Source organism: Populus alba, chromosome 18 (genome assembly GCF_005239225.2).
Source record: "Populus alba chromosome 18, ASM523922v2, whole genome shotgun sequence".
Taxonomy (NCBI): Eukaryota; Viridiplantae; Streptophyta; class Magnoliopsida; order Malpighiales; family Salicaceae; genus Populus; species Populus alba.
In genome coordinates, this window is record NC_133301.1 from 10,376,257 (window position 1) to 10,441,979 (window position 65,723).

Below are 65,723 nucleotides of genomic sequence, written 5' to 3' on the forward strand. Positions count from 1 at the left end.
TTATTATATACATTGTATGGTGAAGATATCCCAGGGGAAAAAAAAAATCTTGAAGTATTAGGAATTTTTTCCCTGGTCATTATATATATATATATATATATATATATATATATATATAATTGTTTTTAAAATTGAGAAAAAGGTTTTATCATGTATGTTTATTGTATATGTTATCTCTTGTGAATCTTTTTACTTATATATTTAAGTGGCACCTTGTACTTAGATATCAATCCTTTTGTTTATTTAATTTTGTATTATGTAGATTTTTGCATATGCAGAAGAATGATGTGTAAATAAGTATAATACAAATGAACAAGTATAAAATCCTATGATGTGTGCATAAAACATTTACACCATTTTTCTTGTACATAATTATTGGAAATGTTCAAATTGTATTAAAAAGTATAGGGTGTTACAAGAACAATTCACTCTATATATATTTTCTATTAATACACTTATTGACTTAAATATTAAAGAGCCGTCATCTATAAAAAGCTTATTATTTTCAAGTAAACTTTCATTGTTGATCAAGTCCAACAATTAAGCCCACCTAAGTTCCAAGCTTAGGCCCAGAATCATAACCCATGAAAAGTCCAATTTTTAAATGAGGTTTTTTCTCAACTTTATCACAATCCAGCATAGATCGAATAAGGAATATCGGTGTATCACAACATCCTATCATCACATAATAAATTTATACCGAGTGTTGTTATTGTTCAAGAATTAAGGCAATTATAACATCTAAAAGGTGGTGAATTAAGTATATCATTAATATTAACAAAAAATGCAAATTACTTCAAATAAACATAATAACCAACAATATAATTAAAATACATAAAGTAAAGGGATAAGGAAAGATAATTTGCAAACTCGTTTTAATATGGTTCAGGAAGTCTACATCCACACCTCAAGTACCAACTCGTACTTCAATATTATATTCCTTCACTAATCCAAGTTCAAGAGTATAATAGTCATTTAATGAATCATGACCAAGAGTTTTACACCACTTAAAGATGTTCTCTTCAAGATTTTTTCACTACTAATGAATTCACACCAAAATTTTTCATATTTGAAGATATGCTATTTTTAATATTTTTCTCACTTGATAATGTATCATCTTCAAAAAAAGAATTCTTGGTGAAATTACATCACCAATATCAAGAATTTTTACCTAATTCTCAAAGGTTTACCAAAGTGATTTTTGTTATTATATTTTACTTCATTTTATTAGTTCATTTTTCATTTATTATTATCATCAAAATATATAAAAACATGAATATTTAACATAAAGATCAATGGTTGTAACATTTGGTCCAACCAAAATAACATTTTTTGTTTGAACAATATAATGGATGATTATCATCAGAGATTTTTTTTTAACATTTTATATATCCTGAATTCTTTGATTAAAAAAAGATAAATTTCTCATGAAGAATTTATCACGTGTGCAAAATTTTTAATGTTAAGATTGGGTATAAATAATGAAAGTATGGAAATTCAACCTTATACCTACAACAATGAAAGAAGTTTTGCAAAATATGGGGTTTTCGCTTTTTTTTTATTAGTTTCCAATGTTTTTTTATATGTTATTTAATTATTTTCTGATGTTGTTAGTTTTAATTTTTTTTAGGATATTCAATTTATTTATTTGTTTGTTCAATTTCATCTATATTTTGGACTTCTTAAGTTTCTAAAAATTAATTTTCACTTTCATGGTTTTTTTTTTTGTTGTTTTTAAAGGTATTTTTTATATATAAAAAAAATAACTAAAAGTCTGTGGAAGAAAATAGAAGAAGAATGCCATTAATATTATATAAGGATAATTTGATACATTATTTCTTTTTTTTTTTTTCTAAACACATTGAAAACAGTTGCTAAAGTTAGTGAAAAGTTAAAGGGATTGGAATAAAACCATCACTAAAATGTTTAAAAGTATAGTGGATATTTTTTAAAAAAGTAATTTTTATTTGGAAATATATCAAAATAATATACATTTTTTAATTTTTTTAACAAATATTTTACATTAATATATTAAAACGATCCAAAAAAATTAAAAACAAATAATACAAATTTTAGCCAACCTCCAAAATGCATTACCAAACAGGGCTAAAACTTTCATGTACATGGTCAAAACCGCTAACTTAAAGTGGGAATTTCTAGCAAGGTCATTCTCCATTGAGACACACTTCTCTTTATATCATCATCTGTATATGGTAATAAATAATCATTCATAATAGCAAGTAGTTACTACTATATTTTTTAAAATTAATATGGGTATTCAGACTAGTTTGCGTGTACATTAACTAATCCCACGAGTTCTCAAGTAAACGATTATAGAAGCCTCCAGTGACCCTAAGATTTGTAGGATTATAACTGCTAAATTATAAAAAACAAACTCAGAATCTGAATAATTGAGCTATTTTTTCTTGAAATTTTTATTATTATTGAGTGTGCCATTACTGATATTCTATCTATAAAGTCAGATTTGTCATGGCTAGATTTGGAACCTGAACAGTCCGCACACACTTTGCCTTGGCGAGAAATTGAGAGAATTCACACATGCTGATAAGCTTGTGTTTGACATTTTCTTATTTCTGACTCGCTCTTCTGTTGATGCCTATCTGCTTATGCTAGAAAAAGAGACAAAGTCTTCTGCTAATTATTTTAGTGGATAACATTTGGAATTGGAGCCAAATGTCAACGCTCGTGGTCGTCAACAACCGAACAATTTTGAATTATATTATTATTACATAAATAACGAGCACAAGTGTGGGTGTGTTTATATATATATATATATATATATATATATATATATATATATATATATATATATATATATATATATAAACAACTAATTGGCATCAATCAAACAAGGTGGAGCAATTAAGAATCATTCCGTTGTTAATTGCTATAAAATAATGATGTTTTTGTTCACAACAATACAAGCCAATGAATTAAACTTAGGGAACTAGATAGTCTTGTCAAGAGATTGAATTGGCATCACCGAATTATTAAAAAAACCAGCAGCCATCAGTAAAACATTATAATAAAATAAGATTGTTACATGTAATGATGTTTTTTCCCTCCAAAATACAAGCTAATAAAGCATAAATTAGAGGGTAGAATAGTATTTTTATTATGTTTGATTAACATTACCAAATTGAATGAAATAAATATGTTTCTTCACTATTTTGTTGTACGGTGAAATTATGAATTTACTTTTAAAATAAATAATAAAATTAAACAAGGGCAAATGGCTTCTTCTTTTTTTTGGCATAGTATAAGTACTTGACTACCCTTGAAAAATTATTTTCTTAAACTAGTATTCAGAGATGTTTTAGTGATTTCATTATGGTTTTTTTGTAATTATTAAATAGACTCAAGGGCAATTATATATTTTTAATATATATATATATATATAATATTTTTTAGAAAAAAATGGTTTGGTATGTGCAATGCATTCATCAGCGAATGGGAGGAGCTGGTACCTTTCAAACGGTGCTTGCAAGTTCCTCCAGCGATCAAACACTACCTTCTATGACACGATTAAGATTGATGCATCGAGATCTTACATCTAACAGGGCACATGTCGGCAGTAGACCAACGATGTGGCTCTGGAGGACTTTTTTTTTCTCCTCTTTTTTTTCTCTTGTTTCTCTGTTATAAAATACAAAAGTTTCCTTTCATTTATTTTTTTATATACAGTTTGATTTTTAATCTTTTGATTACTATTTATTTTATTTTTTTATATTTTGTAAATTAATTTTTTTTCTTCAATTTTATCCCTTATTATTTGGTTTCATTTAATTTTTATATTAAAATTGATTTTTATTTTTTTAATTAATTTTTTTTTCTAATTGATTGTTTTTCAATGTCATCCCTTTCTTTTTTATCCTTTTCTTACTGAATTTTATTTTCAATTTCATTTCTCAACATTTAATTTTGATTTATTATTATCTCAAATTTGATCTCCTTTCTTTTTATTGTTATTTATTTTTTTTTTAATCTTTTTTTATTGTCTTTTTTTTTCCAATATCATCTCTTATTATTTTATGATTGAGAATTTTACTTTATTATTTTTTAGAGTTTATCTTCTATAAAATTTGTTTTGAGTTCATAATTAGGATGACAAATTTTACAAATATATCCTTGTTATTTTAATGCTTTCTAGGTCCGGTTGTAAATATTTAGGTTTATTTTTATGAAATAAAGTCTTAGAAGAACATGACTTGCTAGTTTTTTGAGGTTATGTAACTCTACGTCGAGGGTGTTTGGGAGTGTAGTAGCGGTTACTTTTCAAATAGCTTTTCATGCCGAAAAGCATGTCAATAATGTTTTTTTATTTTTTAAAAATTATTTTTGATATCAGCACATTAAAACGATCTAAAACGTACAAACCGCACTCAATTTTAGCAAACAAAAAAAATTTAAAATTTTTCAAAAAACAGGTTGAACCTCAATACCAAACAGTCTCGTCAAGGGTTTGGAGCAGTATGGACTTAACTTCCGCCTTGTTCCCTTTTTTATTAGGATCGTGATGACTAGGGCGTCTACACTTTGTCTCTTTGTTCTTATGGCCAACAAATCAAGTTCGACCACAGGGTTATATGTTCGGGTGTACAAGAATTCGTCAAGTACTTGTTGAGTTAGGGTTGTTGACATGTTCGGTTGCAAAAAAAAATTGAACCGAACTAAATTAAAATCAATCGATGAAAAATTATTTTGATTTGATTTTGATTTTGATTTTAATTTTATTTTTTATATTTTATAAAATTTAATTTAATTATTTTTGTACATAAAATTTAAATCAAACAAAAAAATAATTACCCCTCAGCGGATCTTAAAGGGTGCTGGGATTAAACATCCTAAAAATCAAACCCCTATAAACATCCTTAAAAAACTAATCTTTACACTCTTAAGATTTATTTTTGCAATAATTAACTCCAAGTTTGACAACCTCGTACGAAAAGCCACTAAACATGGATCACGATCTACTCTGACTAGAAGAAGCCTGTAAATACAGTTCAGTCAATCTAACTCGATCCATGAGCAACAAGTGTTAAAAAGAAGTACCATTTGCTGTCCCTTCCTAAGCACAGTCGCGTGTACCTGCCAAAAACTACAAAGTGAGATTCTCCGGCTCTGCCCCCTCCTCCCTCTTGGTGATATTTACAACATCATTACTTCCTTTAAAGGCAAGCAAAGCAAGGGAGAATCAGAAGAAGAGGGCACTTGTTGAAAGTTGAGAGGTCAGTTAGCCCCTCCACCACCTTTAGATTCTTCTTTTACCTTTTTCTTTTTTTTTGCCCTCAACTTCATCAACACTCTAAACCATATTTATTACTGTTACTGTTATTATTATTAAAGAGAAGCAAACAAGCAGAGTTTTGTGCTGCCACGAAAACAAGAGCCATGCCTCTTTCTTACCCTATTCAAGACTTTGATTCTCCTTTTGGGCATTTTGATTCTGAATTGTCGGATTCGGACCTCCGACATACTGCTTACGAGATCCTTATCGGAGCATGCCGGACATCTGGAACTAGGCCGTTGACTTATATTCCTCAGTCCGACAGGACTATTTCTCAATATAAGGTTTCGGCTGCTGCTGCACCCTCCCCGCCCCCGTCTTTGCAGAGGTCGCTCACGTCTTCAGCGGCGAGTAAGGTGAAAAAGTCGTTGGGGATGAGGTCTGGTTCGACTAAAAGGAGACTTGGTGGTGGTGAATCGGTGGGGAATCAAGGGAGAGCGACGGTTGGGGAATTGGTTAGGGTTCAAATGAGGGTCACGGAGCAGACTGATTCAAGAACTAGGCGAGCTATTTTGAGGATTGCTGCTGGTCAGGTATGTTTGGTTACTCGGAAAATTGAGAGGAATGGAAATTTGATTTCTTTCTTTTTTCTAAAAATAAAGATAGATAACTTGTTATGAATTTTTAATAGAGTAATTAGTGAGAGTTTGACCTTGATTGGTGATTCTAAATGAAATTCAACATTTTAAAAAAAAAATTGAAATTTTTTGATTTAAGCTTTGTTTGATGGAATCTTTTATCTTCTCTTGGGAGAATCTAGAACAATTGTTTTTTTTATTTATGTACCATGTTATAAGCTGACAAGTGGAGTCTTTTGTGATTAATTATGGTTTTTTTTATTTTTTTTATGTGATTTCAGCTGCAAGGGAGATGATTAGTAAATTAAATAATTTTATGAATTTCTGGATACATTTAAGCTCTGTCTGCTTGCATAAATAACAGGAAAAATGGAAAATCAATAAGTAGTTTCATTTTTGTTCTTTATTGCCAAAGGTTGCAGAAATCATCAGTAAAGAGTGGACAGTTTAATCGAAAATAAAAGAAAGGATCCACTTGGATAATGCCATAATTTAATTCGTGTGAATGCTGGTGAAATTTCTGGTTTTTAAGCTGTGGTTTTCTGCTCGGTTAGATTTTCTAGTTCAGTGTGAAGCAATTATTAAACCTTCTGTTTCTTGTGCACTGTATCAGCTTGGAAGGCGTGTAGAGTCGATGGTTCTGCCACTTGAACTATTGCAGCAGCTCAAGCCTGCAGATTTTCTTAATCAGAAAGAATACGAAGCATGGAAGAGGAGAAATTTGAAGCTTCTAGAAGCGGGGCTGCTTTTGCATCCTCACCTGCCACTGAACAAGACAGACACTGCTCCGCAGCGCCTCCACCAGATCATTCGTGGGGCATTAGATAAACCAATTGATTTCGGAAAGAACAGTGAATTGATGCAAGCTCTCCGCAGTGCTGTTATGTCTCTTGCTTGTAGATCATTTGATGGGTCTGTTTCTGAAACTTGTCACTGGGCAGATGGGTTTCCGTTGAATCTGAGACTCTACCAATTGCTCTTAGATGCTTGCTTTGATGTTAATGATGAATCAATTGTTATTGAAGAGCTTGATGAGGTTTTAGAACTCATAAAGAAGACTTGGGGAATCCTTGGAATGAACCAAATGTTGCACAATCTCTGTTTCCTGTGGGTTTTATTTTACCATTATGTTGCGACTGGCCAAGTTGAGGATGACCTGTTGTTTGCTGCCAATAATCTGTTGATGGAAATCGAAAAGGATGCAAAGGCAAGCAAGGATCCAGAGTATTCCAAGATTTTGAGTTCGACATTGAGTTCAATATTGGGTTGGGCAGAGAAAAGGCTTCTTGCTTACCATGATAGTTTCCATAGTGACAATACTGAATCAATGCAAAGCATTGTTTCTTTGGCAGTTATAGCAGCAAAAATACTGGAAGAAGATATCTCTCATGAGAATCGTAGGAAAAGGAAAGAAGTCAATGTTGCTCATGATAGGATTGACACTTTCATCAGATCATCACTGCGCTCTGCTTTTGCTCAGGCAAGTTCATTCAAGCATGATTTCCCTATCTGTGATGATAGAATCTGCTAAATGAATATTCAATCTGAAAATGGACTTAATAAGATGGAAGAACTTCCCACAAGCTTTACCAGTAAATATTTATCTCAAGTGTTTTTGGTATCCACTTTAGGACTTTACATTTCTGATAAAAGAAGTTAAATCATCATGAATATTTCATGTATACTCAAAAGAAGCTTCTTATTTTAAACAACTTCTGCAAGACATGCATCTATCACACATTTTTTTTCATGTATGAAATAATTCATGATGCCTTCCTTGCTCATTCTCAATTTAACATACATTTTCTATTTCATTTATACTTTTTCAGTTAATATATGTCTCAAATTTGGTGACTTACGGTCTGTTTTGATCTTCTTAGAACAGAAAATGGAGAAAGTTAAGGCTAGTAAAAAGTTATCTAGTCATGGGAAAAATCTCCCTCGCCTCTCTATTCTTGCACAAGAAATCAGTGGACTGGCTTTTAATGAGAAGGCAATTTTTAGTCCCATACTGAAGAGATGGCACCCCCTTGCAGCAGGCGTAGCTGTAGCCACGCTTCATTCTTGCTACTGGAATGAGCTGAGGAAATTCATTTCGAGTATCAGTGAATTGACACCTGATGCTATTGAGGTGCTGAGGGCTGCTGACAAATTGGAGAAAGATATTGTGCAGATTGCAGTTGAAGATGCAGTAGACAGTGATGATGGTGGGAAGTCAATAATCCAAGAGATGCCTCCTTATGAGGCAGAAGTTGTAATTGCCAACCTTGTGAAGTCATGGATAAAGACGAGAGTTGACAGATTGAGTGAGTGGGTTGATAGAAATCTACAACAAGAGGTATGTAATACATGGAAACTAGCAGAGAAATTAATTTATGTTTTCTGATTAGAAGATGCGGTAGTTATCCCTTTTGCATTATCCACGAAACGACCTGCCACCTTTATGATGCAGGTATGGAATCCACGGGCAAATAAAGAGCGGTTTGCTCCTTCTGCTGTTGAAGTTCTACGCAGTGTAGATGAAACTTTGGAGGCATTCTTCTTGTTGCCAATACCCATGCATGCAGTCTTGCTTCCTGATTTGGTCACTGGCCTTGACAGATGTTTGCAGAATTACATATTGAAGGCAAAATCTGGCTGTGGTATGCAATGCATAACCTGCAAACATGCATTGATTTTTATATGAAAACCCCAAAATAATTGAAAGTTTCTTTTCTATAATGTGCAGGGACACGAGATACTTTCATTCCTACTATGCCTGCATTAACTAGATGTACAACAGGATCAAAATTTCGTGTATTTAAGAAGGAGAAGTCACAAATAACCCAGAGGAAGAAATGTCAGGTTGGGACTGTGAATGGCGATAGCTCCCATGGGATACCACAGCTATGTGTACGTATTAACACTTTGCAGTATATTCGCACACAGTTGGAGGTTTTGGAGAAGAGGACTGTTATCCAGCTTAGGAATTCCAACGCTACCAATGCAAATCATTTTGCTGAGGGAACAGGGAAAAAGTTTGAGCTGTCAAGATCTGCTTCTGTTGAATGCATCCAGCTTCTCTGTGAGGCAACAGCATACAAGGTTGTCTTTCATGAGCTGAGTCATGTTCTGTGGGATGGCCTTTATGTAGGAGAAGTTTCATCTTCTAGGATTGAGCCTTTCCTTCAGGAGCTTGAGCAATATTTGGAAATTATTTCATCTACAGTACATGACAGAGTGAGAACACGTGTCATCACAGATGTTATGAAAGCTTCTTTTGATGGATTCCTGATGGTGTTGCTTGCTGGAGGCCCTGCTCGCGCTTTCACTCTTCAAGATTCTGAGATAATCGAGGAAGATTTCAAATTTCTCACAGATATGTTCTGGTCCAACGGAGATGGTTTGCCAACAGATTTAATTGATAAGTTTTCAACCACAGTTAAAGATGTACTCTCCTTGTTTCATATAGATTCTGTGAGCCTTGTTGAGCGATTCGGAAGTCTGTCATTCGACAGCCACGGCTCTTCTGCTAAATCCAGATTGCCAATGCCTCCAACTTCAGGTCAATGGAATTCTACTGAACCAAACACAGTCTTGCGAGTTTTGTGCTATCGGAGTGATGAGACAGCTGCGAAGTTCCTTAAGAAGGCTTACAACCTGCCTAAAAAACTATAACAGCCTTAGAATAGTGGGATGACAAGATGGTGCAATTCTTCGGCAAAAAATCTGCCGCGCTGTGATTATTGTAGCTTCATCGGTATTTATGTCAACCGGACACCAAAAGCTCCGACAACATGGTTTTGACAGGAGCTTTTGTCAAGAGGGGCTGTGCCCACTGCATTAGAATAAAATCCTTGTATTTATCGGTTTGATTCTTTCAGTTTGTAAACTTCACCAGTAAGTTACAGAGAACTTCACAGGACTACGGACCTACGCCTTTGCATGGAGAACTAACAACCTAGCAATTTATAAACCTCAAGCAAAGGGTGCAGGCATAGAATAACCAGCAGTTTATTTTTAACTCCACGATGACAACTATTGTATAATCAGAAACATTAATTCCGCCTTCGTTTTCTTTTTTCCTCTCTATCTTCCCCCATTTATCTTAGAACACAGGAAGAGGAAAAACATTTAGGGCTCTCCAAGGTATCATTGGAGGTTCTATTGGGCGTCAAGAACTTATGCGACTGGAGCCTTTTCCTCTCGTACCAATCTTTGTTGGTTAAGGAAGTGGGAAATGATTGTAGGCAAAAGGATATCAAAGGCTTGAGAATTTATTATGAGAATTTGAGAGCAGCTGTTGAGCTTGTAATTCGAGTAGGAGGGGTGTTGAGAAGGGAACTTGAATTTCATAAATGCAGAGATTCAATCCACTGTAGAAGACCAAAAGTTCAGCTAGACGCCTGAACCTTCAGGGTTGGTTGTAGTCTAGTGTGGATGGTGATTAAGTGGACGAAGGGAATGGCAATTAAATCTCAGGTAAGATATAAAGAGTATTACCAGAACAAAAGAGAAGTCTTGACCGAGACCTCCATAGCCGTGTGGCTTGGTTGGAGGATATAAGCAGAAGAATTGACTTCATCAAATACCTAATATATCCGGTTCTCCATCTCGGGCTGCAGTAAGCCAACCAGGCATATTAAAAAAAATAACCGCAAGCTGGAAAGTTTGGCTGATAAAGAAAACTGGTAAATGAATTATCTCTCGTATACGAGAGATGCCATTCATCATATAGCATCAATATGCTCAGTACAGATCTAACAGTATTAATCCAAAATTGATTAGTCCTGTGTAAAGACATCATGATGTTGAGACCAATACAAGATCATACGTGGAGACTGCAAAATCCTTCTACTGGTTTGCTTTTTACTAGGGTAATGATCAAATATGCCTGCAAGATCCCTCTCAAAAGCTTCTTGATTGTAATTTATATGAATTACAGACATATGAGCACATTAGCCTATAATTTATTTCACTAGTGCCATGGGTTTCTCTTCCCTGTTCCGCTTCTTTTTGAGCTAGAAGTTGAGCTTGCTTTCTGCAATGAGAACATGTAAAACACAGTTAGAGTAGGAGCCTAGGTTTCAATCTCAACACGTACTTGCAAACATCAATCCTTCATGCTCACCAATTTTGATTTTTTGGTCTTCCCTCGGATCCTGTTCTTTGGAGGTTTCAATTTGTAAATGCGAACCATCCAATGGTGAGTTGTGAATACCTAAATTGACAAGTACACAAATTATGATCAAGAAAAAAAGACAAAGTTATAAAGGAATACTTGTCATCATCTACTACTAGTCATTTTCCCAAAAATAACTTCAACATTTTCCCATGCAAAGCCTTAGGTAGCCGCACAGCACAGGAAATTGCGTTGTTCGCATGCATTATTTCACACCAGTTTTAGGAGATCAATATTACTGTACCTCCTCAAAATGGGTAAGTTTGAAGTACTTCTTCCCAATTTCTGTCTGCCTAACTCTGTCAAAGCCTTTACCATCAGTTTCCACAAACCTGTAACAAAACACAAATAAATGTTTTAACCTCGGAAACAAATATATACTTCGCATTTAAATAGGTAGGGTGAGAGAAAAATTAGACCTGTAATATGATAGCTTGTACATGAGACAATTTAGCATGGTTGGAGTGGCCTGAGAATCGATCCGGTATTGACCATCTCTCTTTGGACAGAAGGAAAGGAAAGAAAAGTCAATAAGATTAAGCACATCTACCAGTTTTAACCATGATGCACAAATATCTATTATTTATTAAATGAGTAACATTTTACTACTAGGAAGAATCCAAAGGAACAGAATGTCAGTCAAATGCAACTGGTATAAGTACTCACTAAATAATCAGGTTCTTTGATATGAGGGAACACCCCCCCTCCTATACGAACCATCCACAGGAACTTATTAATGTCATCACTGGGGTAGCCAACAAGACCTGATCCGTTAAGCAATCCATCAGAACAATATATTAATTTCAAGTGAAGACTGATCTGGACATGCACAGATCTAAGCATGTAAAGAAGGAAACAAACCTCCAAAGACAACTAGAACATATTTTACATCCAAGGAGTTAAAGATTTCCCAGGCTGCCTTCTCAGGAGAAGACATGGCAGTACCAACAGTCGCAATGTGCGTGTTATTCCAGGTGTTATTGTCAACAATAACAGTGCGGTTAGCCATTGCAGTTGTTTGATAACCATAGTCCCACCATGATGCAACCTGCATGAATTAAAAGTCAATTCATCTTTCATTTGGTGAAAGCAACCAAATTAGGAAGTTCAAAGTAAACAAAAGGAAACAGCTCCTAAATAGGCTACAAAATAACATTTCATGCTACAAAAGTACGAGTACAAATGCAACTAATTAAGGGGATGTTGAGCCAATATATCACAGACAAAGCTTCTTCCACCAAGCAGCAGTACTATGACATGCTGTTGTATATTCATTTTCAAGCTTGTTATGGTATCATCTCAATGAGATTTTAAACACTAGTTTAATTGTCAAGCAAATTATACTCATTTTCCTTTTCACATTTTTATGTTTTCTTAATAAAGGCATGAGAGTTCTACTTGCTCAATCCAAACATTAACACAATACTGATCGTCAAATTCTGTAATCTGTTTGCGCCTTTCATGGTTAAACTTCTAGAGGTGGGTTTGGCACATAACGCCAATACCACTGTACATAAAGCTTTGATTTTACCATTCCAGTGGACTGGAGATCATAGATTATAACATTACTATAACGAGGATACCTGAAGCCTGATTTCTAATAGACTGCTATCATTTTATAAGACCTGGAGAATATAAATAGTCAGTTTATCCACTTAACACAGTTAAGCCTCTATAAACTAATACCCTTGGGACCATGGATAGTTCTTATTTAATGCAGATATTATTTACACTTCAAATTTAAGTCAAGACAGAACAAAAATATTATTTTATCAAAGTTATTAGTTTATTGAGTGGTAATTTATTGAGGTTATCCTGTAGTTTCTCTTACAAGCCCATAAATATGATTTCCAGGGATTTCATATAAAATATTTCAATATTTTGATATAAAACAAAAACATAATGCTAGGAAGCTTTTGGATGCCCTATCGCTTACCATAAACTTAGAACATGATTATTAAACATGTTGCAGAATCCATGATCATCAAATGGGCACATGAAGATGGTAGTATGGTAAAAACTTACTTTATCATCCACCTCAGTATTGTGGCTTAGCCATGCATAAGCCTCTCTGAAATCATCAAAAACATGTAGACCACCATCTCGTGAATAAGTTGTTAAAACAATAGAAGGTGCCGAATAAGCTTCAGCTGCTGCCCAGACACAATGAACCTACAAAGATGAAGGTAAGTTGTAATCAGATATAATCCTAGGAAATTTAAGCATTAATGGGTAATAAATAAGAGGAAACAAATTTGTCTCCACCAGATAAAAACAAAATGATAATTACAGGCATAACCTTTGAGTTGCAAATTCCTATGGAATGTTATTATGTTTAGTTCATATGATCAGATCAAAACCTAAGACTGTCACTTGAAGAGGAACGAGAACAGGGTTGGAGAGAGGATTCAGTTCATTATTTTGAGCATTAGGTTCCACTTTGTCTAAGTTGTTTCCAAAATACAACCTCTAATTAATTCAAAACACATCCTCCTCCATCCAGAAAGGATTACAAAATAATTACTTACATTACAAGTTTCCACCTTCCTACTTGTGAATTTTTTTCCAAGGTGCTAGTAAGCTAGTGGTTGCAAGCTAAGCATGAACATTAAGAGCAGCTTCCACCTTGCAAGCACTAACCTTCTTCACCATGAAAGTATGAAGTAGTTTATGGTGAAGTGAGTTCATTCCAAGCAATTTTATTTTGCTATAGCCAATGCAATTTTCTCAAGGCAACATTTACATTACCAAGCTCCAAATTAACTAACAAATTCCTATACCTGTGTGACATGCTAAATGTGATTTTTTTTTCATTCGTATCAACATTTCAACAATGGCTGCCAGTTCAGTTTTAAGAGCCTGCAAGAAATGGTTGAAAAGGCAGACAGTTTATTCAGCTACATCAGACCTTTGTCTTCCTCTCTGTGGGTTTGTATAGGAGGAAATGTTTTATTTATAACCTTATCAGCTGCTCATCCCAAACAGCAATTGTTATGGTCAGAATGATGCTAGGGAAAAAAAAACTACAATGCACAATATAAATGGAGAAGTGGTATAGAAAATACCAAAACACGAGCAAGCATGTGAAATCTCACACTATAGGGAAAAAGAAAGGGAGAGTCTATGTACCACATAGAAAGCGCCAAGTAACACGAGCAAGATAATAGCAATGACAGATGCCTCCAAAGGTAAAACAAGAAGTCTCTTTTCAATCCGGGACCTTATAGAGGCCTTCTCCACAGGCTCTTTTTCTTTCTTCCTGTTCTTTTTCGATGGTCGTTCTTTTACTGTCTCATCCATTTTCTCAGTCTTGGCTATGTCATTTTGTTCTCCATCAGTATTCAGACTGGCATCCCTTGACTTAATCATCGAAAGAATCAACAAAACCTTAGTCAGGAAGTTGACTTCACAAATAATTGAGCTAGCATAAGCCAACAGTAGAGGAAAGCAAGCATGCTTAAATCAACCTGCGAAGTCCCTGATGATCCAGGTAGCTGAAACTTGATTGATCGTGTTAGGACATTAAAAGCTTCAGAAAGGGCGATCCCAGACATGATGCATGCTGCTGGAGCAAGCACTAGCATAAGACGCACCTATGGTATGAGTAAAACACAATGAGCACGGGAACTAATGAGCAGAGGCAAAAAAGAAAATCCAAGAAATTAATTGTCCCAAGATTCTTCTCACCATGACGCCAGAAAAATATACAGACATTACAATATAGAGCACAACAAAGGAGCTTGCATCTGATAAAGGCAAAAAGCATGCCTGCCAAAAAAGAAAGACCACGATGAGACACATCTGTGAAGTGATAGGTTAAAGAAAAGCTAAGTTGCATTTAAAACATGTAACTTACAATAATCCCAGCTGGAACCAAGAAAGCCAAAACATTAATGTCCATGAAGTAAGATGGCCAAGTAGGGGGTTGATGTTCACTGACACTAGCAATGATTGGTATATACTTGCTTGCATAAGTTCTGTCATAATGCAACGGAAATAAAATGGGTCAGAATGAGTGTCACCAAAATCTTTTGGGAATATCAGTCACTAAAACAAACAGCTGAATAAATGTCTTCATGTAAGGGCATGAACATGAACTAATTAATAAATACAACTGAGATAGCATGTCAAAGTGATTGCTTAAGTGTCACAGGAAGAGGATGACCGGGGGAGTTATGTAGGTCTGTTCATTTGAAACAGACTAGATGAAGCCCACTAAAGGACCAAAGAACTCAAACCTAAAAGTTCAGGTGGGTTCAGATCAGATTGCACCAACCCAAGTTATATCTTTGAATAAAACCTTTAGATTCCATAGGATTGCATCAATTCAGAGGTACTACAGTAAAGGCTTATATGAATTACAAAACTAGAAACTTACGGATCAAGCAAGCTCAAACTTCGTCCACTCCATCCCTTTGTTGGGCTAGAAGCTACCAGTGCTATTAGAACAGCTATCATAGCACAGCACACTACCCTGTTGAATACACGATATTGAAGTATGGAAATTAGTCTCATGTTCAATCATAACACATACAATATTAGGAAATATTGATTCAGTATGTATCCAGACATCCATGAACTATATTATTCTTCATTTTGGTACACCAACTTTCCAATCGAATACTGCTACAAAAAATCTATTATTTTTTCCTATTTATTTTTCAATCATATGATTTTCCATTCTTTTTATTAAAATGATAAATATTTTAAATTGTATTAATAATTTATTTATTACTTCTGATTAATCACAAAATAGTTTTTAACCTTAGTGTAGAACTTAGATAGCTTACCATCAATCAAAAGTCTGTTCTTCTTAAAAGGATCTATTTCAATTCAAAATATTTCATTCATTAAACATAATATCAATTTGGAGGCTACTTTTACTGGGGGGGGGGGGACATATCAGAAAATGAGAAATTGACAGAAGTACATAAATGACACAATCAAAAAAGTTTATGCACCAAAATGAAGAGAATTAAAGTCTTTGTATTTGATTGAAATAAAGTGAAAGTTTGTGTACCAAGATGGGCTGAGGTCAAAGGAAACATCATCAAATTGCAGAACAATGGACATTAAATAGACAAAAGTACTTAATAAGAAGTTTTGAAAGAGTTGGAATGCTCAAACCAAAAAAAAGTTGAAGTCTATGCACTTGAATGAGAAAAGTTGTAAGGTTTTTGCACTACTAGTGTAATTATCCACTGCATTCAATTAAAAACGATGGTGAGGGAAGCTCACAGGCCCACAGATACAACAAGCGTAACAGCCACTTTAAACATTCTTGGAGAGAGATTCCCTTTGACATGGTACACAAGAGCCACCACATGGATGATAATGAAAACCTGGAGAAGTAAAATTAGTACCAAGACAATGAATCAAGAAAGAAACACAGATACAACTGCCCTATTGCTCATGTATAAGGACCTTTCTAGAAATCTAAAGTACACATCAATAAGGGCTCTATTGCTCATCTATAAAAATGACGCACGCTTGATACATTTATTTATTTGCTGTTCTTACTGATAAAACCCTAAAAGCATGCTAGACCTCTCCATGCCAATAGCATATAATAAAATCTTGCACTGTTACATAGTAGTCTCACACTGAAAAGTTACACAACCCACTTGATCTCTAACTTGAAAGAGACAGCAAGGCACAGCCATCCAGAAAGATTATTGCCTGCAACATTTTTTCATTTTTCACAATAGATAACATTTCTAAGGCAAGTATAATGGCTGCTTTCCCCCTTCAAGATGAACAAATAACCAAATTCACGTACTTTAAAAAAACATTGTGTCTGAATGGATTGAGTCGACACAACTCACCAAAAATGAAGCAAAATGTTCTGACGTCATAACTGCATTAAAACCAACAACAGGCACCAAAGCTGCTAAAAGCGTTCCTAAAACCACCTGCATTGAAAAGTCCATTTCAATTAAAACCAAGAAATTTCATTTGTGTAGAGATGACCATTGCAAGTCTTCAATGTCTAACCAAGGAAAATTTCTTTACAAAAATGCAACAGTTAAACTAGTCATCCGTTGATAGATAATAGACATCAAAAACAAAGATGCATTCTTTGAACATTGTTCCCAAGCCCATGACTTATAGCTAATAAGTCAAAATAAGAAAAACAAGTGGAAAAAGAAAAACTACTCACCCATTGACACGTACCGAACATAAAAAGAAAAGGTTTGTTTTTTAGGGTTATGTCTGGTTAGTGTCCTAGGGCAAAAGGGGCATAAACATGTTTGGTTGGAGGGACAAAGACAGAGATATAAAAAAAATTTGTCACTGGGACAATTTTGAAGTGAATTTATGTCCTTTCAAAATGAAGGTGCAGGTCCCCTCTATCTCCATTGTCTACATCTCTTCTATCTTGAGACAATAACCAAACACTATTTAAATATTGTCTTTAAGCCCATGGCTTGTAACTAATACCTTAAAGCAAAAGCAAATTGCATGTGTTAACAATGTGCTTCAAAAGAGATGAGATAATTTCACATACATAGTGCCCTATAAGTAAAACAAGAGATGAGTATTGAAACGTGTTCCCACAAAAGCACACCCTAAGTTGCATGGAAAGAGGAAATCAATAAAATATGCCATTGCATTACAGTGATATATGTAAGTTAAAATAGTTATCATTTAATCATTGCTAATGAAAAGGTTCAGATTAGTTATCAAGAGTATGTAAACACCAAAAAGCAAGGTGAGGCTGACAGCCAACATCTACTCTCACCCATATATGTATCCTAATATGCACCCTTGAGTCTTAACTCCATCGTAAGTATTCTTCATTAATGATCACAGAAAAAAAGTGTAAACAGTTTCTTGTCTTGTCCAAAGACGAGCAATATTAGCATGCAATCTTCAATTATGGTGATAAAATATTAATTTTTTTTATTTTTCCCTTCACTGTGATACAAACTTAATGAGCATTATAGGTACTTACAAGAGGAGCATATGCAATGTACAGTCGGGAAGAGAAGCGACCAGTCACAATGCACAATAGCACATGCATTGGAATTAGATTAATAATAAAGGTGTACCCTCCCCATGAGCAGACCTGAAAGACAGTAATATAACAATGAACATAAATATCATAAGGAATAATAAGATGCCAAAAAACATTATCACAAAGCCTACCATGTAAAAGTATGCCAAGGCATTTAAAGTAGCGTAAAAGAGGGATCCTGTATTCAATGTCTGCACATGATATAAAATCTATATCAGCAACAAATGAAATGTGAAAAGCAAAAAAACACAGAACCAACAAGCAATCCATGGGAAACACATTAATGAAGTAAATCTGTTAACCATTGCATTAGATATGATTGCTCCTCAAAATAACAGTTTTGAGAAGAAGAATAAGGTGGAATTTTGCTTTCTCTAATTGACATCAAAGTTCTAACCTTTATATAAAGATAGAATGTGAAGATAAGAGCAAATATGGCGACAGCTTCATTGTCATAGCTACCAGCCACAGATCGAGATATATATGATGGAACCTGTGAACAAGAGCAAATAATCTAGCAGATAAGATTTTGAGTTTCAAATGTTTAAACATTCTGAAGGACTGCAACATAGTACAGAAGTCTTACAAAGAGAATATCTCATAAAGAAGGCCACCCCAACTATACAGATTTTGAAATATATGTCAAGAGTTTGAACATTGTTCTTTCAAATTTGTCAAACATTGCATTATCCAAATAATAAATAATATCTATTTCACAGTAATCCTCATTCATCTACTAACCAGAATACTACCAAAAAATACAGAAGAGCACTGTTCAATTGAAAGACATTATAAACTAGGGGAGATAGTTTTATTAAAAATGTTATGAAGAACTTGTATTAACAAGTAATGCCTTATTGCTGCTGTTCAAGTAAATAAATACAATTACAAGGAAACACATAAGTTATGAATACCCGTTATATAATTTACCATGGCCAAAAGAACAGCTGCTGTCAGTCCAGCACCAGTACCCTTAACTTCCTATTGAAAAACAAGACAATTTAATGTCATCAGCAAAACCAACTCCAATGTACATAAGAAGAGACGTGAATTGGGTCACAATATAAACCTTGGTCAAAAGGTAAGTTGCCCATGAGGCAAATGCAGAGAAAACTGGTGCGGTGAATACACAAACAGTCTCGACAGACAATGGAATGTTCAAAGAATTCAACAACCTGAAACCACATAGTAATGACTCAAAAAAATTAGAATATATAGGACTCAGTAATACATGACATTTCAAATGTTTACAATTCAAGGAAACTCCAGCAACAAGCACAGAAAACTAACTTGGCAAATTTATGCCAGAAACTAATGAATACATTTCTTATGGTCACCTACAAGGTACTCACCACCATAGTGTGCCTGCTGTCAAGGTCAACCCAGGGTAAACAGTTCCACCAATCACACGGCCGAGAGGATACCTTAATGAAATATACAAAAACAGTCAATTTAAGTACTCATATAAGAGCCTAGCCAAACGAACAGCTAACCAACAACAACTTTTAACCATGAGAATTATCTGCGCTTACCAGGTTCGATCATCAAACCAATTCCAAAAGTCATAAATCCCATTCTTTGTCAAAAACTGGAGCCAACAAAAATTAAATTTCTCATTCTCTATACATATTCGTGTGTGCGTGTGTAAAGAAAGAAAAAAAAAGAACATTAAGCATTATATTTATGAAAGAAATCAAACCTGAGTGACCCTGTAATTGAAATAAGGATCGAATTCGTGAATAACACTCTCATACTTTATTACCTGAAAATCAATCCACAAGTTAACCAAAATGCAACTACTAACAAAACACACGAATCAGCCCTGATTCCAATAGTAACAGATTCGGATGCTTAAAAATCACAAACATTTACCTGCCTAAGCCAAGCCAACCTTCTCAGTTTAGTTCTAGGAAAAAAGAAATTAAGGCAAACAAAAAACTCCTATTTTTTTTCCTTTGCTTTTCATCTGCTTTCTCATAAATCAAATGGAAACGACAGAGAATTTGCATCCATTCAAAACAATTCCAATTTTAAAATTTAAAACAATAACAATCAATTTTATTTATTATTTCCCCATTTACGCAGCAACGAAACGGCTAAAACACACAATAAACAGAAATCATAAAAAGAGAAGGAAATTACAAAGATCAGATCTAGAGAGAGGTTTTTAGGGAGAGAGTGAACTGACAGAGAAAAGGCGGATCGAGAAGGCGAGAACTCCAATCAAGAGGAGGATGAAGAAAGAGAGCACATTGCCAAACGCGTTCCGCAGCGTTCTTGCAGTTGCCTCTTTCGAGCTCTCTCCGTCCGCCATTGATAATATTCGTGTGTCTTCGTAACAGCGTGTTTTTTGGTTTTGTAGGTCGTCCAGTACAAAGAGAAGACGACTTTGAGAGGAGCAGGGATAGTGAGTGAGGAAAGACTCGAGTAAGGAGGGGGTTTTTTTTACATTTTAAAAATGTTTTAAAAAAACAATTTATTTTTTTCAAATTTATTTTTTTTATTTTCACATCGTTCTAACATATTAAAATTTAAAAAAAAAGTTAATAATAAAAAATATTATTAAAATATATTTTCAAATAAAAAATAATTATCAAACAAGCTCCAACCGGGCAGCTGCTTTGCGCCTACTTCACGAAACGGTCCCTCTACAAAATTCTTAAATTACAAATACAAGTCCAATCTGTTCATCCAATTGACATGTTTGTCCTCGTAATAAATAAATGGTAAGTCCTTATTGGCCAGCCATTCTGATTGGTCACGAGCTACGTGTTCTTCCACGTGGTTTTTAGTGATTAGCCGGCTTTCAGAATCCGAGTCCTCACTATTCTGGAGCCCTGACCCGAGAAATATAGTACCGCCCAGCCCAATAACAACGACCCATTAGATTTCTGATATTTCCCCGTCAGACATCAATTATCAGATGGTGTTTTCATCACCAGCCGCCTCTCTGTCTCTCGTCCAGATCGCAGAAACTTTGTTGTCGAATCCCCAAATCCTCTTTTCTTTTTCGATTTAGGGTTAGGGTTTAAACCTACGGCTCCAATTATCATGGCGGCTTTAAAGGAATTACTGCCTCCGGTGAAATCAACCAGCGCAACTTATTATGATCATTCAAATGATCCGTGGTTCAAGCAGAGGTTTAGTTCATCTGAGGTTGAACAATCTGCTGGTGGTGGTGGGATCAGTTATAAACCTGTACCTCTTTACTTGCAGCGGAAAGGTTTTGTTCCCAGGAAAGTTGAAGATTTTGGAGATGGGGGTGCGTTTCCAGAGATTCATGTTGCGCAGTACCCTCTTGATATGGGTAGGAATAAGTCTGCGAAACCTGGGTCCAAGATTTTGGCTTTGACTGTTGATGCTCAGGGGAATGTTGCGTATGACGCTATTGTGAGACAGAATGAGAATACTAAGAAGATTGTGTATTCTCAGCATAAGGATTTGATTCCGAAGATTTTGAGGAGTGAGGAACAGGGAGATGAGGATGGGGATGGGGATGGGGATGAGGAATTGCAGAAAGAGATCGAGGACACTACGCTGGAAACTAAAGCTGCGCTTGAAAAGATTGTGAATGTCAGATTGAGTGCAGCGCAGCCGAAGAATGTGCCCAAACAGTCTTCGGATTCCAAGTATATAAAGTACAAGCCTTCGCAGCAGTCGGCAGCGTTTAACTCGGGTGCAAAAGAGAGGATTATTAGAATGGTGGAGATGCCGGTGGACCCGCTTGAGCCACCTAAGTTCAAGCATAAGAGGGTTCCAAAGGCATCGGGATCACCACCTGTGCCAGTTATGCACTCGCCACCCCGACCTGTGACTGTGAAGGATCAGCAGGATTGGAAAATCCCACCTTGTATCTCAAATTGGAAGAACCCTAAGGGCTACACGATTCCTCTTGATAAGCGTCTGGCTGCTGATGGAAGAGGTTTGCAGGATGTTCAAATTAATGATAATTTTGCTAAGCTGTCAGAAGCCCTTTATGTTGCTGAGCAAAAGGCTAGAGAAGCCGTTGCTATGAGATCCAAGGTTCAAAAGGAGATGATGATGAAGGAGAAGGAAAGGAAAGAGCAGGAGTTGCGGGCATTAGCTCAGAAAGCTCGTTCTGAGAGAACTGGTGCTGCACCCCCACCGTCTGCTCCAGTCCCATCAGAGAGGGGTGCAATGGATGATGTTGACATGAGAGGGGATTATGAGCATGTGAAGGACAGGGAGAGGGATGCCCCAAAGGAGACAAGGGAAGAGAGGGAAGAGAGGCTGCGGCGTGAGAAAATTCGAGAGGAGCGCCGTCGAGAAAGGGAGAGAGAAAGAAGATTGGAAGCAAAAGATGCTGCAATGGGTAAGAAGAGCAAGATCACTAGAGATAGAGATCGTGACATCAGCGAGAAGGTTGCTCTTGGTATGGCCTCTACTGGAGCTGGAAAAGGGGGAGAAGTTGCATATGATCAAAGGTTGTTCAACCAAGAGAAAGGAATGGATTCTGGTTTTGCTGCAGATGATCAATACAGTGTGTATGATAAAGGCCTTTTCACGGCTCAGCCCACACTTTCAACTCTATACCGGCCGAAGAAAGATGTCGATGCTGAAATGTACGGAGGCTCAGATGAGCAGTTAGATAAGATAATGAAGACAGAACGATTCAAACCTGACAAGGAATTTGCTGGTACTTCACAGAGGACCGGTCCACGTGACAGGCCGGTTGAGTTTGAGAAGGATGAAGAAGAAGCTGATCCATTTGGTCTGGATCAGTTCTTGACTGAAGTAAAGAAGGGCAAGAAACCGACAGACAAAGTTGGTACTGGTGGCACAATGAGAGCTAGTGCAGGATCTTCAATGCGAGATGGCCATGATGGAGGCTCTGGTAGAACTCGTATTGGATTTGAGAGAGGGCGTTAGGTATCCTGCTTTGAAAGTTTTATTTATGACAAACTTGTGTAGTATGAACAAATGGTTTGTCGCGCCACCCTCCACCCCTGGCTTTTCTGTTTTCCGCTGCTGTAATGTTTTAACTTGAAGCTTGATTTTGGTTGATGCTAAACTACAAGCCCCTGAGCTTGATTATTCATTTATTTAGCTGGGATTGAACTGTCAGAGTGTTGATTAATCAACAGCAATTGACAAGGTGATAGCCAGAACGGGCGCATATCTCTTGTGAAACTGCTTGATATTCTGATGGAGAGTATGGTTCATATCATCTTCCTGGATAGAAACTTTGCTGGTCTAGTTTGATATTTGAATTTTTGAAACCACGCAACTATTGAAACAAAAAAATTTATATGATTCTCCATGCTTATCTCTCCTGCATTTGGGTTTGCGATGTACTGAAAGAGAAGTATTATCCATCACTTTAAGCAGGCTTTGTGTAAGCATCCCTTAGGCCTCTACCTTGTGGCTGGATATGAGAAGCAGTGTATGGTAGTTATGGTAGTTTAAGATTTTGTTGTTTTTCATCTAATGTTTAGTTTGTAGCCAAGTGCACCGTTTTATTTTATGTTGTTGGTAGATTCTGTGCTACCAGCTTCGTGTTTAAATTGAGAATTATTCTCTCTAGTTAACCAGTAGATTTTTCTTCATCGTGTTAGCATTTTTTCCTAATGTTCAAGGTGCTGCTGTAGAAGCAGCTTTAAGATTTTCAAGGAGTTTGTTTTTGTGTTTTAAAAATATTTATTTTTTTATTTATTTTAAATTAATATATTTTTATTGTTTTTAAATTATATTAAATATTAAAAATAATTTTTTAAAAATAAAAAAAATATTATTAAAATATATTTTAATATGAAAAATTATTTAAAAAGTATCTACAAGTTATATTCTCATGTCTTTTCTCATGTCTTTGCATTTTTTTAATCAATGACAGTACAAGGAGGTTCCTAATATAGTTTTCAGAATTTTGCCTTGGCAGATGAGAGTGAATTTCTTTTTTGTTTAGAAAGTATTTTAAAAAAAAATTTGAATTTTTTTTAAATTAAATTTTTTATAATTTTGTATTATTTTGATTTGTCATATTAAAAATAAATTTAAAAAAAAATTACTTGCTTTATTGTATTTACCTGGCATTCGGCCTTTCAAATGGGAGCCCAAACTTGTGGCTTTATTGTTGTTACTGTTTAATGCTGAGAACTTACGGGCTAGCTGATTCTTTATTTGCCTTTTCCAATTCAATAAAGTACCATATTGGGTGTATTCAGTAATGGTGTATTCCATTATTCCACAAAAATGAAGATGGAAAATGAAGTCTGTGTTTAAATGCAATATTTTTACAAATTAAAAAAGAAAAAAGTGTTTTTCAGTTTTTCATGGACAAAGCTAAAGTTAAAAACATGTAAAAAAATTAGTCTTTGAAAAAATCCAATTCTTTTAGATCCAATCATCTATACCCAAAATTAATATATCATGCGTTAAAGCCCAACTCTTTTAAATGATGCATCAGATCTAATTTTAATGAGTCTAGAATCAAAATCCAAGTCTAATAAATCCTGATGTCAGAATTCAATTCTTTTGGATTTTAAATTTTTATAATATTTTTTATAAAAATAAAAAATAAACCCACAATATAACACAAGCCACTTATTTGGTTCTTTTTAAAAATGCTCAAATGTGATTTTAATAGATGTTTATGTGTTATTTTTCAAACAATTTTTTTTCAAGTAGTCAAACACTGCACATTCTTACTTCAATAGATTATTTGACATCGATTACATTTTCTTGGCTGGAGATTTTGAATATGCCAACAACCAAAAAAGGACAAGAATAATTGCAATTTGTCTTCTCTCTATAACCAAACTAATAAAGATGGGATTGAGAACCATCTTTTTTTTACTTGTCATGTTTTTTTTTTTTTCACTTGTCTTATTTGAAGCAGGTCATACTAAAACTTCCTTGAGTAAATTGAATTGTTATTGTTTTTTCATTTCGAAGCTTTTGAATTCATTTAGCATTTCCTGAGTATTTGTTCTTCTAGATACAATTATTTTATAGTTAAGTTTGGAACTAAGCATTGGAGTATTGTTAATTCATGAGTTTTTGCTATTAAATCTACATGTTACTTTGGAGTATTGAGCATTGTTGATGGAAAAAAGATTTATGTATATATGATACATAATTGGGGTTAATATAAGTGTGTAATAACTTTTTAAAAAAATATGAACTAGTAATTGACGAAATTGTTTTGATGATTTATTATATAACATCTTAATTTTAGATTAAAAAAAATATTAAATTAAATAATATTCTAAAATATTTGTTGGTGTTGTCATGTTAATTAGATTAATATAAACGATCTATCGTGGATGTATTGTTGTTTTATAGATGATCGTTTTTATCCTTAATACATTGTGGATGTTGAAAGATTTATCAATTTTGCATTTTTAATTGACAAAATTTTTTTTACTTTGTTATGAAAATTGTATTGTACACGAAGAGTCTTATGTCATAGAATCAATGTTGGTTGAACCTTCATTGATTGGGATCAGTCGTGTTGTTAGTGATGTTTGACTAGAAAACCCATATAAAAATTTGGTTATTGATGCAATGAAGATTGATGATGAATACTCTAATGATAGGGTTTCTAATCTTATAGTAGCATATGAACTTTCAAATTCGGAGGCAACTAACTTTTATAAATTGATGAAAGCTATATAGGAGCTTTTGTGGGATAAGTGTGACAAACAATTCAAATTGTTTACTTGTATATAATTACTTAATATGAAGTCAATTTTAAATGTAACACGAATTATCTTCAACAAATTTATTGATTTTATAAAAAAATTACATGTCTAACAATAAAAATTAGGTATCGACTTTTTATGATGCCAAGAATTTATGCAACCACTTGGACTTGGTTATGAGAAATTTGATGTGTGTCTTAATTATTGTATTTTATACTGTAGGGTAGATGCAATGAAAATAAAATGTGATTTTTGTAAGTGTTCACGATACAAACCTAAAAATCACACTATTAAATGTTCTAACAATGTGAAGAACCAATTCTAATGCTTTTTCTTAACACCAAAACTTTAGAGACTATCCATGTCTTCACATCATGCTAAAGATATAACATGACATCGTTTTCATAAGTTAGATGATGGGGATATAGTACACCAATTTGATAAGGAGGCATGGAAGGAGTTTAATCATGTCCACTTAAACTTTGCATTAGATCCGAGAAATATTCAGTTGGGATTATGCATTTATAGGTTTAGTTCATTTGACATGTCTTCAAATGTATACTCTTATTGGCCAAAAATTATGATTGTTTATAATTTATCTCATTGGAAGTGCATGACTAGACCATTCATGTTTTTGGTAATGATAATCAATGGGAAAAAGCTAGATGTTTTCATAAGACTTTTTTTTATGGGTTGAATAAGTTGTGGTCCATTGGTGTTAAAACCTATGGTGTATATAGGAAGGAAAATGTTCAATTAAAGCCAAATTTGATGTGAATCATTAATGATATTTCAACACATGGCATGTTATCGAGTTTGAGTACTCATGATAAGTTGTTTTGTTCTTATTGTATGGAGTATAGTCAGGCCTTTATATTAAAACATAAGGGGAACTTTTTTTTGTCATCGATGATTCCCGCATATAAATCACCTATATAGATATCAATCAAATAAGATTTTTAAATAGAGTAATTGAATTGAAAGGCTCCATCATTTACCTCATCGATTTGGTTTGGAAATGTTATAGAAAGTATATAAGTTTATTTAGGGATATATTGGAAGTTCCTCATGTAGTGATAAAATTTCTGGAATTAATGTTAAACATAATTGAGTGACGAATAGCATTTTTTAGAAGCTTTTATATAGGCATACAAATTTAATTCGTCATAATCTCGATGTCATGCACATTAAAAAAAAAATATTTGATAATATCTTTTATGCAGTAGCGGATTATCCGGATCAACTTAGAATTTTGAATTGGAGGGGAAAACTGGGAAAAAAAAAGAAGAAGAAGTTAAATTCATAAAAGGAACCAAAACAAAAAAAAAAATCAAGATAAAAAGAATAAAAATCAAATTTTAAAAAATAACAAATCATAATTATGGATTCAATGATGAAATTGAAGATAAATTAAAATTTGACAAAAAGACCAAGAATAAAAAAAATTAATTATAATAAAGATCAAAGTTGAAATGTAAAGTACAACTCTACAATTTTGAATTGTTAAAGCAAATTTTGAGAGGATGAGAGCGAAAAGATAAAAAAAAAAAAAAAAAAGGTTCACGGGTGACACATCACCGCTCCACTCAAAATAAAAAATTTTCTATTATTAAATGACAAATACAAAATTAAATTTGAATGAAAATCATAAATGTGTACCTTCTAATTTTTTCAAAGATTAGATGTTTAAAGTTCAACATTTAATTTAAAGTGCATTTTCATTTTTTTTTTATAAGACAATATGCGCTAAAGAGCACAAATATTGTATTGAGTCGATGTGAATCTTTGGTTGAATCATTATGCTTTTGTAATTTTTTTTTTTTTATCTTTACATTTTTTTTGAAAAATTATTATATAAATACTAAGAAAATGGTATTTTAATATAGCAATTATATCATTATCCTATTTTTTTTTATTATATTAAAAATGAGTTTGAGATGTTACATGTCTTTATTAACACATATAGTTTTTATTATATTTTATTATATGTTAATATTGATTTTTTTATTTATAATTATATTTTTATTCACTATAAAAAAATACGTTAATAAAATCTACATATTAATATATTTTCATTAGAAAAAATATTTGACATGTAGGGAGGTGAGTTGAATAAACACTTGAATATTTTATTTATTTATTAGCACAGATAATTTTTAATTTATTTAATTAATTAAATATATATATATATATAGATTTTTTAATTTATAATTAACATTTTTATTATAAAAAGGTATATTAAAAAACTTGCATATTTATTTCATATAAAAAAACTTGCATTACCCACCCACTTAAAAAAAAGAACTGAAACAAGGAAGAGTGGGATTCTTTTCAGCGCTCCAACCAAGAAAGCATCCGAAACAATGGACGGCGCGCAATCACCAAACGGCTCAAACCCGGAGGCGGACGATCAAACAGTCGAAATCGATCCATCAAGCACCATCCTGGACCTAACCAGCTTTCAGCTTCATGATCTCAGCTCAGTGGATTTATCTTCGAGTCTCACCGAGTTAGACCTGACCGCTAATCGGCTATCGAGCTTGGACCCTAGAATCGCTCATCTCTCGAACCTGAAAAAGCTCTCTCTCCGTCAAAACCTCATCGACGATGCTGCTGTTGAGCCTTTGTCTCGCTGGGACTCGTTATCCGCTCTCCAGGTAACTCATTTTTTCAATATTATTTATCTATTTTTGGCTCTCTAATTATTATAAAATAAAAAAGGTTAGTTCAAGATAACTGAGTGATTATTATGTTTTAATCATTATTTTTTTAATTGTTATCATGTATTCGCAGGAGCTGGTGTTAAGGGATAATAAGCTAAAGAAAATACCGGATAGCGGCATATTCAAGAATCTTTTGGTTTTTGATGTTTCTTTCAATGAAATTACTTCATTGCATGGATTGTCTAAAGTCTCAAATACCCTCAAGGAACTTTATGTATCTAAAAATGAAGTTACTAAGATAGAGGAGATTGATCACCTTTATCAGTTGCAAATTCTCGAACTTGGTTCCAACAGATTACGGGTTAGCTCTCCTTTTCTTTTGAACAATATTATAATTTATCCAAGTTTAAGAATTTTTGGGTTTATGATACACAATGTGTCGATGTGAAAGGAAAACTTTTAGATATGTAATGGGAAGATTGTGGATGTTATGTTTTTAGTAGTTTCTGGAGCGTGGGATGTTCTCAATCTTGAGCTGCTTACTTTGGTTGTTTGCAGGTGATGGAGAACATGCAAAATTTTACAAATTTACAGGAGCTGTGGCTGGGAAGAAACCGTATCAAAGTAGTTAATCTATGTGGGCTGAAATGCATCAAGAAGCTTAGCTTGCAAAGCAACCGTTTAACTTCTATGAAAGGGTTTGAGGTACTTTATAGAAATTGCATTTTTAATAGCGAGACAAACTCATGGCATTCTTCTTTATATGCACACGCCCGTGCGCACACACATATAAAACTCATGGTATTCTGTCACATTGAAATTGCTGTCTAAATGTGGTCCCCCTTTTTATTATTTCTTTCCATTTTGTCGTTACTTTAGGAATGTGTTGCTTTAGAAGAACTGTACTTGAGCCATAATGGTATTGCTAAAATGGAAGGCTTGTCAACCTTGGTCAACCTCTGTGTACTCGATGTATCATCTAACAAGCTAACTGCAGTGAATGATATTCAGAACCTTACCCAGTATGTGTAGTCTTCCTTGCTCAGGATTATGTTGTCTCTTATCCGGCTCATTTCACTGTTTGACTCACGCCATGCTTACAGGTTAGAGGATCTGTGGCTCAATGACAACCAAATAGAATCACTTGAAGGTGTTTCTGAGGCAGTCGTCAGTTCAAGAGAGAAACTAACAACGATCTACCTCGAAAACAATCCATGTGTAAGATATTCTTTAACTTGGAGAACCTAACGTTTTCAGGACCCACGGCCTGCATACTATAGCTGATTGGATGACATTGCTGATGATTCAATGCGTAGAGATATTTCTATCTTGCTTTTTGTCTAGTTTTACTGGTGGTCACAAGTAAATAGAGAAAGCATTAGATCCGGACCTTTCTTGCTCTCAAAGGTATATCCAGAATCATAGGTCCGCCCCCTCATTCGTAGCTTTGTATCAGTGGTTCTCCTCACACGCATTCACCTTTTCTGGGATCAGCTAGATTTCCCACGTCACCTTAAAAGCATGTTGTTAGACTTCAGACACTTTTACCCCACTTTTTTTCTCTCCAGATCCTTGACTCTTCGCAACAAGTTTCAAGTAGTTGTTGCAAGAAAGGCTTGTACTTGTGAAGATAGAGAACTCACATGATAAAATTTTTAGTGATAGTGGGCATCTCTTTCCCTGGATATTTTTTATGGAAAATTTAAACCTTTTTTTTCTGATATACTATAACGTGTCAATCATATGGATTCTTGATATGCTGGTTGATCACTGTTGATATATTTTTTTTTGAAATCTCTCTAGGAGCGCTAATTGCTGTGTGCTCACAGGTTTTATTGTTCCACGACCATGGACATGTTTGAGAAATAAAAATGTTGATACTTTTTTAGCAGTTAATCACTCATATTTTCTCATATCCTTAAAAAGCAATTAGAATATGTCAACATTATTTATCACCATTCTATGATCATATTGAAGTTTTATCAATAAGTAGTGCTTCGCTATTCACACAGACAATTTTATTTAGCATGTTCATTAGATAGAAAATTTTATCATTGTTTATCCTTCTTATATTTGAACCTATTCCTCGTAAAGATGTTTTAAGATCAATGAGGTGCCACAATCATGTCTCTTCAGTCAAATTGTATCCATGAATTTATGTGTTACAAGTTCTGGAGCCATAAAAAGAAAAGAAAAGAAAACACTGAAATTGAATCCTCTTTGTAGCTTTGTTTCCAGACAGGACCATGAATAATTGGCATGAACTGCTTTTCTTAAGAGCGATAATATTCTTCTGTGCTTGCACATAATTGATACTGTAACTGGATATTTGTTAAACCTCTGGAGCCTGAAGTGCATGATAACTGATTTTGTTGTATTTTCTTGTTTTGTCCACTCATTTCTCATAAAAGACATTAATTTCAAGAAACTCTGATGAAAAGTTTGCACGCAAATTGACAATCGTTGTGCATATTACGACTTATGATAATTTTCATATTAGTCTTAGCTTCGACTTGCCAAAAACTTGTTTGGATTATCTTTTTTTGGGATCGGGGCTGTTTGCTTACTTGAAGGAAAGGGAAAACCACAGTTCATCTTTGGGTTTTGCTTGGGTATCTCCTTTTCCCTCCTTGCTGTTTCCTTTGTTATTGTGGAGCTTTTTCATGTATAGTTTTGCTTCTTCGATTGCAGGCAAAGTCTACAAGCTACTCTGCCTTTTTGAGACAGATTTTTCCAAATATTCAGCAAATTGACTCCAGTGTGTTTGCTTAGAAGTTTGCTGAGTCCTGAGTTTTTCTTGGTTGGACAGCTCTCTCTACAAGGTGAAATCCTCTTTGGGTAACACTCCTTAATCACATAGCATTTCTATTTTTAGCTGCCCTCATTGGGCATTGCTTTTAACAAGTTATCATGAATTTGAATTGCAGGTGCCATTATGCTACAAATTTTTCTTTCAGGAGAGATAACTGCTTTTGCAAGGACATCACGGCTGCAAATTTAGGCATTACTCTGGTATCATATTATCACAAATACCAGAAATTTTCAAAGGAGTCGTATTTTGTTGTTTGTTTTGATTTCTCAGGCAAGCTTATTTACCTTTTTTTTTCTCCTTGGTTCTTTATGTAAGCTCTTTAGTTTTCTCCTCCAACATCACATTTAAAGTGACTATACTGTTGTTTCCCCTTTAATCTTCTGTTAGTTTTATGTATTTGTAAAAGTTTTGCTTATTTTTGGGAATGAAGGAAGAACTCTTCTTCATAGACAACGAATCTCATAATGGGAAATGAATTGTGGAAGTCTGTTCATTTTGTGAAATGCTGTGCCTCATCATTTGGCTAGGGACCCAAAGGTATAACAAAGATAAAAATTCAGTGTCATTCTGGGGAAGTTATCTAAAGAACCAACGCAGCATATTGAGTGCTAACATCAAACTAGTGGATGAATGAATCCAAAGAGAGAATACAGTAGTTTTATGCAATTTTACTTAACATCAAACTTTACCCCAGCTTTTTAGGGTGTAAAAGTATAATTATAAAAAAGAAAAAAGAAAAAAAAGTGTTTTTGCTCTCAAACCAGAGTGATAAATTTATCATCTTAAACTACTAAATATATCATCTCTACTAATATTAATAGAGATGATGAATGTTTTCCTACTGCCTTGAGATCTTCGTATGTTAGAAATTTTGTAAGACGTAGTACTATTGTTTTTTCACTTAAAATATATATTAATATTTTATAATTATATTTCATCCTAACCCAAAATATGGTATAACCAGACTTGATCTTTGCTGCGGATAGATTAGATAAATTTTTTTCAAAAAAATTATATGCTTTTTGATATAAAAAATTAATAATTATAGAACAAAATATTTATACATGTATCTAATTACATAAATTTACATCTAAATAAATAAATTAATATTTAATTGAGAAATAACTAAAATTAAAATAATTGATATCGCAACCCGGACCTTACACCTAACTATCAAATAACCTATTATTGAATGACTAAAATGAAAAAAATATAAACAATGAAAAAAAAAAGATATGGGTTAATTTAGGTTATACTACTAACACTAAGATCATGGGGCACATGATTAGGATAGACCTATAAAGAAGAAAGTAAAAAAAAAAAACATGAAAATCAATTCTTAAAAAATTATTTGTTAAAGGATAAAATTTTTTTAAAAAATAAAAAAAACCTAAAAAGAGATCAAAGTTAACCTATGTAAAATTTTCAAACTCATGATCATGATTATGAGATCAGGATTAACACCATAGAAGGCAGACTAAAAAAATAGCTAAGCAAAATTGTTAATAAAAAAATGCTTAGTGATGAAACAAAAAAAATAAAAATAAAAAAAAAGAATTTTTTTTAGCTAACCTGAAATTAGGATAACCCCACATAAAAGGAAAGTAAAAAAGAAAAGCACGGAGACCAATTTTTAAAAAAATATTAAAAAATAAAACTAAAATTAATAAATTTATAAAATGATTTAAAACATATCAAAATTAACTCGTGTTAACTTTTAAAAACCGTGACCTTGGCAATGAGGTTGAGATTAACTCTATAGAAGAGGAAAAAACAACAAAGAAAAATCCTAAACTAAAAAGATATCAAAGGATTAAATTAGAAAAAAAAAAAACAAAAACTATACAAAGAATGGAATCAAATTTAATATAAAAAAAATTAAAATTCAAATACTTATGGATGAAGTTGAAAACAAAATTTCAACATATCCTAAGTAACTATGTGGTAAGAACTAGATAGGTGGCCCTTGCTTCACTGCAGGCCGGATTAATTTCTTTCATAACCTAAAATAGCAATGTTAAAGCGATGCTAACATGTTTTAAAGAAAAATAAAATGTCATGAATTTAGTTATAAATCTTAATGCTAAAGGCGAAGACGAAAGGCAATTGAAAAATGAGAAAAAAAAATCATTGACTCAATCCGAGTTAGCATGACAAACGTACAACTAGGATTGTGCAATTGGGATTTTCTCATAGAAAACATGTAGAAAAAAACTCAATATTTAATAAACTCAAAATCGAAAGCTGAAATCGAGAAAGAAAATAGGTTTTAAAAATGATTAAAAAAAAAGAATGATGTTAATCCTTACTAACATCTGATACTCGTGACCCAGGTTATGAGATAGGGATGATCACATCGAAAAAAAATAAAGAAATTCAATCCTTAATAATCCAACGCTAAAGGCTAAAAATCAATAAAGAATAAAAAATAACGATAAAAAAAAACTAAAATAATAAAAAATAAATTTGATATGAAAATTAAATTAAATGATGTGAAAGCCTCAAGCCAGTCCGAGCTAGCACAACAAATGTGTGACTTGGACTGCGAGGCTAGGTTATCATCATAAAAAGAAAAATAAATAAAAAATAAAAAAGATTAATCTTCAATAAACTTAATATTGAATGATGAAATCAAAAAAATAAAATCAGTGCAAAAAAAAAGACATAAAAAAAATTGATATTAATACAAGTTAAAATTATGTAATTGTGTCCTAGGTCATCAAACCGAGATCACTGCGCCAAAAAAAATTAAAGAATCCCAATCCTAGACAAATAAAATATTGAAAGATGAAATTGAGGGGAAACTTTAAAAAAAAAAAAAAAGGAATATGGGTCAAATTTATTATAAAAATTAAATCAAATCAAAAGATAAGGGATGAAATTGAAAAATAAATTTGAAAAAAACAACAATCAAAAGAATAAGGACCAAATTTGATACAAATATCAAATAGAAGGGACGAAATTAAAAAAATATTCAAATATTCAAAATAAATAAAGAACGATAAAAAAATGAGGAACACAATTGAAAAAAATAAAAATAAAGGATAACCTTTAATTTTGGCTATGTCGACACATTTTTGCAGGGGAAGATAAAGAAAAGGAGAGGCAGAAAAAAATCTGATCGCCACCGAAGAACCACGAAATGCCTTACACAAGCCGTCCCCATTAGATGTGCCTTCATGTGATATGTCAGCAAAGATGATGTTCAACTATTTCGGGCTTTTAGGAGGTGTAATATGTGCCTCCTAAAGGGTAAAGTTACCTCCCACGTGTGCCTTCCAAAAAACACGAGTGCCTCTCACTTGCTTACATATGTGCTACACATTTTAGCAACTTTTATTTTTTCTTTTTAATTTAATTTATCAAAAGATTTAAGTGTTATTATCCTATATGATATTAACAAAAAAATCATAAGAAAAATACCAAAAAATCCATTCACCTAAGCTATTTATTTTTGCTTCCAGAGATACCTTTATAGTTTTAAGACCGGCCCTGGTAGCCGGCTTGATCCAAGGCTCGGGTTCCGGGTTTTGATCGGGTCACTGGGTTGGCCAAGTCAATTTTTTTTTTTTTAAATAAAAACGACGTCATTTTTAAAAAAAAATCAACAGGTTTACAGCCGAGTCTTACTGGGTCAACCGGGTCACACCGGGTTTTTTCTTTTCCTATTTTTTCTTCAACCCGACCCCATTCTTGTCCCAGGTCAGCCAAGTTCCGGGTCGATCCACAGAGCCAAACCGAGTTTAAAAACTATGGATACCTTAATAATTATATTGTGCTAACAATGATAAAAAAACTGAAAATGCCCCTGCTTTAAAAGGTAAGCAAATTCAACTTTTAAGAGCATTTTAAACATTAAATTTTGTAATGACAAATGGATACTTTAAAAAGATGATTTTACCCTTATAAACAAATTACATGGTTTTTACAGTGGAGGACAAAATGGTTATTTCACCATATGAATTTTACAATAAACTGTGAGTGTATATAGATAAGATATTCTAATCTCTTTTAGCTTTTTTTTTTTTTTTAAAAAAATTACAATTATATTATTATGATGTTAATATAGTTAGATGCATGATTTAAAATAGAAAACCACACAATGTTTTAGACAGTAGTTGCAATGATAATGGCTGCATGCGTTGATAGGAGTTTTGAGAGGGTGTACTGTATGTGTGTTTGATAGTGTAGTATAATATGCGTTTATAAATTTGTTTTTCAATTGATAATATATTAAAATAATCAAATATAAATATATTGTTTTTATTTTTATTAATATATCAAAATCATTAAAAAAACACATAAAAATATAAATATATTATTTTTTCATACAAAAAAATAATTTAAAAATTACTTTGAAAAAGGGGAACAAATTCACCCTAATACTTTCATACATCATTGTGCTCTTATTTTTGTATTTGAGAGATCCTTGTATTTTTTTTTTCTTTTTTGTCTTTGCTGTGTTCTTTTATTAGTGGTTGGGAATAACATCAAGTATATTGTTAACTCTTCTGATTTGACACATGTTTTAAAACTAAAAAAATAAAATCTCTAAAATTTGGAAATTAATTTCAAAAAATAAAATGAAAAAAAACAACAAAAAAGAATCATCTTATCAAAAAAGAAAAAAAGGTGCCATTGAATTACTTTCCTGGAAACTCAACTCTAATTTTTCTAATTATTTTTTATATTTCATCTCTCCATTCATTTTTCTAAAATCTATATCTCTCCATCTTTTCTTTCGAATTACCTAAAGAACTTAATTTCTTTTTATAAGATATAAATAAATTCAGTGGGAGATGAATTTGGTAACTACAGTTAATATCATGATATTCGGTAATGGTGGATTTGAAGATAGTTTATGAAGGGTGGTGGTGGTTTGATGGTGGCAAAAGTGGTGTCTTTAATGATGTAGGGTGCTGTGGGAGTGGCTTTTATAATGGGAGAGATGGTGCATTTCACAATAGTGGCGATGAAAATCATGGGTTTGATGGTGGCAGAGAGTAGTGGGCTTGACAATGATCCATTTCTACTTTTTGTGGGATTGGGAATTAGTTGAAACTTGAAACTATATGTTTAATTTAAATTTTTTTATATGATTTTAGATTTTTTAATATATTGATATTAAAAATAATTTTTTAAAAAATAAAAAAATATATTTTTAATATATTTTTAAACAAAAAACACTTTTAACCGTAACTATCACCATATTTACAAGCATCATCTTCGTTATTATAAAACACAACTACTATCATATTTATAAATCAAGGGTGTTGATGGCGTATTTGAAAACAAAAAAAAATCTTGAAAAAGTAAATAATAGCAAATAGGTCTTGCATAAAAAATAATTATGTTATTTTTTAAAGTAAATTTTTTTATTTGAAGTATATTAAAATAATTTAAAAATTTTAAAAAATAATTTTATACAAAAAAAAAATTAAATTCCAATTTTTTGCCAGACAGCATTTGGGCCGCGTTCCCAATGCAAGCACACAAAAGAAATGGCAAAATAATTTGTGCTACTCTAATGCTTCTTGATTGTTTGAAGATGATATTTCTTGTCATTTTTTGCTATAAAGATTAATGAGATGCCATATGATTTGTGCTTCTACCACCATTGTTGTTTATAAGTATAAAACGCAGTCTTTCGAGAGAAATTCTGCAACGTGGTTATTAAAATCAATACAATTAGGGAGTTTAAAAATGATCTGTGCTTGTATTTTTTTGAATGAAACGGTACTTGCTTTTCATCAATTCATTACTAGTCTATTTAAAAGTATTATTGTGGTTACTTTTCAAAATATTTTTTATGCTAAAATATATTAAAATTATTATTTTTTATTTTTTTAAAATTATTTTTGAAATCAGTGTATTAAAACAATCAAAATATAAAAATAATAATTATTTTTTAATCAAAACAATAAAAATTTTTGAATTTTATAAAAGCACGGTCAAAAAAAATTTTAATTTTTTTTTTTAAAAATCAAAACGACGTCTAGCAAAAAAAAACATGTTCGATCAAATAGGTAAAACTATGATGTTAGGTGAAGAGTTAAAAAGAGTTAAATTTTACGAGAGTAGAATTTAAAGCTTGTTTGCCCTCCGTTAACCCCATTTAAAATTACATCATACCATAGTATTATTTGATAATATAGTAGCATATGTTTATCATAATATTTTGTATTTAAAAATATATCTAAATAATGTATTTTTTTTTATTTTTAAAAATTTATTTTTAATATCAATACATCAAAATAATTTAAAAATATACATAAAAATAATTAAAAAAATATTTTATAAAAAACATGATACTATCATAAAAACAAACATTTTCAATGGGATGCAGGGAATCCACTATTCCCCACACCTATGAGCACTGTTGATTTATTGTAATTGTTTTGCAACTTTTTTTTTTTGCAATTTGATCTTTTTTTAGTAATTAAATCTTCATTATTATTCATTTTAGTCCATATATTAGGTGTATATAGAGATTTTAAGTTAATAATTTATTTTAATCTGCCTTTTAAATATTTACTGTGGTATTGAAAAAATATTATAGCATTAAGTTGATACTTGATTTTGTAAAGCATTAAAAAAATATTCTAGTATTAAGTTGATAATCGATTTTACAAGATATTATATAAGATACTTTATTGAACTTAAATTTATCATCATCACTTTTTTTTATGCTTAAAAAAAATATTTATAAAAAAAAATATTATTAAATGTTATAAAGTTTACATACCTATTCACGAGTTTGACAGGCTTAATGTTTTTTTAAAAAAATTTTTTTTTTTATTTTATCATTTGATATTATGATAATTAAGAATTAAATTTTATAATTTATTTTGTTTTATTTTTTTATAAGGTTATCACAGCCTAACAAAATTTTGATATTAATTTTATATTTAATTTGTAATTATTTATTTTTATTATTATACAATTAAATTAAAAAATATTTTTTTAAAAAACAGTTATTAATCTTAGCTATCAGTTTAGAAATATCAAAAGAAGAGGGGGTGATAAAATAGACGACTAACCCAGACAGAGAGCATCAACTAATGGACAATCTCTCGTACGTGAGGCATTATTTGAAATAAAAGCTAACACGTGCCATCCCATTTTGAACCTCAAGAAACCCCCAAAAACCAGAAAACCCCTCTTTTTTTTGTTTTTCTCTTTTTTCTCTCTCTTTCAATCGAAGAAGAAGAAGAGATGGAAGCGATACTAGTAGACTGTGTAAACCACAGTCTTCGGCATTTCATGCATCGAAACGCCATATTCATGTGCGAACGGCTCTGCGCCGAGTTCCCTTCCGAGGTATCCCAAAAAGCTCCGATTTTTTTTTTTTTTAACTTCGACCCATTTTGTTTGGTCCCCGAGAAACAGCAAGAAAATTGAAGTGATAATCTTTTACTGGTTGCAAACACAGTGTCTGTAATTTTTATTGGTTTCTCAAGAACAGTTAGGGGTCTTACTATTTACTGGCAAGATCGGTTATTTTTCTTTTTCTTTTTGATAATTTTATGGCGATTCGGGACTGATTGGAGCTCCACGTGGCTTTAGTTTTTCCTATTTTTTTTCCTGGGAAACACTGGGACAAAAACGTCCGAAATTCTGATGTGTTATGTGAATGTGACATTTTAAAATAACTAAATTTGTAGAATTTATCTGAAAAAGGGCCAAGGTTTTGATACCTGTAAGTTATGGAATTTTGGGCTAATCAAAAGAGGATTTTTATTGGATTTGTTTACTCACTGCTTGCTTGACTGCTGCTATAGAATCAAACTACGAAGATACCTAGATGAAACCTGGAGTCTTGGCTTATGAAATATATTAACTAGTTGCATGTTCATTTTGACAATGTTTCCTCAGATTTTGAGGATATGCTTTCTCACTCATCCAGTTCCTCTGTCTTCATAATCTATTTTGATACAAATGTTATAAGTTTATTTATTTTTCTTTCTGTTGAACTAAATTTTACCTGACTTCAAAATGATTGCATTTGTTAATGCAGACAAATTTGCAATTGTTAGCAGGATGTTATCTGCAAAATAATCAAGCATACTCTGCGTATCATATTCTAAAAGGTAGTATGCTTCTTCGTGTTTTCAGCTTTCAGATAGTTGCTAACTTACGATGATCTTAATTTATTTAGTCATTGTTTTCTTTCTTGTCGTGGATTTTTTTCCCCTCTCCCATTGATCCATTAAAAGCATTGTGTATTCATGTATCTTTCAGCTTTTTTCTTTTCGTTATTATCTGTAGGAACACAAATGGCTCAATCCCGCTACTTGTTTGCGATATCATGCTTTGAAATGGATCTTCTAAATGAAGCTGAGGCTGCATTATGTCCTACTAATGAGCCTGGTTTAGAGGTGCCTATTGAAACTCTTAACTAAAAATTGTTTGCCTTTTCTAAAGTACCTTTCATCCACAAAACAGGCTGTTTTTATCAGCATTTTCTGCCGTAGTAGATATGAGATTGAAGTCCTAAAATTCATCATTGTTGAATGCTGGGTGTAGTTGTGTGCTTTTTGACTCACATTTCTTGGCATTGATGATTTGCTCATGTTGTTTCTCCCCTATCAGGTTCCAAATGGTGCACCTGGGCATTACCTTCTTGGGCTTATCTACAGGTTGCTTACCTCTTTCCCAAATATTTAATGATTAACTATCACAAGAACTTTGTTGTCTTTTGCTTTAGTTATGTGTAAAATGCAAGTTACAGACAAACTTTGGCTGTTTTCCTTGTTAGAATTAAGAGAATAGTTTATGAAAAGATCCTTAAACTTTTGTTTCAAGTACAAGCCTATATTCTCATTTATTACTGTAAAATAGCAAGAAAGGAAGAATAATTGACATAAAACTGTTCTTTTTCTTGACTTTCTAGATTCTTTCTACTGTCTGTGTGCTCTGCAAAGTGCTAACAGAAGAGTGAATGATGCCCTCAATTTAATTTTTCCATTGATTCTTTGAAAATCTGAAATTCTTAATTTCATAAAATTTTATAAAGCCATTGATTTAAATCATAAAGTTTTTTATGAAATGATTTTAAAATATTAATTTCCCTTTCAAAAGGCTGTAGAACTGCACATGTATCATACAAAGCTTCTTGATATTCTAAAAGCATTCTCCTTAGTTGTTTATAACACCTTACTATAAAGAAGTATCCTGGTTTTAGTTTCATATTTGAATTTCTGAACCTGCATAATTATTAAATTTTGTTTGGCGATATTTATTCTCTTCTCCTTTTACATCCTGGTTTAATATATCAATATCTTATTCTTTTAAGTTCATTTGGATTCAGGTATACTGATAGAAGGAAAAGTGCCATCCATCACTTTAAGCAAGCTTTATCTATAGATCCTTTATTCTGGGCTGCCTATGAGGAGCTTTGTATATTAGGTATGGCCATTGAACATCTGTGCAAATCTGTGTCATTGGCAATTCTGGCCCACCCTCTGGTTCAAATCAAAAGATGGTCATCTACTTGAGCATTATATTTTTTCCCTTATGGTATATGGGCCTTTTTTTTTATCAATGTTTTAGGTGCTGCTGAAGAAGCAGCTGCAGTTTTTGATGAAGCAGCTGCTCTTTGTATTCAAAAGCAGCACATGAATCATGCATCAGCATCCCAGAACTTGAGCATATCCAATGAGGATCGTAATTTAGTTTCTGCTCGAAACTTTGGCTTGGAAGATGGAAGTCCAAGGCAGTCAAAACACCCACAAGGGAATAACCTAAGAGATATTCCTGGAAATTATCATGGAGCCACTACGTTAGGAGGATCTGCTAGTCAGCATTCAAATGGTGGCCTTCCAAACCTGTCATTTTATAACACTCCTTCACCAATGGTTACACAGGTATGACGACGTAAATTATGCCTAGCTACGAGCATACAAAAAGTATAGCTCAATACCTCAAACTCTAACACTAGTGAATTCTTCTTTTTTTGTTTGAAATAATGACTAACTTCTGATTTTGTATTTTTTTTGTTTGGGGCAAACTTTCTACCTATTGTCAATCAGATTTCTGGGTAACATTATGTGATTTTCTTTATTGATTTGACTAACTTGGTCTTATCTACTCCTCTTTGTTTTATGCACTCAAAGATATGCTCAATTATGGTTACTGTTTAATTTTAGGAATGTACCACATCTTCTATCTTGCTATTCTTCATTTGCCTCACCAATTTGAGGGTCTGTCATATTTTGAATTCTGTGTTTACTCTCTATGGATTCATGTTTTCTCCACCTAATTGGAAGCTAGCCTTTGTGTTTAGGGCATGTGAAGCAGAATTGATTCTTTAATTAATCTGTCCTCTGTTCCAACATTTGTTTTGTAGAGTTTTTGAGAATGACACGTAGCTTGTTCTTCTTTATTGCTCTTGGGTTGTTACGCAGATGGTAAGGGTGGGGTAGGTCTTAGGTTCAATCTTGGTACCATGTCTTGCTAATTTTTCCTATTGAAGGGTCATTTTTGTTTTATCTCCTCAAATGTTCAATCTTTGAATTTGATCCTCATTTTTCTGCTTACCAAGCATGGTTTATTCTGTGACTTGAACTGCAGTTGTGCATTTTTTCATCCTATTCCTTTGATTTCTTTGTTAAATTTTGTTCCCTAGACTTTTGATCTTTATCTCGAAATAATATTTTCTCGCAAAGTAAAGTTCTCTGCTCACTAACTTTTATCTTATTCCTGTCAGTTCTTTCTCTTTCTTTACTATGCTGGTCAAAATACTTCGATGTGCTCTTACGTCTATGTATAGAAACATGCGCCTATTCTTTCATTTCATGTTCACATGTTCTTCCATGTAGTAACTTCATCTCACACCTTTCTGCTTCATCTGACTTCTTTCTGCTGTATTCATTGTTACTCATACTGGTGACCCTGCAAATATGCTACTATCTCTTCCTTATGAACTATAGAATATATTACACGGATAGAATGTAATTAATAATAGTAGTTTATAACTCTAAAAACCAACACTATTAGTATTTCTTTCTTTCTTTCATTTTTTATTTTTAAGTTACACTGCTTTCACCAATTTTTTTTTTTTTTTAAATACAATATGAAATATTGCACTCACAGTAAGGTTAGTATATAGTTTACTTCCAAACATTGTTTACTTAAGTTTGGTGTTCTTTTCCATAGCATGTTTCATCGTTTTTGTATTTTTTTGCTCATGAGACTATATTTTGCAGTTGTCGAGTGTTGCCCCACCACCACTGTGTAGAAACATGCAGCCAAATGGTTCCAATCCTAGCATGCCTGGTTTTGATAACAGTGCAAGGTCAACTGTGAATTCTATTATGCAGGCCCCTCGAAGAAAGTTTGTTGATGAAGGGAAATTGCGAAAGGTTAAGAGCTCTAATACAGCCTTTCTTTTCTTAATTTTGTGTCTCCAGTATCTCTTTCAAGCTAACTTCGAAACTCTATGCCTTTTTTTTAAAAGAAATGATCTAGTATTTCAGGTCTCAGTTGTGAAGCACTTATTATACTGCACTTGAAATAAGGAAGATCTGTGGGTTTGTTTTCATTGTATGAGGAGACATTTCATAATGCAAATTTCTATATTTGGAGCTGAATATAGCACCTTTGAGATCTTTTGTTTCTGTTTTTCCATGTGCTTTAACCAATTCAGTTTATCTGTGCCGTGATTTTCTGTCGTCCCTTGTCTTCATGGTCCAGACTTAGCTTATCCTGTAAGCATTTCTTGTGGGGGATTTTTTAACCTTCCTGTTCACTAACTTAATTGTTTTCTGGAATTTTAGTTTGTTAATTGACCTTGTTGACACATCTTCAAGTATTTTCATCTTGATTACACCATGGGGCATGCATGATTGATTTTCATCTGTGTATTGAAGGCTTCCTTTCCATTCTGCTAGTTGTTTGGGCATGTTATATTGACATTAACTTTTATTAAGGTTTTTATATCTTGTATGACTTTGTCAACATGCCTTGGTCAAACCTGCTATTGCTCTGTCCATCTTTTCTTTGTTTAATGAATCGTTAAGTAGTTTCCACAACATCAATGCCCTTCATTTCTTTTCAGATTTCTGGGAGGTTATTTTCTGATTCTGGCCCTCGGCGAAGTACAAGGCTCGCTGCAGAAGCAGGATCCAACCAAAATACTAGTTCTACACTGGTTGCAGGGAATGGAACTAACAACTCTCCTAAATATCTTGGGGGTTCCAAGTTAAGTTCTTTGGCAATACGTTCAGTGACAGTTCGCAAGGGACAGTCATGGGTCAATGAAAATTATGATGAAGGTGATTGTTCTTCTTTTGTTTGACTAATTTGTAGACATGTACATCCGTATTAACATTGGAGTTGGCTGAAATGTTGCTTGTGTTAGTGCAGTGGACTTAAGTTGAAATATCAAGTTATCTTCTTTTTGTCGCTATTTTTTATTGTTCTGCAGTACGCATTCTTTTGGTCTTCTGTCTGCTTATTGACTATCTAACCAGTTGCTTGAAAATTTTGATTTTAATCTTATTAAGGGATACGGAATGAGGCTTTTGATGATTCACGTGCAAATAATACATCATCAAATTGTAGTCCATCACTCACTGGGGATTCTAGATCTCTTGAAACAGAAGTAGCAACCATGCCCGTTGGTGGAGTTATCGCGAGCCCTTCATGTATCTTAAGTGGTGCTTTAGAAATATTAGGCCTCTTGAGAACTCTTGGGGAAGGTTATAGACTTTCTTGCATGTACAGATGTCAGGTATTAACTGGTGTTTGCTAAAAGATCAAAGTTACTAATATTTTCAGGAATGTTTTTCACCATCTAGCTTCTTGGTAGTACAGGATGCACTGGATGTCTACATGAAACTACCACACAAGCATTATAATACAGGCTGGGTGCTTTGCCAGGTAAAAATCGGTAGTTGAATATGAAACACCTTGTTTTCTTCTTGATTTCTTTTCTTGCTGCTTAGGATGCACTTGTCTCACTGATAGATACACAGAAAACTAGTGATGAGATTGATGATGAATATATTAGATACCATTGCATATTTACTTAATTAATTATTGATAGTTATTGAAATTTCAGAACTGAGTGCATGCTATTTTGAGTTGAAATGTAAAAACTGTCATGGAAATAAAATTTTCATAAAAAATTTCCTTCTGGAGTTTTCATGTCTGTAATCTAATTGTATGCATTCCGGAACTGTTTAAAACTTAGCTTTTGAAACTCTGCCATCACCAGTTTTTGATGATATCAGTGATAATTTTTTTTAATACTGGCTTAAGGTTAGAAGCAGTCAATTTTATTAACTTTGCGTTTTTAAAGAGATTCCACTTTATTTTTCCCTCCCATTAGTTTTGGTTTGTTTAGAACTGGAATGTATCCATTGTGGATCCCATGCTTCTTTTTGTTTTTTGCATTCTCATCTGTGCTTCTCTCAAAATGACTGTTTGCTCTGATTTTATACCATCTGCATGCTATGCATTATTGGACATGCTTGTATTTTGAATGCAGGTTGGAAAAGCATATGTTGAATTAGTGGATTATTTGGAAGCCGATAGAGCCTTCAGTCTTGCCCGGCGAGCATCACCTTACAGTTTAGAAGGACTGGATGTATATTCAACGGTTCTTTATGTGAGTCTATCTATATAGGAGGTTCTGGTAACACATTCCATGCTTCTTTCTACTTAGCTTATAGTCCATGCTCCTAAAATGTAAAAGGATACTTGACTTCTGGTCTCTGCAGCTGGAAATCAGGATACTATAGGTTTTTATTCCTAGAAACTAGTCATTATATTCCAATTGTAATGCTTGATGCTTGCACTTATGCATTTCTAGTATATCTATTTCTTACATTAGATGAAGTTTTATTCTTGCATTTGTTGCAGCATTTGAAGGAAGACATGAAGTTAAGTTACCTGGCTCAAGAACTGATATCAACTGATCGTTTAGCTCCTCAATCTTGGTAGTGCTGTTATACCTTTTAACATATAGTGCTTTCATTGCCTTTTGTTTTTCATTTACCTGTTCACAATCTAGCTTTCACTTTTTACATGGTGGTTATCACCTTAAATTTCTCCTCTGAGCTGTTATACATATTTTTCTTCATGAAAGCAGCAGTAAAGTTGTCTACGCTGCTCATTATTTTTTGGCCTTTGTTTCTCTCTCGTCCTTGTGGGCCTCAAAGAGTAAAGCGTATACCTTCAGATGCAGGAATGCTTTGTTGAATCATTACTAAAATTGTACCATAATGAAGCTGATATCTTGAAATCTGGAAACCTTTTTTGTAGCTTTGTGGATGTTTATGAGGGAAGGGTCCTTTTGTATTCATTCACAATTTCATGTCATCTTTGCCTAACTAGGTGATCTGCTCATTTCAGTGGTTGCTTTTAGGATGGTTGACAGGTGATGTTGTCTGTTATAGAGACATTATGATCCTTCTTTGAATGTGCTTGAAACAAGTTTGGGCATAGCACAAGGCTGGGTGATTTCAGTTTGTTAAAACATCAAGCGTGCTTAATTTACTTTTCTGCAGCTGTATTCATCATTACCTGAACAAGTTTGGGCATAGCACAAGGCTGGGTGATTTCAGTTTGTTAAAACATCAAGCGTGCTTAATTTACTTTTCTGCTGCTGTATTCATCATTACCTGTTCTTATCATCATCATCATCATCATCATCATCATCATCATCCTCATTTGTCACTCATTCAGGTTAAATGGGCATGCAGGTGTGCTATTGGAAATTGCTATAGTCTGCAGAAAGACCATGAAACTGCCTTGAAAAATTTTCAGCGAGCTGTACAGCTTGATTCAAGATTTGCATATGCACACACCTTGTGCGGTCATGAGTAGGTCCCTTGGTTCCTCCTTTTTTTTTCCTTTTCTTTTCTCTTGATAACTGACATATTTGTATTTTCAAATGATAGTGTTCCATATTAAATGTTGGATTCAAGTTTCATATAATTTTCTTGCAATTACTTTGTTACCTGCAGATATGTTGCCTTGGAGGATTTTGAGAATGGAATTAAGAGTTACCAGAGTGCCCTAAGGATAGATGCTAGACATTACAATTCCTGGCATGGGCTTGGGATGGTCTATCTTCGGCAAGAGAAAAACGAGTTTTCTGAGCATCACTTCCGAATGGCTTTCCAAATAAATCCATGTTCTTCAGTGATAATGTCTTATCTTGGGACTGCTTTACATGCCTTAAAGGTTGCACCATATGCAAATTGATTGTTAAATTTTGGATTCCAAAATTGATAATGTCCTATGGCTTTCTTCTCATTTCCCCCCTTTTTGATTTTTTTTTTAAAAACAGAGAAATGAGGAAGCTTTGGAGATGATGGAGAGGGCAATTTTAGCTGATAAGAAGAACCCTCTTCCCATGTATCAAAAGGCTAATATACTTGTGAGCTTGGAAAGCTTTGATGAGGCTTTAGAAGTCCTAGAGGAGCTGAAAGAGTATGCTCCACGTGAAAGCAGTGTTTATGCTTTGATGGGTAGAATTTATAAGAGGCGTAACATGCATGAGAAGGCAATGCTTCACTTTGGTCTTGCTTTGGATTTGAAACCATCAGCAACCGACGTGGCTACAATAAAGGTGATTGGTTTATTTCACAATCTCTTGCTTTCTAACATTGGGAATTAAATGTGAAAGCAAATTTATTTGCTAAGAAAAATGGATTATGAAATTTACCTTGTATACTCAACAAGCAATAGCATTGGTCAGAGCTTGAACTTCAGAGAGGAAACGCTTTTGTTTTTCCACAGATTGATTTTAACTGGACTCAATGCCTAATTCACCTGAACGGTGGAATCTAGCCTTTTTTCATGGTCTCAGTCAAAACCATAACTTGAATCTTCAACTGAATTTATGGACTTTACCTCCTTTGTTTTTTCTTCGTTAGGGTGGAGTTACATTCTGTTGACATCTTATGTCTTAATATTTGACAGGCTGCCATTGAGAAGCTGCATGTACCAGATGAATTAGAAGACAGCTTGTAGGTCCTTCAACATTGGAGACGCATAGGCAGAAGGGAACGCAACGCAAATTGTGCAGCTTAGAGCTGCTGGCCCCAAGGAGGATGGGCTGCTCGTGCTTTCGATGAATAACGAATACAAGAGCTTGATCCCGGGCGTTTATTTGGCATGTGGCGGCTCTTCAGGTGGCAGCTCTTGCAGAAGTGACCTCAGTTTTGAAGGTGATTAACATGCTGACAGAAGACTTGAGGTGACAGAGGCCCTAGAAACTGCCATACTTGTACCAATAGTTGTATAATCATATGTCAAGATGAAATGGTTGTATTATTCATTTGTTTTTTTTTTTTTTATAGATCAATTTTATTCTCTTGGCCCATCCATGTCATTTGAACTCTTCTTTTTGGTAATGTCCACAACTCTGATTTCAATGGGCATCATGACTTAATTTGGCGAAGACACGAGAAGCGAGGTCTCAAATACATAAAAAGAAAAAAAAAAGGGTTGTGAAGGCCATGTCCATAATCCTTTCTCTCGTCACTCACTATTTCGAAACTGGATAAGCCTCTTCGTCTCAGCTCATCTCTTCTCATGCAACAAAACTGAAGTTACAAGGCTGATTCCTACCATTTTATGATTTTCATCCATAGACTAGATTAGAGCCGATCATTCTCCCTCACACGAAATCAAAGAAAGAAATGCTATCCACACTGCAGCAGCCCCCTCGCTCCCTTTCTCGAATCCCTCTTCACCTTAAACCCCTCCGCTCTTTCTTCACCGTTGCGTCTGCTTCAGCTTCACAGGACCAATCCTCCCCGCCTTCGTCTCAAATCCTCACCCTCCGCCGCGCCCTCCTCTCTCGCCAAACCACTGCCACCCAACTAGCTGAGTCCTACATTTCCCGCCTCTCCCTCACCGAGCCCCACCTCCACTCCTTCCTCCACATCTCCGACACCCTTTTACGAGATGCCCAGCTAATCGACCGCAAGATTGAAAAGGGAGAGGATGTCGGCCCCCTTGCTGGGGTCCTTGTTGGGGTCAAGGACAATATCTGTACTGCTGACATGCCTTCAACAGGTGGCTCCCGCATCCTGGAGAACTACAAGGCTCCGTTCGATGCAACCGCGGTTAGGAGAGTGAAGGAGAAAGATGGGATTTTGATTGGAAAGACTAATATGGATGAGTTTGGCATGGGAAGTACCACTGAAGCTTCTTCTTTCCAGGTCTTCTTCTTTCTTCTTATTTTTTGACTCCTGGGAACAATCAATCAAACAAACACTTAACAGGCATTGGCAGTTTCTGCTGTTCATTTTCTAACAGGTGACTGCTAATCCATGGGACTTGTCTCGGGTGCCTGGTGGATCGTCAGGCGGATCGGCTGCAGCTGTTTCTGCTCGGCAATGTATGGTGTCACTTGGTAGTGATACTGGTGGAAGTGTAAGGCAACCAGCATCATTTTGTGGTGTTGTTGGATTGAAGCCAACATATGGGCGTGTCTCCAGATTTGGGCTCATGGCGTATGCATCATCACTTGATGTTATCGGATGCTTTGGTACTTCAGTTGCTGATACTGGTATCCTCCTTCACGTAATTTCTGGACATGATAGATTTGATGCCACTAGTAGTAACCGAGTAAGAATTCTTCTATTTTATCCACTAAGGTCAATCAATTCTCTTTGATTTCTTGCTTTGAGAAACTGTGATTATCTCATATATTTACTAGCTGGCAAAAATTCAGATTCTGATGCTTGCGTAAGAGGAAGTAACTGAAATTTTCATGCATTAAGGGAAACGTGGACTTTTCTGGTCATTGACGGGATTGTTAGAGTTAATGTAGTTACCTGTAGCTGAAAGTGTCACCATCGCTCGTATAAGCAAGCATGTTGATCAATGCAACATGCATTCTGTACTTGCTGCTAAAAGAACCAACATGAAATTGAGTTCTCCTGGATTGCAATGGCCATGGTGGTGTTGTGTTTCTGCTCAGAGCTTTTTCGTTGAATTTGAATATGCATATCTTTCAGTTTGGATCTACGATAAAATAGTTTGATTTTGTGGTCAGAATAGTCACACCCCACCAATATGCTGCAAGGTGATCTTTTTCATATCTTCCTTTATGGTCTGATTTAATGTAAAATAAGCTCTTCTATTCTCCTGGAATCCTAATAACTCATCTAAAAAAAAAAAAGGTAATGTTAGTAGCTATCCTGAAGCAATTGAATTTAGAAAAACATCATATTTCTGAAACCCATACAGTCCAGCTAGAGCAGCAACAAAAGTCTTCAACAATTGGGAGGGACTCCAACTCCAATTAAGCATTTTGGATTGATTTCCTATATTTTCTGGTGTATTATTCTATAGGGTTTCAAAGCCCTGTTTAGTTTTATTTTCTTTCTTGTATTCTCTTTTTGAAGGATGTGTTATTCTTCTTGTATTCTTTGTTTCAAAAAAGAAAAAGACTGTTCCTTACCATAATAGTTTCACTTTTCAGGAGGTTCCTGATTTTTCGTCACAATTTAGTTCTATAAATCTTGTGGAATCGAAACCATTGAAGGGGTTGAAGGTTGGTCTTATCCGTGAAACTCTTGAAGATGGTGTGGACAATGGAGTAAAATCTGCAATTAGTGGTGCCGCTTCACATCTTGAAGAACTAGGATGTACTGTGACAGAGGTCTAACTTATAACCTTTACTCAGCAGACGTGTATTTTGGTTAACAGATTTGGCTGATACTTTTTGTTTCATATTTGGTGAATTGATTTACAGGTCTCATTGCCATCTTTCTCCCTTGGTTTACCAGCCTATTATATTCTTGCTTCATCAGAATCATCTTCCAACTTATCACGTTATGATGGTGTCAGGTGATTCTCTGACTATTAGTTCTCATTCAATAGTTTTGTTGCTTTCAACAGAACTATATATGTTGTATGGTTCTATGTAATTCAGCACTTCCAGTTTAGACAGAAGATGACATTGTAAACATTTGAAATAAGTGAGTGTTCACAGATTTTGCGTTGTGGAGTTTGTTTCATATGTTTGAGTCATATTCCATTTCTCTGCCTGTACAATGTAGTATAAAATATGACCACAGTTGGGCTATAAACAAGTTATCTTGGTTTATTTCAAACTTTTGCACTGAGGTGCTGTTTTATAGCTGCTTATAATATTAAGCACCCCATAAAAATTTAAAAAAATAGAAGAAATTGTTTTTGTTGGTGTCCAGTTTTTGCCTCTTCTTGCATATTTATATTGTCTAGATATATAGACAAGAAATCATTCCTCTACATTGGCATGTAGGTATGGGAACCAAGTTTTTGCTGAAGAGTTAAATGCTCTTTATAATGATTCCCGAGCAAAAGGATTTGGTCCTGAGGTATGTATCATCCTGCAGTCATTGTAAAGAAGTTGTTCTGTTCTTTTTTCTTTGTAAAATAAAATGGTATAGTCAAATATTATTTGAGATGTTGCAAGGTATTATCACCAGCTCCCATTATAATAGACTGCTTATGGCTATTATCACTTCAACTGAAAGTACAGATTAGCCATGCACAGCCAAGACCCTTGAAGTAGTATTTATTGCATATTTTCAGGTCCAAATGAGAATCTTGATGGGAACATATGCGCTCTCAGCTGGTTATTATGACGCATACTACAAGCGTGCCCAACAGGTAAATATTTCCTTTAATTAGAGTATCTAAACTTTACTGTTTGAAGATGGATACTCAAATTCGTGTTCTTAATGGTTACAGTTTCATGATTTTTAGAGAATCTGAATTCTGACATAAAAAATTCCTATTAAACCCAGTTATTTTAAGAACTTTAGGTCTTCAAGAAGAAATTCATGATTATAATAGTGTTTTAGGTGAGGACCTTAATTCGGAAAAGCTTCAAGGATGCATTAGATGATAATGACATCCTAATTTCTCCTGTGGCGCCATCTGCTGCATATAAAATTGGTATGGATTGCCTACATCCTTTTGGCTTTGGCGGACATGTTATTCATACCTTTGCTTTGATAATGATTCAATTTAACAGGTAATGACATAATTTCTCTCAATATTTACAGGTGAAAAGAAAAACGATCCTTTGGCAATGTATGCAGGCGACATTATGACTGTGAGCATTTCTCTGCTGCTTTATGTTTAACTTGCCCGTTCATGTCATTCCCCTGTCCCTCTTTCCTGTTTTGAAGTGGTGGGAGAGGGGGGGGATTGAGGGAGATAATGCTTTAGGTTAAAAATTAAAAGGCATCGTTTGTGCAGGCTGCAGTTCTAGAGTTAACAATTGGTATACTTTTGTTGTTTGGGAGAATGATGAAGATTAAAGAGATTTGGGTCGGTACTTGATCTTTAAGTACTAAAATGGCATCAGAAGATATATGGTGTTGGATCTTTATATGTGGAATTGGGGTATTGTTTTGAAGTGAACATGGGTTGGAAACTGTGAAGCAGCACCTTAGCAGATGAATGGATAGCAAGGATGTTTTGTATATAAATAACACCTTAAGTAGGAAATGCAATTGATAGAGGCCTTGGGAGGAACATGCAATCCCAGCATAAGTGAGTTTATGGGAGGTGATTATCATTACTCCAAGGATAGTTTCAGTAGTTAGGAAAAGAGTGCTCTCGAAGCAATTACCAGAGATGTTCTTAATCTGGATATTCTTTTAAAGGAAATGTTTAACTATTTATAATAAACAATCTAGAGAGAGATGGTGTGGAACTTAGAGAGAGAGGAAAAGAGTGCTCTCGAAGCAATTACCAGAGATGTTCTTAGAGAGAGAAGCTATGAAGCCCAAAAATGTTCATCAATCCCTCAAATGACATAAACAAGGGATATTTATAGGCAAGAGGTGTGACAACATGGCTGTAACCAGGTGTCAAATACACCAATGGCTATGCAGGTGCCACATGTCCACAGAGTGTCACATGGTTACATTCACAAATTTCACCAGAAATGGTTAGGGCCAGCTTTGATTGGCCTTAAGGAGCCCTATTTCAAACCTATCATGCCACATTTCACATTACTTTTCACGGTTCCAAGTAGTAGTCATAGATCTTGCCTTATCCTCATTGAACCTTTGGCTCCTTTGCGTATAGCATTTCAGTCCTTTGTTGAATATGTTTCTCCAATTGTCCATACTCTATGGTTACAAATTGGACCTTGATTAGTATATAATTCCAGAATTGCAAATATGGTATAAATATTGTATTAGTTGAAATTCAGCCCCTAAAGTAATTATTATTGGAATAATTTCATGTGGCTACAGAATGTTCACCGATCATGTTTTTACTTCAAAGGGTAGAGGACCGTGATGGACTTGTAGAATGGCTTGAACCAATATTTCATAGCTTTATTCCTGTTTGCTTTGCTATAAGCGAACCATGCAAATGTTGGAAAAATTTCTACAAGTTGATTTAGCTAATTTTCTCTTGTTTGTTCACCAGAAATGCATCTTCACTATGAGAGTGATATTATTGTTTTGAGAACTAAACTGCAGTGAAGTAAAAAAATGTTGGACAGTGTTTATACGGCAAGTCTTATGTTTCTCTACCATTTTTTTACCATGTAAACACAAAAAGAGGTAAGTAATAGACTAATAGTGCTGTTATAAGACAAAAGTTGAAATCCTCGTCATTCAACACAGATTCACAACTTTTCCAAGAAACTGTGCTTTATAGATTTCTGAAAATTTGAGTTATGGTTTATTTTGGTTAAAATAGTTTGAAGCCTTAGAATTGTTATGACATATCCTGCCTTCTGAATTCATCTGTTTTTTTTTTTATGCCCCAGAATTTTTTCTTTCATTGGTTCTTTACAGTCATACCATTTACTTCCTGCAGCCAAGATTACTCTTATGTTTGTTTCTCACATTATCCTCGCTTGCAGGTCAATGTTAACTTGGCAGGGCTACCTGCATTGGTTTTGCCTTGTGGATTTGTTGAAGGGGGGCCTGTAGGACTTCCTGTTGGTCTTCAAATGATTGGTGCGGCATTTGATGAGGTATTGAAAACTTGTATTTTTTACAAATTCTATTATGGTGTAGAGATATGAAGTTCACCTTTTTTTCCTTTGAAAAACTTAACTAAGAGAAATGGATGGTTATGTAGTATAGGGAGATATAAGAATAAGGAGCAATTAGGGGGTGGGGGGATTCCAAGGAGGTATTAGCTCTGGGCGAGGACCAAATTTGGGATAGTTACATCTGTACTTTTCTTTGGTGGTTGTACCTTTGGTTTTGGAAGTAGGATCAGCTTCAGTTGAGCCAGGTTTTTGCCTACCCATCCCTAGCACTAAAGCAGGTCTGATTCTGGTCAGGTTTCAATCTAATCCGTGTTGGATTTGGGTTGTAAATAGTTGATATGAAGAAGATTAAGTAATTTATTATTGGAAAAAACAATGAAAGACAATATATCATGTTATTCATGTTTAGATGAAATATAAGAGATAACTTATAGTACTCATTTTATGATGATGGTGGTTTTTTTAACGTCAATTTAATTGTCGTGCCATGTTGCCAAGATAATTATAATGTAAAAAGTTACGCAACAAACTAATACATTAACAATATATACGAAATAAATATTATTTAGATGTGGGTCAGGGCTGCAATAACCTGCTCTGTCCTGTGCCCCTCCAGTTAGGTGAAATCTGGGTTTTTTCCAAGTGGATTGGGTTGGGTATCTGTTAGGTCAGACTGAAATTGCTCTCCCTAATTGGTTCATGTTAGTGCTATTATTCAATCATTTGTGCTTTGCTTTCACTAATCCTTTCCTTGAAGCATGCTCGAAACACCATTTGTTCATGTTGTGCATTGGTCAGGCTTTTTTTCTGTAACCCTTACGGCTCTAGTCATCACTCTCCAGAAGTAAACATTTGATTATAGACTAGTTTAGCTTGATGAATGTGTGAGATGGTCGTGGCATTTTGCTATGAAGCACGTAGAGAAATGGCAAATGCTTGTTTAAGGAGAGCTAAATCAAACCTTTGCTATCTTTTGTCGTGAATGGTTGGTTTTATTTCAAATGTTGAGCAAGAAAGTTGTTGATTACTTGTTCATGTTACTGTAAATGCAGGCTAAGTTGCTCAAAGTTGGCCATATATTTGAGCAGACTCTTCAAGGTTGCAGATTTGTTCCTCCCATAGTAGCAGATGATCTTGCATATTCTCAACAGTAATGCTCTCTTTGCCTTTGAGGTTATAGAAGTCAAGTTCAGATAGAATGCCTGAATAACTCTTGAGTAGAACACTTTTGGTGAACCTTATGCTTTGACGTGAAGCAGCCTATACAGATCTTTCCAACCACACAATTGTGTTGGAGTTCGGTTGAAGCTCTTGTTGGCCATTGTAATTGGATTATTCAAATTGAAATGAAATTTTGGGTGTCCCCATAACTCTTTGTTATATACCTCTCACAATCAGTCCAAAATATCTTTGTTGGAATGGAGTTTTGTAGATATAAGAAAAACAGAGCATCTTTTTAGTCCCTCGACATGTGCTTCAACTTGTTCCAGTACCGTTGCCTACTAGGGCTTCGGAAACCTCAAGCATGCAAAAACCTCCATTACCGTCTTGCTCCAAGTACCACACATTTTGACTCTCAGCTCCCAACAAAGCCACCACCAGCACAACATTGAAGCCAAGACCCGGCTAAAACCATAGCAACCCAATTATCGAACTGCAGGGCTTGGAACCTTGGAATGATGGGGCGGACCTATGTGGTTTTATCCAATATTATCCAATAAGAGGTTTGTTCATGATCATGAAGCAGCCACTGCTAGCTAAAATCCCTGCTTACAGTTTGGCTACAACTTAATGATAGAGATGGAGGATAGCCGAGGGAAGTTTTCGAGGGCTGAACCAGACAGTGATCTCATAATGTGCTCCTCATGATCAAATAAATAGATCTGTTTCTCGCTCTTATAAGAAAATGTTTGAGTTTATGGTAATTGTTATTTTTCAAAGTATTTTTTTCTTGAAAATACATCAATATAATATATTTTATTATTTATTTTTAATATTAACATATAAAAAACAATTTAAAATCATAAAAAATAAATAATTTGAAGCAAAATCACTTCAAATAACACTGGCGAAAATCAAACTACTCGGCAATTTGGAAAAATTGACTTTAAATTGCAATGATGTGAAAAAATTACTAGATGATGCTAGCATGTATATTTTTTCTTGTTCCTCACATAAAACCGGGAATACCTAAAACTCCCTTTTGACACATGTAGAGCAATGTTAAATCCATCCTTTTATGAACATTATAACCGTTTTAATCTAAATCTTGGTGTATCATTTCTTTACTCACATGTAAATTCAGAATCATAATTTTAAAGAGTATAACTGAACTAGTCAGACTTAGGGTTTGTTCTCCACAAGTTACTAGTTGGAATTTCACAAGTCTCAAAACTACCAGAGACTTACATTATTGTCACCTTCAGGACCCGTAAGATTAGTCGATGTACACACAAATTAATTTAGATATCCATATTAATCTAAAAAAAAATCAAAATCCATAAAATTCAGGATGAGTCCATGCTACCACGCTAACTTGACAGTACCCTTCAATTTACATCAAAGTAATAAGATAAAGTTTGTAATCACTTGAATACTTTTTTCTTAGACCTAAAAATTAATTTCTTTATTTTATAAAATTAAAAAAGATATTGTTTTTATTAAAATCATACCTAGCGTTCACAATCATATATATAGAAATTAATGAAAATAATAATAATTAACAACCCAATATATAAAAGTATTTAGTAATTAAGAAAAAAAGAGGTTTGGATAAGCGGGCCTGACTTTGAAATCAAGGAATCCTGATCCTCCCAGCCCAGCCTAAATGTTAAATACAGTAAACTTTTTACTATCTGCAAGTTTGCAACTCTCTGTCTCAACCATTTGCATCAAACACCTGGGCTGCGCCAACACAAGCTTCAACTGTAAGCCAATCTTCAACAGATCCTTTGATTTTCCGCCTTTTTATTATTTCTCTGATCTCCTTCTCTTTTCCGGTATATTTAGCTTGCATCATGTTTAATCTCGTGGGTGAGTAGGTAGGTGTCTTTTTTTAGAAAGAAAGAGTCTTGGCTGTATCAAATCTGTTTAATAATGTAAGTGTAATTCAGAAATTGAAGATTTCATTCAACACGAATTAACCTAACAAAGTAGAATGGAATTGCATTACGTAGATCCGTACCAAGTCTTACCGGGGATTCAGAATCTTAGGTCACCATTGCTTGTTTATTAGCTGTTGACTGGAAGTAACAAGGTTTCTTTTTGGGAATTCAAGGTAATGACAGTAAAAAACTTGATGTTCTTTCTTCTATAAGAATTAGGCTAAAAGGAAATAGTTTTTATATGCAGTGCTTAAACAGGAAGGGAAACTAATTGAAAGACTGATTTGTGGAAGCACTTGTCAGAAAGTGTAACTTTTGGGACAGTTGAATTGATATTGCACTCGCGGAGAAGTAAAATACCATAATAGCTGTCTTAGGTTTTTTTTTTTTTTTTTTTTTTTTTTTTTTGTGATGTTATTATCCTGTTTGTGAAAAAAATCATCCTCCAAAGTATAATCAAATAGCATCGTTCTAATCTGAGTTTTTCTTTTAATTTTTTTTCTTAAAGCTATGAATTTCTCCAATGTTGTTATTATGATGACTTTTCACTTGAGCTTCAAGGATGATGATAGCCTAGATCTTATAAACTTGAACTTCTGTAAACAAGCAATTATAAACTAAATGTTGTAGTTAGGGCATTTTTTCTTAGTGCTGTAGTTCAGGGTGCTAGATTATGCTATGCATTTGATTAGAAAGTCATGATATTCTAGTCATATGAAAGAGGATACTAAGTTTTCTATAAATTTTTGGAATTTAGAAACTTAAAAGATAGGGTCTAAATAAAGAAACAGGACTTTGTTTCTTTTTCATCTCTAATTAGTCTGTATAATCTGGGAGTTTTGATTTTCTCATGCTCTTTAGTTTCAGCTGGTCTAATGTTTTCATCATTGAACTAGAGTTGCCCCACAGCTCAATGGATGCTGAGCACAAGTTTGGAGTCCGGAAACTAGAGATATTAGATAAAAGCAAAGGTTTCATAGAGCTATTGCAACAATTAACCATTTGTGATTCTGTTTCGGATAAGGAGTTTGAAGAGCGTTTTCAAGAGATCAGCTCATGTGGTGATGACCATCTTATTTGTGTGATCGAAGATGATCGTTCTGGGAAGATTATTGCAACTGGGAGTGTTTTTATTGAAAAGAAGTTCTTGAGGAATTGTGGTAAAGTTGGACATATCGAAGATGTTGTGGTTGATTCTGCCGCCCGAGGGATGCAATTAGGAAAGAAAATTATTGAGTTTCTTACAGATCATGCTCATTCAATGGGGTGCTATAAGGTGATTCTTGATTGCAGTCTTGAGAACAAAGCATTTTACGAGAAATGTGGTTACAAGCAGAAAGAAGTTCAAATGGTGAAGTATTTTATTTAGGAAATAAAATTTTTGTCCTCTTTCTTGTCAATATTTGTTGAACTTCTGATTCTCCTTGCCATCCCTTGCAAACTTGAGCTGATAAAAAAAATCCAAATCCTTTACGTTCCACCCCTTTTATTGGCTCCACTTCATAATTCCACTCATTTCTGCAACCATGTTCTTGGAATTAACTCGAAGTTGTATCCAGTACAGATCGAACTACACTCAATTATTCACAAGTAAAAAGTATAAATCTTAACAATGGATTTGATCTACATTTCTAGCCTTTATTTGTGAGCATTAAAAAGAAAACTGAAACTTGAATATCAAATCGTATTTTGAAATCGGAAATTCACATTGCTGAGGATTCAACTACATGGGGCCATACCGTCTCTGCCTTGTAGCCTGTTGCTTTGTGTTTGCTCTTGCTTGTTTGGTTGGGTTTTATGTCCGAATTCGTGGGGCATACGTTACTGTAATAATAATGTAGCTGCATTTTGAGATGAGCATCGTTGGTCTTGATGTTGGATTTTGCAATGGTTTACACATGTTTTCTATTGCATTAGCTATTTGATCGTGTTTTGCATATGGTTGGATTTAAAAAAAAACAAAATTACATATGTATACATTTAACTAAATAAATCAAGAATAGCATTTGTTTAGTTAAATATCTTGAAAAATAGGGATGCCTGATTTTTTGTTTAGAAACTCAATTTTCAACTTATTTTTTACCCAAAATATCTAGAAAATATCATAAACATTACTTTAACTTAACATCATGACAAGACACCTTAATAAACTCATAAATAGTCTTAAAAAACCATATTAAAACCCAAAACCAAAACTCTTTCCTAGATTAGATCTAGTTTTAATTCAGGTAATTTGAAGGTGAAAAAACACCTAAAAAAACTTTTCTCATTAAATGAAATTCATTAAAATCAAAGATTGATTATGTTAGTGGCCATAATCAATGTCAAGGTTTCTTTTCTTTCTACCCCTAAAAACCGATAACTCTCTTTCTCTTCTCTCTCAGAACATAGACTTAAAAATAAAAATAATGATTAATCTTTTAGACTTTTTTATAATTTCATAATACTTTTATCCTTAATATTTTTTTATTAAATTTTAGATAGATATTGTATTGATAAGAATGAAAATATATGTACTTAGAAATAAAAATTAACCACCATGATAAATAAAAAAAATAAAAAAAAAAACAAGGTAAAATATGCATGCATGCGCACGGTATTATTTACTTCTTACAAGGAAGATTAAATTTTCACTTTTATCTTTAATTAACATGAATAATGTTTTTATGATTTATTAATTTATTTATTCAATAATTTATTTTATTATGTGCATACATTATCCTTCTATTTCTCAATTGATTAATTTTATAATATTGAAAAATTTTACGTAATGATAATAGTTTTTTTGCTTTAAAAATTAATTTAAAATCGTATCTCGGGAGCACAAACTAGTATAAACTATGTAGGAAAGTGTTTGTTTTGTTTACGATCCATGAAGATGAATGTGTATCCTTTTGCACATTTGAATTTTTTTTTTTTTTTTTTTTTTATCTTAGTTTCAGGAAAAGATCGCGCGCTGTTCCCTATATATATTCTTCATTTGTCCTGACATAGGATTGTTTTTCCTTGGTCGATCATGCTCCTGGTCACCTGTTCAATTGTCGACTTCTTCAAATTCCATGTTCAGTCAAGTCTAGAATCTTCTTCTACTATGATTGATTTTACTATACTCAATCAATTTGTTTCCCTCTCTTGTCTTTTTTGATGGATTCTTCTATTGAGAGTTCTTTTTTTTTTTGATAAAATCCCTGAGAATTTCCAACAGAATTCTTCATGAAAAATGGTCAATTTTCCGGTAGTGTATTTTAGTGGTCTTTTAGGTTAATTAAGTGTTTCCATATATAGAGTTCAATTATATAATAATATTATTAATCTAAACACACCATAAATTCAGGTATTAAAACCAAAAAAAAAATCTACAAAGGATGCCAGACAAATCAAAATGGTGGATAATTCAGGGAATAAATATATAATTTATCAAAAGAAAAAAAAAACTATGATAGGGTTATCTTTCTTCAGCTCTAAAGTATATATACATTGATCAATGGCCGCTAGATTTCTAAACATTGAGATAAGACAGACTGGCTCAATTATGTGTGCCGGATAGATGATATTTCGAGCAACTAGCTTGACGCCGGATGGAAATTATAAAAGCCATTTAAGCGTTAGTGCCCACATGAAATTAAAATTAAATTAATATATGATGTTTGAGAATGTAATATTGATTATTTTTTAAAGTATTTTTAATTTAAAAAATATATTAAAATAATATTTTTCTAAAATTAATTTTGATATAAACATATTAAAATGATTTAAAAATATAAAAAAAATTATTTAAAAAAATTCAAAATTTATCAAATTTCCATTTGAAATACAATTCCAAACAGGCTGGAGAGCGGAAAAGTCGTCCTAATGTACATTTACAAGTTGTTCGACGGCAATGAGAAGGCTAAAGTATAAACCCAAAGAAAATGGAAAGAACAACTACAGCTTTCAAGTAAATGTCTTCTGTCGGACCACACCAATGATTTAGGCCTCAAGTATCTATCTTAATAATGACTCGTGGAAAGTCATCAGGTAGGTGGGAGGATACACGAATTAGTGGTTCCTTCTACTCAAAAAATCTCAATAAAATTGAAGCTTGTAATTTCATGTTTTATTTATTAACATAGATGTTTAGATTAATTTATTTATATGTTGATTAATTTTATAAATTTTAAAATTTTATAAATTATCATATTATCAGTTTATACAGCTTGCTTTTTATTAAAAAAAATAAAAAGAAGTAGAAGAAAAAGCTGGGGAGCTTAGTAAATGATATGCTTTCTCATTGATTTTTACTGTGTTAATAACTTAATTTGTGTTTACATTATTGTCTGTGTTAATATTGATACACAAAATAAACATTTTAAGAAAATAATTTGTGTTTATAAATTGTCTAATAAAAATTGGATAGACTGAAAAAGTGGCATGATCAATATTATAAATATCGAACATGATTGATGTTGGTGGTATAGATGTGGTTGATTTGGTTAAGAAACTAGGTGAACTTAAAAAGTTAGATTTTTTACTTGTATTATTACGTGGATCGATCAAATTTTTCTATACACAAAACAAATAAACATTTAGATATTGATAATATATTTTCTGATAGAAAAGATTTTTTTTTTTATTAATGTAGATGTTCGGATCAGTTTGTGTGTGCCTTGACTAATCTCACAGGTCTTGAAATTAACGACTATAAAAGTCTTAAGTGATCATAAAATTTATGAAATTTGAATTGATAATTTTTAAGAAATAAATCTAGAGCCTAACCAGTTAAATTATACCCTTCAAGGTTAATATGATCTTGTTGACTTGACAGATAAAAAAAACCAAAATAACAAGTAAAAATATAACTTAACTTAAAAAGAAAAAAAAATAGTGCATAATCATGATGATATAAATGTTGAAATTAAAAAATATAAATTTTATAAAAAATAAGAGACCAAGCAATTAATAGTACTTTAAACTATTCTAAAAAAAAGATAAATTCAACTGGTAACGTTCGTTAACTTATTTCACATATTGTTGCTTTACTGCCTCTTAAAAGGATGATAATTAATTAGATTGTGATCTATTTTAATCTAATTCATCAATTTTTGTTTTGATTACACAGTTAGCTAGATTGTGAAGTAGTTGGCATCAAATCATAAATTAAGTTCTAGATGTTTCTTCTAACTCCTCGAAAAGAAGAAAAATTAACTGGCAAGCCTCCCACGTAATTAAAAACTGCTCTTAATATACCAACAGAAGAATTAAGATGGGATGTTGCTGAGGCTAGCTGTGATACAGTCCTCCGTTACCTCTTGTCACCTATCTAGGATCCTCCTCCGTCTGTTTAAACATGGCCCCAGAAAAATAGTTCCCTGCTGCTACGAGACAAACTTCGTTAAAGCAAACCCTAAAAAGTGAGCACTCCATATGATTTATCAAAAGAAGTTAACTTACAGTGCTCCATTGATGCTGATGGGGCCTCACCAGTATTTAACTCCCTTTTCACAATGTTTATTGTCTTGACTGATAAAAGTTACTCCATTAAGCATTCAACTATATATATATATATATATATATATATATATGAACTTATCTTATAATTTGATTTGCTATCATTTTTATTCACTTAAAAGGAATTTGAGAATATGATTTTTTAAGATAGTTGAGCTTGAAAATACTTGAAAGATAAAGCATGAAAAAGCGAATGGTTGGCTAATCAAAATTTAAGATTCAACCTTGATATCTGCGCAAATGGATTTCTTTTCTGCTTGCTTTTGGTGCATCTGGTAGCTAAAGCAGCACACCAACAAGAACAGCTACAGGATTTGCAGAGAGAGATTTTGACCAAGCTAGGGCTGGACCATTAATATATTGCCTCACCTTCTTCATTTTGCGATCTCCTTACCGTCCTCTAAATTTCTTCTTCATTAAGCAACTCTTGGTTTCTTATTTTTGGGAAAACATTATAATAACGTGAAATGTTACTTGCGGAATTAATGGACCTCGAGGAAAGAGTGGCAACTTCCTCTCTGTTTCAGTCAAGATTGTTGATCGACAATGTTCTTTTAGGTTGGCTGCCTCCATTAACTGCTTATCAAGTTACCTCCCTCCAAACTTATTTTCCAAGATTATCCAGTATTTTTTCCCTCTTATAATTTACATAAACTGGGAGAATTGTTGAAGATCTCATTGATTTGAACCTTAGAGATTTCTATGAATTTCTCTGAATTACATCGATCAAAATCATACGCTGCCAAATTTATACTTGTCAATCAAATCAACCCATTACAGTACAGCAATTATAACAACCCTAATCTTGACAGGTGGCGCTGGATCCCTCCGGCCTAGGGACTCCTAAATGACAGCACTTGCATGCAAATTTTCCTTTGCTTTTTAGGCTTAAATGGCCCCTCAAAAAGCATCTTTAACACACCATTTCAGAAGACAAAAATGGTGCGCAACTTGATTTAGCCGAGAGGAAGGAACTTCTACTCTTCTAGAAGCAATTGACACCACACAGTTTTTCTTTTTCTTTTCATTTTTTTCTGGGTCCTTGTTTGCGGACATCAATTGGCCCGACAAACAGGGTGGCTTCCGCTATCATTGTCATAAATAAGGAGCTGAAGGAGAAGGTGAGAAAAGAGAAGGATCCATGTTCATTTGCACCGCTAGACCTTCAAGTTTCAAAGCACCAGCACTCGCCATGTCCGTTCCTGTATTAATGAAGTTAGAACATTGTTACGAGCTTATGAGTGCCTGCACTGTTTTGGTATGAATACAGAAGATGATTTGCTACTGTTCTGCTTATAAAAGCTCATATTCCCCGTACTAAAGACATGCATGGCTGTTCATATCAATATGTATATATATATTTTTTTCAAATAAGTTTTAAGCACACTATCTAGCTATGTATTTACAAAAAAATAATAATAATCTTACACATCATTTTAGTATATTCCCATTTCATGTATTTACTCATAATTCACATGAAAGTTTTTTTTTTAATGGGAACCGTCTCTTGCTATAATTTATAACTTGATTAGGAAGACTTATCGCCGATTCGGATGTTAACTTGACATATGCTAGTTTCCTACATTGATTGTAACATGAGCTAAATATCTTGTCGTCTTTTATTGATTTAGGTCGGCCTCCTTCCATGTTATAATAAAGGTAATCTTTAAATATTGTCAATGAACTGAAATTCTCATGTTAATTAGTCAATTTAAAAATATAATTGTGATTATTTTTTTAAATATTTTTTATATTGAAATATATTAAAATGATATTTTTTTATTTTTAAAAAATTATTTTTGAAATTAACGCATTAAAACAATTAAAAACATAAAAAAAAAAATTTAAAAAACATTTTGAATTTTGATGGAACATGGTTAGCACCGTGTTTTTTAACACCCTCTAATCTGCATGAATTATGAGATTAACATTAATAAAAAAAAAAACCTTTCAAGGTTTGTATATATCTTTATTAACTCTCCAAAAGGTTAATTTATTATATTTTCTGGCCTTTACAACAAGCATTTATACTCTAGTCAATTAATTGTATTTTAATTTAGTAAAGTGAAGCTTGAGTAAGAGGTTTTAAATAGATAATAATTAGCATTCAGTTGTCTCCATGATATACATAATAAATTAAGAGACCCTTTGAATTTTCATGAAACATTTACTCCTTGGATACCGGCACCTTAATAATATATCTTCAAACTTGTTAACAAATTAAACTCTTAAGAAAAAGCCCTCACACACATTCATTTCATGGTCACGTGTAATCCTTTGGTGCAATATTTTTTTTATACATATATTTAAGCTATTCCAGTCCAGTTTGAATGCACCAAATTAGATCCTTACATTACAAATAATTAAATCTTGTAAAACAAGATTTATACATATCTTATGATTTATAGCTATCAATATTAATGAATAAAGAGAGTCCAATTGAAAACTTCTCTCTTGATTTTCATTCACTTTATCAACTCCACATTCACCTATGGTTTTTGGTGTAATATAATTTCAGTTCCGTTTGTTTTTGTGTTTTTAAAATGTTTTTAAATTTTTTTAAATTATTTTTACTTCAAATTAATATTTGTTTTTGTATTTTTATATTTTGATGCATTCATATCAATTTTTTTTATAAAAAAATATTAATTTAATATATATTAAAATAAAAAATAATTTTTAAAAATAATCATATAACTACAGTATTAAATACCCTTAAAATCTCACTAAATATTTATTCGTTATCACATGTAGCCATAGAAGTGGATGAAGGGATATGATGTGTGGTGACGATTGAAATTGTATAGATTGGCACGCCCAAAGTTATATATATATATATATATTAAAGGAGCTAAGACTAGAGGTCGTACGTAATTTACCATTTAATTTCACTCGTTGAATTTGGCAACGGGCTTGCCTTTGCTCTGTGTTAAGAAGGATCCCCTGATCGTCCCTTTTCAATCAATCAATGGCCAAGATGGGCTCACACAAAGGCACACCCAGCCGTACACGGCAAGGGATTCATTTGGACCTCATCTCGAGTGCCACGTGTCCCGAGTAGGTGCTATTATTTCATTCCTGTCAACCTTGTCAGGCTGGCTCGTCTCCATGGAACACAGACCCATCACCCACTCGCATAATGGTAGAGTGAGCCGCGCTTGCTGGTCAAGTTCCATCGTGTGGGCTCATGTTGACTCCACAAGAGGACCCGTAGATGCTCGGTGTATCTTCTTTCTTTTTTTTTAATCTGGGATGGGGTGTTCAAGTCAACTTGAATGCACTATAATTAATTTTTGGACTTACTGAACATCCTGCAAGCCCAGTTAATATATAAAGCACCACGGGAATGACAGATATACACATTATCTCTTGACAGTATCAAGATTAAAGTATACATCATTAGATTCAAGTAGACCTTCCGTATATACAAATGTATACATCCATAATACATCCATCACTTAGATCTTATAGTAATAAAATGATAACATTATCATTCGAGAAAGTATTATTTAAGTTAAGATGAATAAATAAAGCTTAAAAAAGCTCCAACAAGTTGTATTAAATCAGCAACGAAGTCAACATCCAAACTTGACCAATCCAAGGATATTTGGTGAGCTCTAACCCTAACTTTCACATATAATTTTGAGCCTATAGTACTGGTTAGTCTTGTAGTCTTGTGGTGGTTGTAGCTGCGGGTTTGTCATTATATCCTATACTTTCTCAGTCTCATGAATAATATTTTAATGCCTCTTGCACTTAATTATTAGAAATATAGAAAAAAAAAATCAAGGATGTTTGTTTTAAAACGTTTTAACCTAATTATATTTTGATTTAAAAAAAAATAAAAAACACAACATTTAACATTGGCCTGAGAGAACATATTATTAGGGATCCGTTGGCCATTTAATTAATGAACAGGAACTGTAATATGGAGCCATGGTTGAGGAATACC

The 65,723-nt window shown here is 33.4% G+C and overlaps 7 protein-coding genes across 11 annotated transcripts; 6 read left to right on the forward strand and 1 right to left on the reverse strand.

Annotated features, from left to right (window-relative positions):
* The first annotated feature begins 4,937 nt into the window (after positions 1–4,937).
* LOC118051621 (protein unc-13 homolog) lies at positions 4,938–9,951 on the forward strand. The gene is made up of 6 exons (XM_035062308.2): positions 4,938–5,249; positions 5,368–5,841; positions 6,500–7,366; positions 7,772–8,224; positions 8,339–8,528; positions 8,615–9,951. The coding sequence occupies exons 2-6, from the start codon at positions 5,413–5,415 to the stop codon at positions 9,541–9,543; spliced, it is 2,868 nt and encodes a 955-aa protein (XP_034918199.1). The 5' UTR covers positions 4,938–5,249; positions 5,368–5,412; the 3' UTR covers positions 9,544–9,951.
* A 590-nt stretch (positions 9,952–10,541) lies between these two features.
* On the reverse strand, positions 10,542–20,486 carry LOC118051622 (dolichyl-diphosphooligosaccharide--protein glycosyltransferase subunit STT3A). The gene is made up of 23 exons (XM_035062309.2): positions 20,254–20,486; positions 19,765–19,827; positions 19,598–19,653; positions 19,418–19,489; positions 19,135–19,240; positions 18,996–19,046; positions 18,463–18,558; positions 18,197–18,256; positions 18,003–18,116; positions 16,873–16,959; positions 16,286–16,389; positions 15,426–15,521; positions 14,904–15,024; positions 14,735–14,815; positions 14,515–14,640; positions 14,177–14,407; positions 13,073–13,219; positions 11,909–12,095; positions 11,714–11,811; positions 11,467–11,546; positions 11,292–11,379; positions 10,997–11,086; positions 10,542–10,906 (listed from the first exon to the last, which is right to left on the reverse strand). The coding sequence occupies exons 1-23, from the start codon at positions 20,377–20,379 to the stop codon at positions 10,844–10,846; spliced, it is 2,343 nt and encodes a 780-aa protein (XP_034918200.1). The 5' UTR covers positions 20,380–20,486; the 3' UTR covers positions 10,542–10,843.
* A 470-nt stretch (positions 20,487–20,956) lies between these two features.
* On the forward strand, positions 20,957–23,128 carry LOC118051623 (SNW/SKI-interacting protein A). Its single transcript, XM_035062310.2, has one exon. It carries the CDS (start codon positions 21,117–21,119, stop codon positions 22,953–22,955), a length of 1,839 nt encoding a protein of 612 aa, XP_034918201.1. The 5' UTR covers positions 20,957–21,116; the 3' UTR covers positions 22,956–23,128.
* A 4,877-nt stretch (positions 23,129–28,005) lies between these two features.
* On the forward strand, positions 28,006–31,704 carry LOC118051620 (protein phosphatase 1 regulatory inhibitor subunit PPP1R7 homolog). The gene is made up of 7 exons (XM_035062305.2): positions 28,006–28,383; positions 28,520–28,750; positions 28,948–29,094; positions 29,269–29,411; positions 29,493–29,607; positions 31,081–31,211; positions 31,317–31,704. The coding sequence occupies exons 1-6, from the start codon at positions 28,090–28,092 to the stop codon at positions 31,159–31,161; spliced, it is 1,011 nt and encodes a 336-aa protein (XP_034918196.1). The 5' UTR covers positions 28,006–28,089; the 3' UTR covers positions 31,162–31,211; positions 31,317–31,704.
* Positions 31,705–38,300: 6,596 nt separating this feature from the next.
* Positions 38,301–47,537, forward strand: LOC118051618 (cell division cycle protein 27 homolog B). The gene is made up of 16 exons (XM_035062303.2): positions 38,301–38,521; positions 39,219–39,291; positions 39,470–39,579; positions 39,794–39,840; positions 40,512–40,609; positions 40,754–41,067; positions 42,409–42,564; positions 43,260–43,476; positions 43,708–43,934; positions 44,018–44,083; positions 44,694–44,813; positions 45,068–45,144; positions 45,910–46,029; positions 46,174–46,393; positions 46,500–46,781; positions 47,135–47,537. The coding sequence occupies exons 1-16, from the start codon at positions 38,417–38,419 to the stop codon at positions 47,183–47,185; spliced, it is 2,283 nt and encodes a 760-aa protein (XP_034918194.1). The 5' UTR covers positions 38,301–38,416; the 3' UTR covers positions 47,186–47,537.
* A 138-nt stretch (positions 47,538–47,675) lies between these two features.
* LOC118051619 (glutamyl-tRNA(Gln) amidotransferase subunit A, chloroplastic/mitochondrial) lies at positions 47,676–54,599 on the forward strand. The gene is made up of 10 exons (XM_035062304.2): positions 47,676–48,381; positions 48,479–48,790; positions 49,650–49,829; positions 49,923–50,017; positions 50,454–50,529; positions 50,747–50,824; positions 51,019–51,112; positions 51,223–51,272; positions 53,046–53,159; positions 54,233–54,599. Exons 1-10 carry the CDS (start codon positions 47,857–47,859, stop codon positions 54,332–54,334), a joined length of 1,626 nt encoding a protein of 541 aa, XP_034918195.1. The 5' UTR covers positions 47,676–47,856; the 3' UTR covers positions 54,335–54,599.
* Positions 54,600–55,962: 1,363 nt separating this feature from the next.
* Positions 55,963–57,773, forward strand: LOC118051616 (glucosamine 6-phosphate N-acetyltransferase). 5 transcript variants are annotated; one of them, XM_035062299.2, is made up of 2 exons: positions 55,963–56,107; positions 57,146–57,773. In XM_035062299.2, exon 2 carries the CDS (start codon positions 57,198–57,200, stop codon positions 57,651–57,653), a length of 456 nt encoding a protein of 151 aa, XP_034918190.1. In that variant the 5' UTR covers positions 55,963–56,107; positions 57,146–57,197; the 3' UTR covers positions 57,654–57,773. The 5 variants fall into 5 exon arrangements, with proteins under 5 accessions (XP_034918190.1, XP_034918191.1, XP_034918192.1 ...); XM_035062300.2 differs by having other exon boundaries at positions 57,181–57,773; XM_035062301.2 differs by having other exon boundaries at positions 56,044–56,107; positions 57,152–57,773.
* The last annotated feature ends 7,950 nt before the right edge of the window (positions 57,774–65,723 follow it).

Excerpts from the sequence above, each read along its gene's own strand:
- LOC118051621 (XM_035062308.2), top strand. The coding sequence starts at position 5,413 with ATGCCTCTTTCTTACCCTATTCAAGACTTTGATTCTCCTTTTGGGCAT. Across the intron at positions 8,225-8,338 it reads ATAGAAATCTACAACAAGAG|GTATGGAATCCACGGGCAAA; the intron begins GTATGTAATACA and ends TTTATGATGCAG. Across the intron at positions 8,529-8,614 it reads GAAGGCAAAATCTGGCTGTG|GGACACGAGATACTTTCATT; the intron begins GTATGCAATGCA and ends TATAATGTGCAG.
- LOC118051622 (XM_035062309.2), bottom strand. The coding sequence starts at position 20,379 with ATGGCGGACGGAGAGAGCTCGAAAGAGGCAACTGCAAGAACGCTGCGG. Across the intron at positions 18,257-18,462 it reads CATTCTATCTTTATATAAAG|ACATTGAATACAGGATCCCT; the intron begins GTTAGAACTTTG and ends TATCATGTGCAG. Across the intron at positions 11,812-11,908 it reads TGTTCTAGTTGTCTTTGGAG|GTCTTGTTGGCTACCCCAGT; the intron begins GTTTGTTTCCTT and ends TTAACGGATCAG.
- LOC118051623 (XM_035062310.2), top strand. The coding sequence starts at position 21,117 with ATGGCGGCTTTAAAGGAATTACTGCCTCCGGTGAAATCAACCAGCGCA.
- LOC118051620 (XM_035062305.2), top strand. The coding sequence starts at position 28,090 with ATGGACGGCGCGCAATCACCAAACGGCTCAAACCCGGAGGCGGACGAT. Across the intron at positions 28,384-28,519 it reads ACTCGTTATCCGCTCTCCAG|GAGCTGGTGTTAAGGGATAA; the intron begins GTAACTCATTTT and ends ATGTATTCGCAG. Across the intron at positions 28,751-28,947 it reads TTGGTTCCAACAGATTACGG|GTGATGGAGAACATGCAAAA; the intron begins GTTAGCTCTCCT and ends GGTTGTTTGCAG.
- LOC118051618 (XM_035062303.2), top strand. The coding sequence starts at position 38,417 with ATGGAAGCGATACTAGTAGACTGTGTAAACCACAGTCTTCGGCATTTC. Across the intron at positions 39,292-39,469 it reads TGCGTATCATATTCTAAAAG|GAACACAAATGGCTCAATCC; the intron begins GTAGTATGCTTC and ends TATTATCTGTAG. Across the intron at positions 39,580-39,793 it reads CTAATGAGCCTGGTTTAGAG|GTTCCAAATGGTGCACCTGG; the intron begins GTGCCTATTGAA and ends CTCCCCTATCAG.
- LOC118051619 (XM_035062304.2), top strand. The coding sequence starts at position 47,857 with ATGCTATCCACACTGCAGCAGCCCCCTCGCTCCCTTTCTCGAATCCCT. Across the intron at positions 49,830-49,922 it reads TAGGATGTACTGTGACAGAG|GTCTCATTGCCATCTTTCTC; the intron begins GTCTAACTTATA and ends ATTGATTTACAG. Across the intron at positions 50,018-50,453 it reads TCACGTTATGATGGTGTCAG|GTATGGGAACCAAGTTTTTG; the intron begins GTGATTCTCTGA and ends ATTGGCATGTAG.
- LOC118051616 (XM_073406149.1), top strand. The coding sequence starts at position 57,135 with ATGCTCTTTAGTTTCAGCTGGTCTAATGTTTTCATCATTGAACTAGAG.